Source organism: Pygocentrus nattereri, chromosome 21 (assembly GCF_015220715.1).
Source record: "Pygocentrus nattereri isolate fPygNat1 chromosome 21, fPygNat1.pri, whole genome shotgun sequence".
NCBI classification, from domain to species: domain Eukaryota; kingdom Metazoa; phylum Chordata; class Actinopteri; order Characiformes; family Serrasalmidae; genus Pygocentrus; species Pygocentrus nattereri.
Window position 1 is genome coordinate 4,673,707 of NC_051231.1, and position 61,737 is coordinate 4,735,443.

Here is a 61,737-nt window from a genome sequence, read left to right on the forward strand (position 1 = left end):
ATGGCTCATGATTTTTGAGGGAGAGATTCAAGGCATGTTAGACGTTAATGTCTTAACGCCATCCTGGTTCATCACAGCCGCTCATTACAGCAACTGGAATCAATTCTAAAAGGTTAAATGCCCCTTCAGAGGAACAAATAATTGGTGCCTGACACAGGTTCTCTCACAGGATACTACTGCCATTGTTACATGGTCTTGCCAGTAAAGAAGACAAAGACTCTGTGAACACAACAGGATGTATTAACAGCAATTCATACACACCACTGTTCCTGTGCGGGGAAGAAAAGCAGTGGTACGTGCAGTACTGTACTGTACGCATGCTGCGGCGTTGGAGTTTGCATTCGCTCTCTTCCAGAACAATAGCCAGCAACACAAATCCACCAGAAGACAATGTGGCCTGTGTCTTCTAGCTTTGGCATGACCCCTGCGACACAGCGACCAGAGACGCACAAAGACAGCACACAGAGGAGACACACGCCCGGCAAGGAGGCCGCTAAAATGGTCTCTGGCCGCTGACAGACATTAGCATTCTCTGTGGTTTTCAAAACGGGGACAAATCTAATTTCTCTGCTGTCTCTTCCCAAAAGTCTTTCACAACAAGCTGTCGACTTGATTGAGGGTGGTCTCTTATTTGGGGCAGAGCGTGTTTGGGCTCACCAACACCAACTATTACGATGATTTCATTGAGGGTCACTGTCCTCAAGTATGCTAATAAAGCTAGAAAAGCACTACACTGCATCCTGTGGTATTTGAAGGAATCCTGAGCAGTTCTGAATTTGCTTTTACGTCACGTAACCTTTGAATAAGGCAAATCGGGTTTGTACTAACGTGTCTAACTAAATTGCCACTGCACTGTAGAGAATGCAGGCGCATTTAACTGCGTACAACGGCTCGTCTTCAATCTGCCCAAGTTCAGCCACGTCACCCCACTGCTGCACTCCCTTCACTGGTTTCCTGTAGCTGCACGCATCAGATTTAAAACCCTAATGCTGCCTACAAAGCCAGAAATGGACCAGCCCCTCCCGACTTGATGGCAATGGTGAAATCTCAAACTGTACCAGGAGCCCTTCGAGCTTCGAGTACAGCTCGGCTTGACCCGCCATCCTTCAAGGTGCACGGAAGACAAGTGTGGAGAACGTTCTCCGTCCTGGCGCCAAGGTGGTGGAAGGAACTCCCACCGGCTGTCCGAACAGCAGAGTCTCTCACTGTCTTCAAACACAGACTGAAGACCGTCTCTTTACACAGCACTTAAATCAGCACTGAATTATAAGCTGCACTTATTTTTATTGTACTTTACTGTGTATTGTAGTTTATTGTATTGTCCATCCATCCATCCATCCATCCATTTTCTGAGCCGCATCTCCGTCAGGGTCGCGGGGGGGAGCTGGAGCCTATCCCAGCGGTCTTCGGGTGAAAGGCAGGATACACACTGGACAAGTCGCCAGTCCATCGCAGGGCAGACAGACAGACACAGACAGTGTCTGTGACACTTACACCTAGGGGTAATTTAGCATGTCCAATTGGCCTGACTGCATGTCTTTGGACTGTGGGAGGAAACCGGAGAACCCGGAGGAAACCCACACAGACACGGGGAGAACATGCAAACTCCACACAGAGAGGACCCCGGTCACCCGTCAGGGGAATCGAACCCAGACCCTCCTTGCTGTGAGGCGACAGCGCTACCCAACGCGCCACCATTGAATAGCACAGAGTTTTGCGTTCAACTGTTTCTTTTTCTCTCGGTGTCTGCAGTGACATCTTGTTTCTAGCAGTATCTGAGACCAGGACTGTCTTTTTCTTTAAGCTATTGGTAACTAGCAAAGATACTTTCTCTAGATTGACAAAGCACTTCTTGTAAGTCGCTCTGGATAAGAGCGTCTGCTAAAAGCTGTAAATGTAAATGTACAACAGACTGCTTTAAAAAGTGGTGCAGTTTGGGAGCGACAGGTCAAGCGTCCTGTCAAAGTGCTTAAAATGTTAAAACTGTCGAACACAAGTAAAAACTCTGCTGTGCTAGTGCTGTTTCAGCTATCAGCTCTAGGCCACACTAAACGTATGCCAGCTTTACGCTGCTAGCGATTCACACGAACAGCTTCATTGTACAGACATTGTAGAATTAACGTGGACATATGAAGTTTTATGGAAGTCCCAAGAGGTCAAGAGGTAGTTATAATTTTCTGGATTTTTATCTTGAGGTAATGAGTTAATTATCTTGTTATCTTGAGATAAAGAGTTCATTATCTTGTGATCTCAAGATAACAACGTTGCTATCTTGAGACAAGTTAATTATCTTGTGATCTCAAGATAACAAAGTTGTTATCATGAGACACCAAGGTAATTATCTTGTGTTCTCAAGAGAACAAAGTGAGCTGTCTTATGATCTCCATCCATCCATCCATCCATTTTCTAAGCCGTTTCTCCGTCAGGGCCGCGGGGGGATGCTGGAGCCTATCCCAGCAGTCTTCGGGCGGAAGGCAGGATACACCCTGGACAGGTCACCAGTCCATCGCAAGGCGTCTTATGATCTCAAGATTGTTATTTTGAGATAATGAGTTAATTATCTTGTGATTTCAAGATAGCATAGTTGGGATCTTGAGACAATGGGTGAATTACCTCATGATCTCAAGATAACAAAGTTGTTATCTTGAAACGAGTGAACTGTCTTATGATTATGAACTAATTATCTTGTGATTAGTGGACTTCTGTAGAAGCTTGCAAAGGACATCTCAACATGTAGTAGTTTTAGAGGGGGGCAATTATTTATCACCCCCCCCCCCCCCTAATTCTTCAGTGATGTGAAGCTGAAGTCAGATATTCTCCAGATTCTGGTTCAAATTTTCCAAGTTTATTGTCAGACACCTTAAGATCTGTATCTGCATCTAACCGAGATGCAGGTCTAGAAACAGTAGCTTGGAGAATTTTTGACTCAACTAAGACATTTGAGTTGTGTGACCTCTGGTGTCCTCAAGTTGAGCCACCTCAAGAAAAGCCATGTAATCAGTTACTAAATCATTTCAAGTTGAACTGACCTCTCATTTTTTTACAGTGTGCTGAACATCCAAACTGGACACCATTTTTCCAGATGTATGCATTGTTAGATAGTTATGGTGGTTATGACACTGTAATCAAAATCATTGAGTGAAATATATATTGTTTATTTGTGAAATAAACAAATCACCTTTTATTAGAAGATGCAATGATGCGAATGTGTAGAGTGATTATTGTATTTTATTGTATTTTTTTGTATATTATATATTTTAAAATCTCCTGTTAGATGTGACTTAGATCATACCGATACGCCAAAGAAGAAACTGAACATCAGAACTGTCTAAGAACTTTGCACGCACTCAGTTTATGGTCAGCTTTGACCGTACGAGACTGATGAATAAGGGTCAATGTCACAAAACCCAAATTCTGGTTCAGACTTTAGCAAATAAACTAGGTGTGAAAACAGCAGAGAAACGTGTAACGGCAGGGAGCGAGGAGGCGGACGCATAAGTGGAGATAAGCGACTTTTATTGTGGGCAAATCCAGGGTCATCATCTAAACGGTCCAGGGTCATACAGCCAACACGGATTGATCAGGGGGCAGACATGACAGAAACTAGAATCAACCAGAACAAAGATCAATACAAAGACCAATACAAAGACCCGCGACCTGACAGTGGAAAACATAGGCTTTAAATACATGAGGAACAGGCGGGAACTCAGGTGGAAACAATCAGGGGAGTCACGAAACAAGGGGTCTGGACTAAAAACCCAAAACAAAGAACGCGTGGGCTAAACCAAAACACAGCACGAACACATGGACGGGACTGGGAGGGGCCAATCATGACATATGGCAAAATAGTCCCCTAAGAAAAACGTCTTTTTTCATCAACATTACAAAGAAAAACTCAGAATATGTGTAGGACATGTGTGAGTAGACTGGCTGTGTTTGTGTTGTGAACGTTGCAATCCCTGGGTTCCATCACCACCACTGTAAGGACTGTAAGTCAGTACATTTTTCTGCAATAGACCTTTTCACATCAAAGCACTCTGAGTGATTTTTACATCTCGATGACTTAATTATGCAGCGATTATGAAAATTTAAACTGAGCGTCAAGCCAGTTCACCAGGAGGACACATGAAGGACAGTGGGCTTACGTTCAAGCTAACTGTGAAATTAGTAGTAAAAACACAAAGTCAAGACGCATTATTATGGAAGGCATGTAGTATTTTTGTTAGCATGTTTGTAGACTGGAATATCACTTTTAATCCATACTAGGCTCAAACTTCAGTGGTCAGCGGCGTAGTGTGTCTTACCCTGTGTCCTAAACTACCAGAATAAAAGTCATATCTTGGGGCTGTATGTAACGCTTTCATTCAGTAGGCCAGTATGGACATAAAGTGCATGTCATTTTGGCAAACTGCCTCCAGCTCACGCAAACTGAAAAAGTATTCGAGGCTAGAAGTTATGGAGGCCTTCATTGCCCCCATTCAGGCCAACAATGCGGCAAATGAGAAAGACACATGCGAAACCCTTTGGTTGCATATGTATAGAATTTGGCCAGTCGTCATCTATGGAATTGTGATGCAGTGCAGCCTCCTGCCTGACAATGTCCCTCTCTAAGCTGCAGAATAATTGTCCTGCTTTTCTCCACATCAGGTTGCTTCGAGATATGCCAGCCCTAAGAAGTGTCTCTCTGACATTCACTGCCTTGTGTGGGTCCATTCAATGCAAAACCCACAGAGGTCTTGAGTGCGATTCCAGCAGGCTTCACCCACAATGACACAGTGTGGAAACCCTGCAGTTCATTTCAGAATGTGTGACATTTTTAACGGTTTGTTTCTGATGGTATTAAGACAAAAAACTCAGTTTACACCGGAGCTTGGTTGTTCTATTTCATTCTATTTGCTACGGATTTGTTATACTTAGAAAAGTGCATTTAGGGAACAGACATGCTACTTTGGGAAAGGTGCATTTAGGGAATAAATAGAGCTGGTAGAGCTGATTACATTTGGCAAGCATTTGCTGAGAATGATTTTGGGTGGATGTGGTGTTTAGTACAGGCAGTAGTTTTCCACTACAGTGATATTTAGCAACAATTTAGTATTTAATAAGCATTTGTTAGTCTCACAACCTTCAAGCTTCAGCTTGCATTTCTCGAAGTAGTTCATGATGGATTTGTAGGAATGTTTTGGATCATTGTCTGGCTTTAGAAGTCAGCCTCTGTGTCACATTTGGTTCCAGACTTTTGCTGCTGTTTAATAGAATCTATCCTTCTGTCTTCCCATACAAAATGTTTTGTTGCCAAGCATAACAGATCCACCCCCAGGTTTGACAGTTGGCAAGGTGTTCATTTCATCAAATGCTGTTTCCAAAATGCTTCTCCATATCTGGATGTTGTTGATGGTATATTTCATACACTATGTTGCCAAAAGTATTCGCTTGTCTGCCTTCCCACACACATGAACTTGAGTGGCATCCAATTCTTAATCCATAGGGTTTAATATGATGACAGCCCACCCTTTGCAGCTATAACAGCTTCAGCTCTTCTGGGAAGGCTTTTCACAAGGGTTAGGAGTGTGTTTATGGGAATTTCTGACCATTCTTCCAGAAGCACATTTGTGAGGTCAGACATTGACGTTGGATGAGAAGGCCTGGCTCACAATCTCCACTCTAATTCATCCCAAACATGTTCTATCGGGTTGAGGTCAGGACTTGACCAGTCAAGTTCTTCCACACCAAACTCGCTCATTTGGGCCGTCCCCAAACTGTTCCCACAAAGTTGGGAGCATGAAATTGTCTAAAATCTCTTGGAGCTGAAGCTTTAAGAGTTCCGATCACTGGAACTAAGCGGCCGAGCCCAACTCCTGAAAAACAACCCCACACCATGATCCCCCCTCCACCAAACTTTACACTCGGCACAATGCAGTCAGACAAGTACCGTCTCCTGGCAACCGCCAAACTCAGACTGGTCCATCAGATTGCCAGACAGAGAAGTGTGATTGGTCACTCCAGAGAACACGTCTCCACTGCTCTAGAGTCCAGTGGCGGCGCTTTACACCACTGCATTCCACGCTTTGCATTGCGTTTGGTGATGTAAGGCTTGGATGTCATTTTACGTGGCCGACCACTTCGTGGCGGAGTTGCTGTCGTTCCCAATCGCTTCCACTTTGTTATAATCCCACTGACAGTTGACTGTGGAATATTTAGTAGTGAGGAAATTTCACGACTGGACTTGCTGCACAGGTGGCGTCCGATCACGGTACCACGCTGGAATTCACTGAGCTCCTGAGAGCGACCCATTCTTTCACTAATGTCTGTAGAAGCCGTCTGCAGGCCTAGGGGCTCGGCTTTATACACCTGTGGCCATGGAAGTGATTGGAACACCTGAATTCACTGATGTGAATGAGTGAGTGAATACTTCTGGAAAAATATAGTGTATATTAACATTTATGATCAGATTGGAGGTAAGGTTTCTTTTTGATGACTTTTCCGGGCAGATCATCATAGTGCACTACCAGTCTTGTGATCAGCCAAACCTTTCTCCTGGTCCATTGCTGTCATGTGAGGGTTTTGCTTTGCATTTATGGCCAGCATACGAGCAATTCTATCTGAATTCTGAGTGTCACAATAAGGTCGCGTGGCCACGAATCGGATACGTATCCGATCTAGAACCACATATGAAAGTTGCTCAGGTCGGATTTGAAAAGATCGGATTTTTGCCCACACAGCCCTAAAAACATCAGATCTGAGCCACATTAGGGCAACAAAAACCAGATTAGATTCTCAATGACAATGGAAATTTTGAGCTGACACCACTCTGACATCATTTTATAGCCTTCTCCTGTTTCCCCTGTAGGTTATCATTAACTTCATTTTCAGATCCTTAGCCAGCTGCTTAGAGGAGCCCATGGTGACTAAGTGTTAGCAAAAGGTGTAAATATTCAGAGAAAAGGTTGAAGAATTGCCATCAGCTGACAATTACTAATGACAGTTCTCGACCCGTCTTCCCAGTCCTAATGAGTCATTTAAGACGTGGAAGTGGAAGGGTTGCACATCCAAACTTTTCCATATGCTACAATAACTATTGTATTTTTTTTTCTATTTTTGGAAGTTTATTAAATATAAAAATCTGGAAATATTTTTTCATATTTCACTTAAAAAAAAAGAAAAAATGTAAATTGGCCAGGATGCCATTTGTTCATATGCACTGTTGCTGTCACTTGCAAATTATTACAAGGAAATGTTTTGTCTTTGCCAGATTTTGTTCCAACAGTTAGAATATATATAGAATACACAGACTCCAGCAGCACTGCTGTGTCTGATCCACTCAGACCAGCGCAACACACTAACACACCACCACGTGCTCTGTGGTGGTCCTGTAGGGGTCCTGACAATTAAACGACAAGGCAAAAGGGGACTAACAACAAATGCAAAGAATTATACATAATTAGTGATTAATTAATAATTACGTATAATGTTGAATTCTATATGAACACTAAACAAAACTTCAACAACTGCTACTGAAGTTGTCAACAGAAAACACTGTACTGCATACGGAGCACAATACCAATTCAACTCTGCCACCTAGTGCAACATGAAGTTAATGCAGGCTTATTCAATTCAGCAGTTTGAGAAGCTGCGTCAAGTTACAGCAAAACACACCATGTTCAGATGAGTATCTGCCACAATTATGCCAAATAAAACACATGAGCCACTGTTAAACTCCAATTATGTCAATTTTATTCTAACTGTGACGGGTCATGAGAACGATCCTGAGACTTCAAGTGATTTATGTTGTAAAAATGTACTTAAGTCACCAGTATTGCTTCAATTTGATCTTTCTGTGGTATGAAAAAAAAAGAAAACACAAAAAAAGTCCCATCACAAAGCAAAAATATAATAAAAAAAACTGAAATGTATAAAACGGGCCTTTTAAAAAACACTAAAAGCAAAGCTCACAATTCCTCTTTATTTTTCTGTGAGTCTGATTTTGAGTCTTTATTAGCTGAGCTTTTTGCTTTGGGTTTTTTGCTTTCTGAGCCATCCACAGTCTTTTTTGACACTACTTTTACTTTCTTATCAACTGACTTCTCCTTTTTGTCTGCCTTTTTGGTCTTTGTTTTGTCTGCTGTCTTGTCCTTTGCTTTGTCTGCTGTCTTGGCCTTTGCTTTGTCTGCTGTCTTGTCCTTTGCTTTGTCTGCTGTCTTGGCCTTTGCTTTGTCTGCTGTCTTGGCCTTTGCTTTGCCTGTCTCTTTTGTTTTCCCTGCTGGTTTTACTTTCGTTTGAGTTGCTGTTTTGCCGGGTTTATCTGCAGCCTTGGCCTTTGCCTGGGCTTCGTTTTTGACATCTTTGCTGTCAGTCTGTTCCTCAGCACTTGTCCTTGTCTCTTCTTTTGGTTTCTCGGCCTCGTCCTGCTTTGCTGTTCTGCTAGGCTCTGTGCCTTGTGGTTCTGAGTTTGTGTCAGCATGGCTGTCCTTCTCTGTTTGCTGGAAATCTTCATTCACTGGGCTGTAGAGCATTTTTAGGAGCTCCTCGGCCTGAATTCGCTCCTGAAGAGCAAAAAAGCACAAGAGACTTTAACAGATGCAGATAATATTAATACATATAAATTGAGCTGATTAAAAAATAATCCGAATTAATCTTCACATGACCACTTTTTGGCTACGCTCACATTGCAAGCCTTGTTGCTCAAATCCAATATTTTGCTTGGTTCACGCTCTTTTAGGTAACTGATTCAAATCCATCATTAATGTGATGAACCGGCTCCTGAACTGACCCTCCTACTCAGTGACATCACGTAACTGAATCACTGCATCATCAACACAAACTAACGAGCAGAACGAGCTTCGCTGAGAAGATCATTAACTCTGATCAGCTCTCAGCTTCATTATTAGAGCCAGACGGAGGAGAAAAAGGTGAGATGAGCTGCTTTTCCACCGTTTACAGGCTTTAACGGCTGTTCGGCGCTGCTGCCAGAGTAACGATCTGAGCGTCACATTAAGGTCACATGACCACGAATCGGATACGTATCCGATCTAGGACCACACATGAAAGTGACTCAGGTTGGATTTGAAAAGATCAGATTTGTGCCCACACAGCCCTGAAAACACCAGATCTGAGTCACATTAGGGCAAAAAAACGGATCTGTGCCACTTCAACCTTCAATGTAGCCTTTGACCTCACGTTATCCCTTGATTAAACAGGCTGTTTTTGTTACTATCCCTTTAAGACTGATATGTAAATGACCTCTGTTCTGAATCTGCTCTACACAAAAAGCAGCTCCGCTGAAACACTCCTTATAAGCTAATGTGAGTGGGCGGAGCTAAACTGCTATAGGCGGAGCAGATGTGTCATGACATCACAAAAACAATGCATTTAAAAAGGGCTGTTTTTGCAGATTAGTTTCCATACAGGGGCTGTACAGATTAAAGACTGATCTGTTTTGAAACCATGTTTACATACTACGTCAAACTGAGGAAACTTTGGGTTTATGTAGGTTGATATGGGCTCTTTACAAAAAAGGGCAAAAGTACAGTAAAAATTCAGACAAAGTTTTTAGCTATGCAACATGCGCGTCTTCCTGGGTGAAGAGGAAAATGAGTTCTTTTACCAAATCACCTTTTTAAGATTTGTGCTACTGAACTAATACAGAATTCTGATAAAAAGGGAGACTTGCCTTCTCGTTATGTTTAGGATCCAGAGTGAACCAGAGGGCTATGGCACATCGCTGCCCCTTGGTCACTGCCCTTACACCATGGGGATTTTCCTTACCAGCACCAAAGGCCACAACTCTACCACACTGAGGCTTCACCACAGCCTTTGAGAGGACAGAACACATACATTCAACATTTGGCACACAAAATTTACTTTATCTAATATATCTGCAGAAAAGGGGGCTTTGCGGAAGCCAGGTAAATAACATAGCAAGTCTAGATGCAAAAGTATTTCAGGTGGTGAATCACCATTGGCACTGCAATGTACTCCATTAGACCAAGGCTTAATCTGTGTCCAGGAATTAAAAAAATAATAATAATAATTTCAAACCAACAGTGCCCCACAGAGTTTTTTTCCAACTCTGAAAGTGGAAGAAAAAATCTTACTGTGACTGTTTTGGCATCCAGCTCTGTGAAGATGAAATCCCCTCCTTCAAAGTCATCATTGAGATAGAGAATGGCACTGAAAACAACAATAAAGTCGCATGTATCATTATCTATTATTACATGAGTGATGATGTGAAGTGGCTTCTCAAATCACTGCGCTGGCCCACCTGTAGTCCCGGTGTGTGTATGCTGGCGGCTCTTTGATGCACTCGTTATGTTCTGAGATAAGCAGGCAGTTGTCAGCATGTACAGGGTGACTCATGTCCTCTCGCTCGTCTTGCTTCTCTGGACACGAAGAGAGAAAAACTTTCATATAAAATGGACGAACGATATAAAACTGACTTTTCAGCTATTGCTGCTGCAGAAAGAGGACTGTTATATAAAATAATAAAGCAATTTTTCTTTTTGTTTTGTTTTTTTTTTTCAAATTAATAATAAAGAAGTAGTACGATTGAATAGCAGCACTGATAACAGCAGCAGTATTGGTAAAATGCTAACAATATCCATCCATATTAAGCAGCAGAGGTGTAAATAACTAGGCCAGGGGTCTTTAATTAAAATTCAATAAGGTCCAAAAGAAAATTTCCTGAAAAGAAGGTCCGGAACATCATAATGTCTGACTTATATTACGATTCAGTGCCATATACTGTTTACTGAAGTAGCCTAGTAGGAATATCAACATCTTATACAGTCAACAACTGAATATCAAATCAAATAAAGTACAATTCAGTGACATTTCAACAACATTTACTGTCAGTTTTCTCTTTTTAGACCCACTATGTGAAATAATCTGACTCACTTTCTTCTCTGACTGCTGTTTCTCGCCTCGTCCCTCCCCTGTGTGACGTCACTCACTCGAGTCTCAGGGCTCATCGTAATGCACAGATCTGATTGGCTGAGTAGCGTCATGTGTGATATTTACAGCGCATGTGATTGGTCTGCGTCTCCCAGGCTGCTAAAGTTACCGCCAAGGCTAGAAAAGTTACGCTGATTAAAATAAGACCACCCTGTCGAAATTAAATAATTCTCCATAGTTTACCAGTTATAGGTCCAGGTCCTCAGGCCCCAGGTCCGCGATCCGCCTATTAGCCTCAGCTGTAGGCACTTTGCAATTCAATTTCATTTCAACTTTTCCAAAACACGATTTGAAAGGGATTCTAAATGCATCTGGATTATTAATCTCTATAGACTAAATTATTTCCCTGCATTTGTCATTAAAAAACGTAGTGTTAGGTTAGTTGAATTTGACTGTAGCCTACAATCTGCAAGTCTGTAGGCCCAATCATCATCTTTATTTCACTAAAGCCTTGAGTTCACTACACTTAACAGATTACAACAGACTGGGCGTCTCACACTGTCTGACTGGATTTTTCAGATTATTTTGGGTGACTGAAATATTGGAGATCACACTGTAAACGATTAGAGATCACACGCTACTTAACTTTTCAGCTGCTGCTGAACCGAACGGAGCTCACTGTCCGCAAACGTGGAGCTGCTCCACGGTAAACATGACCAGTTGGTATTTTTTAGACTTTTAAATGTACATAAACTTGGCTGTGCTTTAAACTCGGCTCACTAAAAAGCTTTGCGCCACACAATTCAGGCCCAGCGCTTGATGAATTCATCTTACCCTCAATGGCTGAGCGGCAGACCAGATGGGAGTAGGAGAAGTAGAGAGGAGACTCCAGGCTGAAGTAGGACTCCACTACTTTCTGCACCTTCTCACTCAGGTCAAAAAACAGACGAGCACTCTTCAAGGGGAACACTCCCTCCTGACCAAGCTGGGAGAAACAATAGTGGACTTTTATTAAGTTTGGAAAATGACCACCTTTAACATATTCTGACACCAATGTCACCAAGACGAATGGTACTGAATATGATACCTAGTGGAACAGAACTGGCTCATTTTCCACTTAGCCCAAATGTTTGGTGTCCAGGGGCCGGATTCACGAAAGCTTTCCTAAGAAAGAACTTGAGAAGGTTCTTAAGAAATGTCCTCAGTGCAATTCTTGTCCAAGTTCTCAAAAATTCTCTTAAGATATTCTTATTGTCTTAAGAATTTCTTTTAAAAATCTTCATTGTTTACTTATGTAGGCTACGTTGCATTTTATCACATACCATAAATGATGTGAGAAATATTTTAAAACATTTAAAAAATGTAGCAACCAAGAGCTAGAGGTGATAATGGAAGAAACAGCCAACAGGAAAAAAATCCTTATAGAAAAAGATGATAATTGTGGAGTGAGAGACAATTTTATTAAAAAAATCATTTCTTAATATTCTTAATTCTTATCAAGTTATTTAAAGAATGACAATTTCCTAAGATATGAAGTTAAGATTTTCATTCTTAGGACTTGCATCCGGACCCTGACTGTGATTGTTCAGGTTAGTGGTGGAGGTTTGAGGTTAACTTTGCAACTAAAGTCTATACTGTCCTAAAACGTTTCTGTAAATACGTCCCTAAAACCTCTCTCAACCTGCTCAATCCACATCCAGCTCTTCACTGAGGTTGCACAAACTTGTGGTTTAGGATGCATATTCTGTAGCATCAATATAATATTCACACCCGTCTGAAATGGCTGCCCACAGATTTCAGCTACATGGTGAAGTTCATCTTTATAGTTCAAAGTAAGTTATGCAGTGTCCTAAATCGCAACGACAAGTCTATACAACCTTAGCAATAACCTGGATGTGGTTTGAGTTGATGAGTTGATGTTTATTAACAAGATCAGACTCATCACTCTGACACTAAACTAAAGGCTTTGTATATATACAGCAGGCAAAAGTGCCGCAAATCTGATCTTCTCACCAAATCCGATGTTTTTTGTTCGGCTGTTCACATTTAAAAAAAAACGTGACCTGTATGTGACATCTGAACAGATCAGCTCCTAAACTGACCCTCATGGGCAAAAGAACAGAGTGTCACGCTCATCCAGAGGTAAACAATCACAACTGCCAACAAACGCCGGTCACTCCCGGAGGTTCAGCTCCATCTTCACCAGCATCACAGGAACCATCACGAAGCCAAGAAACCTTTCTTTCAGACTTTAAACTGTTCTTTGACACTGCAGCCTCACTGTCCTGCAGCTTCGTTCGCCCATTTATTTCGGAATCTCTTCAAACATGGAGAGTTTGGATGAGTCTCTTCTCACTTTTGTACAGAAACATCAGCCTCAGAGGTCTCGGAAGCATGAAATTGTGCCGAATGTGGGGTTGGACTGATGTAAAAGCCGTGAATTCCAATCTGGCTGTTCAGACTGAGTCGCACTGCCGCAGGTTGGATACGGACCGGATTTCAGTAGCACATATGAAAGCGTCTCAAATCGGAATTGAAGATGTCAGATTCTGAGCGTTTATCTGTTCACACTGACAAACAGACACACATCTGTGTCACACATGGAGAAAAAGATCAGGTTTAGGCCACTTTTACCTGCTGTGTGAAGAAAGCCAAAGAGACAAAATCTGGACACCAAGCAAGTCTTGGCTGATTCATTCCACATCTGGTAAGTGGAGAACTGTGTCAATGTGGTTTTTTTGCTGCACCACTCCTTTAAACATAGTCATCAGATGCGTAAATGCGACGCTATTCGGTCCATCGAACAAGTATTCCGAGGTAGATAATCTGAGGTATCCCGAGGCACCTTACCTGCAGAGCCTTGAGAACAGTGACCCCCTGGAACATCTCGCTTGGTGAGTGAGGATTCTGCTGGCCTCTGTAGCCGTCTCCTTTCTGTGCAGCTGCCTATAGGAAAGTTTTCAAGCACATATGACTACTGTCCAAAAACATCTAGCACAGGTACATGTTTTGTAACAGCTTTATATATCATCTATACTGATATTCCAGCATTGGCACCTCATTGGTTTTTAACATATAACTTTTGAGTTCTACAAATAAACCGTGATTTATATGTACTACGACAGTTTATACTTGTTTTCAGTAGTCAGAAATAACAGAAATGCATGTCACATCTATATCCATATCCTAAATAATCATTTTTACCTTTATTTTTATATTTATTTTATTTAGAACATATAAAATAATCATTTTGGAAGCTTCACTTGTCACTGACCTATTAACACTATGTTTGTTGGGAGACTAAACACCTACACTGGAAAGTCGGAGTAGCTCTCGACATTCATCATCTGTGATGACTCCGTCCAGCAGCACTCTCTGCGAGCCGTTCAGAGCCGCAGATGTCATGGTAACTGTGACGTCATCAAACACCCCTTTGTCCGATGATGCTTTATTAGGTCCTAAACAAAATATAATGCATGTCAAGCATTTTCAAAAATGTACATTTGAGATCAGATACAGTTCATTAACGCTGTTTTCAGGCTGCTCACCATCTTTAATTATCATGCCAATGTCTGAAGATTCCTTGCTCTTCTCTTCGACTAGTGTCTCAATCTCCTTCATCAGATTCCCAATCTCCTCTGTAATCCGGGCGGCTCTCTCTCTATCTGCCCTGCACATAATACAAAGAGATACAGTCTGAGCTCCTGATGACTTCTGACATTTATAAATGTTTATGAAAATGGAGATCTGGCTTAAGTTTCTTGAAATTAACTGGCAGATTTACTAAAAGAGGTGCTAATCATCAAGGCACGTTGTGTTGGTGGGGTTGGCCGATTCAGGGAGCTCTAAAGATGCAAACGAACATGGTCATAACTTCATAATTGACATCGGGCCATAGCCATATAACCACTGCTTATGGACTTTTTGTTAAAAAAAATAATGACTTATTTTCCCAGGAATTTGACTTAGTAAGTCAAAATAACGACTAGGTCATAATGTACGCAATTATTTTATCACAACCAATTATTTTAAAGAGTAACTCCACCCTAAGAGCTTTTTTTTTTCCATCAACATCTGAAATGCACTGCTCTGTAATAATAATATACACCAGCCTTGCTTAAAGTGTGAACGCATCTTTTCAAACTGTAAAAATATCATTTTCGTCGTGGTCATTTCCTCGTCTGCAGCGCCGCTCTGGTTCAACTCTGCTGTAGGCGCGGATGGCAGTATGCAAATCAAATACATTACCAACCCCTGATGACGCCCTACTCGCACCGCACTCATAAATATGAAAGCTTAGGAGTCGAGAGTGAGGAGAGGACCACTCAGGTGCTGAGCTAAATACCCCCAGCACCACCTCACAAGGCTCAATATGCCAGCAGTCTGTAAATAACCCAGTTCAACTGGGCTGAGTTTGTAATGAAGATGTTGGACTGATTAAGTGAGGATTCTTGTGGTTCTCCATAAAGCTGCTGGTACTGCATCCGATTCATGTTTCCCTTCACAACTCAAACTCTCGGGCATGACTCACTGAACAGAAATCAACCGTAAGCAGAACTGGAACTACAGAAAGCGAAACGGTTCAGGAAAGGTTAACGTTAAATGGTCAGTGTTACTGACCGTGTCAACCTTTCGTCCGTACAGCCTTTCTTGAATGTTTTCCCGCTCTTCGTAGTTCCAGTGCTCCTTGACTTTGATTTCCCTTCAGTGAGTCAGGCCCCACGGTCAAATTTATGAGGATAATTTGAGGGGGAACTGACTTAGATGCAACACCGGTACGTGCCATGAACAGCTTGCAGAACGTAAGGATTTACAGCCATTGTCACGCAGTCGATGGAGGAGTCGGACTTCATCTCCCACAGTTTTTGGGGAGATCACGTGACGGACCACGCGCACCCGGACTACATCTTAGTAAAAGACTTCAATACCCAGGAGTCCGAGACAGATCACGCGGTTTCCCCCACACCTGTCAGCGATCACAGTCGCCTGAGTATTGATCACTTTCACCTGACAGACTTCAGTCCCAGCCTATATAAGCTGGGACTTCTGTTAGTATCTTTCAGAAGTATTGTTAGATGCAATTACTAAGCGCCAACCCCCCCCATCGTGTTTTCCGTGTCTAGACCTTTCGCCAAGTTTGACCCGTTCTCGATTCCTGTTTCGCCCTAGAGCACTTTTGCCTGCCTGGACTGTTTTGTGTTATGAGCTTGGACTGAACTTTGACTACGATCTGTGTTTTGTCCCTCTTTGGATTTTCCTGGTTGTTTTTGATATTAAACCACATGACGTCTCACCCGCGAGCGTCTGCTATTCTATCCGCACGTCACAGCCATTGCAAGAAACCCTGGATGACCGGTGATGCAGTCTGTGACCTCGATGTCAAACTGAATGAAACCTGCGTCTAAGATATCAGGACTCAGGTTATATCGAACATGAACCTGCTGCGCGCATAATTAGAAACGAGCTGTCACTGTTTTAGGGAATTCGGACGCCTCCACCACTCGCTGTTGATCATTTTCTGGGGCTCTTCGGCGGCTTGATGGGGATGGTAGTAGCGAAAACAGTCAACCTCGTAAAACCTTCCCATTTTAATTTCACCGTGTGCATCCTAGCTGTTTGGGGGTTTTATCATTTCGAACTCTTATCTACATGCAGTTTATAAAAGGCTGTAACAGAAAGCAGATGCCAGCATAAATAAAGCAACAATGTAATAGTATAACAGTTTAGTAAATCAGTGATGGTGCAGTCAGTAAAGTTTCACATCATTATTTAGGTAAAACCCGCTGTTACGACAGTTTAGTGTAAAATATACTCAAATCAGTTTACATTATTATTTTATTAAATGAATTAATCAAACCAAGAATAATGCCTGCAAGAACAATGCATAATATTTCTTACTTTTGCTTGTCCCTCAGCTTCTTAGGCATGACATCTTCAGGGGTCCATGTGTCCTGAAAAAGCGAATCAGGCAAGCCCGATTATTTCTGGCAGAGCAGACACAGAAACTGGAACATTATGTAAAACTTCGCTTATGGGACTTACTGGATCGACAAAAGTTACTCCAAAAATTTCATAGCCGAAGTACAGAAGCTCTTTCTCCAGCAGAGACTTCTTGATGTACTGCTGAACGACCTGCGGACAGAAAATAATCATAGTCATGAAACGGCGCCGACCCCGCTGCGCCTGTGGAACGTCGTACATTTTCTGGAGGCGTTTAATTTCTTATTCATTCATACTCACTTTTCTCATGAATGTTTGAATGTACTCACGCTCAGTTTTAGAAACGTCCCACATACACCTTGCACTGGCACTCGTCGAATGACTGAAATTTAGGCCACATCTTATTTTAATGGTCCTCTACAGCTCATCTACACATGCTCAGATTTTCAGAGGGGTTCTGATGAGAAATGCTCCGTTCTAGAGAAACGCACAGCTTCAGTATTGCTCACAGCGGTGGTGACAGGAACCAGAATTACTGAGTGTTTAATGTCTCTAAAAGCTTTCTCACAGAAACCTATTACATGTAATGGCTATAGATATGCTGCCTGATGTCTGAGACACTGTTTTATGATAGATCTGAGATACAGTTTTGGCATAAAATTTATTTTTCAACTTCATTTATAGCAGGCAGGTACATGTAGGGTGTTTTGTGGCAAGAGTCCCCAAATAAAAGCATTTCACACGTTGCAATAACTGAATTATGTTTGGAAAAACATTCAAACTCATTTAAGATGATTTCACTTGCCAAGATATGATTTGAGTGGTGAAAATCTTATTAACCCTTGTGTGGTGTTCAGGTCTGTGGGACCCATTTAGTGTTTACCAAAAGAAAAAATGATGTGATTTATTATTATTTTAACCTCAGATTCTTGGGTTTTGCTCATTTTCTGGAAAAAATCATATAAAATAACCCATTTTCAGTGTCTTCAATCTGTTCACCCCCCACACATTTATATTAGACATGTGGTGTTGGGCTGAACCCACGGGGAGTGAAAGTGTGGGGATGCTGTGTCCTTCACTCTGTTCTCCTCCTACATGGCCTGCTGTTAGTGTGTGTGTGTGTGTGTGAGGGTGGGTGGACAACATGGACAGGCTGCTGACTGGCTACAGCTGCTAAAGTAGAACCCAACACTGGACACTTCTGATATTTTAAACATGTGGTATGTTTACATAAATTGTTATGACTGTATTGATTTAAAAAACCACTTAGTGTGTTTACATGCACTCAATAATTCGATCATCATCAGATTTCTACAGTAATCCGGTTTTCAAATGGTCATGTAAACGTCATACTCCGATCTAGAAATCCGATTAAGAAATCCAGTAAAGCTGGATTTTAGCTCAGTAATCAGATTTCTCAGTGCATGTGAACTCTTACTCTGATTTCTTTCAGATTTCCCAGTCTGCGCTTGCGTGAGAACAGACATAGATGTCGTGAGATGCAGCGAAACACTTTCGGAGCGACACTGAAACCAAACACAAAATGAAATATTAAGTATTCTTCTTCTTCTTCTAGATGATGTAAGTTCATATTTTCAGGTAAAGCTGTGCAATGTTTAAAAAAAAAACACGGCATGAATTTTGAGTTTTACGTTATGTTTACGTCACGTCTTCTTCTGTGTGTTTATTGGCTGGTTGCAAAGCAGAAATCTGATTACTGCCTGACTCAATAGCATATAATAGTGTGGTGATCAAATTACTGACAAAATCTGATTTTCTGCAGTTATCGGTTTATGAAGTGCATGTATAGGTTATACAGTGCATATAACAACCACATAAGGGTTAAATAAAAGGTCTGGATTCTATTTTGGTGACGGTGTTGGGTTGAGGTTAAGGTTGGCATTACAGTGAGAGGCCAAACATCAGTAGAAATTAAATCTGGACTAAGCGGTCGAAGTCCTGCAGCTCCAGTTAACAAAAGGCTGACTGTGAGGCAGTTTGGTCAGCACCTCTCTGGCCGAGATGTCTGCAGCCTTGTCCTCGCCGAGCACAACTGAGTAGTAAGCCAAGTTCTGCTTCATGACCTCATCCTCAGGATGGAACAGAAGGTACGTTTTAGCACTCTCAATGGCCTTCTCATATTGCTCACCTGGGAGAGAGACACAGGGAGAGTGGCAGTGCGGAGAGAGTGAGCTTAGACTACATTGTTCAGTACACAGAAAACAGTGCGTTAGCTCCAGTGCACGCATCAGTTTTACTGCATTGATGCACATAAAGAAGAATCAAATTGGTTCAATATGAACAATGAAGGGAGTAACATACTGTTATAATAGGAAAACTGGAGGTAGTTGAAATGTGAAGGAAGAAAGTCTTCAATCGGCTTATCTCTTCCAACAACGGAGGCCAGTTCTACGGCGCAGTTTTGCTTGCAGTTCAGAATGTGTAAGTAGTGATCTGTAGTGAAACATTAAAGCACATCAACAAGCTGAATCAGACATATGAAAAAAAAAACCCACAAAAATATGAACCCCTAGAAGTTGCAGTAACGAAAGCATGCTATAACTGTATTTGAATTATCTCTCGTTATGGCTTAGCCAGAATTTCACTTATTTAGAAGGGGGCCTGGACAAGTTCAGAGGGGCAGCTTGGAAGTGATATACATACACTATATTGCCAAAAGTCTTCACTCGCCCATCCACATCATTGAGTTCAGGTGTTCTAATCACTTCCATGGCCACAGGTGTATAAAGCCGAGCCCCTAGGCCTGCAGACTGCTTCTACAGACATTAGTGAAAGAATGGGTCGCTCTCAGGAGCTCAGTGAATTCCAGCGTGGTACCGTGATCGGACGCCACCTGTGCAGCAAGCCAAGTCGTGAAATTTCCTCACTACTAGATATTCCACAGTACACTGTCAGTGGGATTATAACAAAGTGGAAGCGATTGGGAACGACAGCAACTCTGCCACGAAGTGGTTGGCCACGTAAAATGACAGAGTGGGGTCAGCGGATGCTGAGGGGCATAGTGCGCAGAGGTCACCAACTTTCTGCAGAGTCAATCACTACAGACCTCCAAACTTCATGTGGCCTTCAGACCAGCTCAAGAATGGCGTAGAGAGCTTCATGGAATGGGTTTCCATGGCCGAGCAGCTGCATCCAAGCCTTACATCACCAAGTGCAATGCAAAGCGTGGGATGCAGTGGTGTAAAGCGCCGCCACTGGACTCTAAAGCAGTGGAGACGTTTTCTCTGGAGTGACCAATCACGCTTCTCCATCTGGCAATCTGATGGAAGAGTCTGGGTTTGGCAGTTGCCAGGAGACGGTACTTGTCTGACTACACTGTGCCGAGTGTAAAGTTTGGTGGAGGGGGGATTATGGTGTGGGGTTGTTTTTCAGGAGTTGGGCTCGGCTCCTTAGTTCCAGTGAAAGGAACTCAAAGCTTCAGCACCGAGAGATTTTGGACAATTTCACGCTCCCAACTTTGTGGGAACAGTTTGGGGACGGCCCCTTCCTGTTCCAACATGACTGCGCACCAGTGCACAAAGCAGGTCCATAAAGACACGGATGAGCCAGTTTGGTGTGGAAGAACTTGACTGGCCTGCACAGAGTCCTGACCTCAACCCCATAGAACACCTTTGGGATGAATTAGAGCGGAGACTGTGAGCCAGGCCTTCTCGACCAACATCAGTGTCTGACCTCACAAATGTGCTTCTGGAAGAACGGTCAAAAATTCCCATAAACACACTCCTAACCCTTGTGGAAAGCCTTCCCAGAAGACTTGAAGCTGTTATAGCTGCAAAGGGTGGGCCGACATCATATTAAACCCTATGGATTAAGAATGGGATGTCCCTCAAGTTCATATGAGTGTGAAGGCAGACAAGCGAATACTTTTGGAAATATAATGTATCTAGATGCTGCATTGGGTATTTTCACAGTAGATTAATGTTAGATTAACCTTCTTGTACAAACCCGAGGTCAGCTTCTTATTTGCCACCTTCTTGTTTGAATTTTCCTGTTCCACCTTTTACCTTGGCAAACAGGAAGCCGACTTTTATTTTGTCCTTCTTTTTTTTATGTGTGTATTAAGATTAGAAGTGATTCACACATCGACGGATTTGCTGATGTGTGTTTCTATCGGACGTTTTTTAACGTCATAGTTATTAAAGAAATGAAAAAACAAAAAAAAAAGAAACACTTGCCTGAGATAGACTGGAAGAGGTCAGCTTTGTACTCCATGTAGTTGTAGCCATCATAGTCATAGGCTCCCTCACACAGCACCCTGCACTCCGCATCAGCAGTGAAATACTCCTCCACAGCTGCCTCAAAGTGATCGATGGCTGAGGCAAACTTATCTGCGCTGTACAGCTTCTTCCCTTCCAGAAACTCTGCCTGAAACGTCATGAGGAACACATTTCACCATAAACGGAGGCTTAACGTGCTGAGGACAGGAGGACGGGCACTGCCACTTTAACCTATAGAGACCAAAAACATTCCCTTTTGTCCAAATATGCACTGCACTTGACGGAAAACCGTTTTAGGACAATGGGCTCTTGATGCAGTTCCTGATGTGAAGCGATATTTCTAGAGATAAAATCTACAGGCTTGTTGTGTCTTAAATTCCTCTTTCCTCATTTAAATCAATGTTCATTTACCGTGAGGCTAAACAAGCTGCATGAGTTTAACACATGCTGGATGATTTTGCTTCAATCTACACAGATTTAGGGTAAATAAACTGGAATAGCAGTCAAATCTTTCAAACTATCAGGGTACGATGCCCCCCTTCATGGAGTAAGAAGCCCCTGCATCAGTATGGCATCTTAGGCCCAATCCCATTTCTTCTTTTTACCCCTACCCCTCGGAACTGAGCTACAGGGCAGTGGTTGAGATCTTCCCTCTGAAATGAGACCCTCTAATAAAAGAGCATCACTTCATTAAGAGCTACCAGCGCCGCTCTGTAGGCGACCCTGCCCGTCTGCAGGGACAGCAGAGGAGGGGAAAGTTCAGCTCCTCACTGCTGGGCTTTAGTTACATTTAGGGATCATACGCCTTCAAAGAGGGGGGCAATTATTTATTATCACCCCCCCTAATTCTTCAGTGATGTGACGCTGAAGTCAGATGTTCTCCAGATTCTTGTTTGAATTTTCCTGTTCCACCTTAAATGGCGTAGCCGTCACATTCTGGTGCTTCAGGCAACAAAACTGCTGGACTATTTAAGGTGGAACGGGAAAGCTGGTAGCTACTGAGCCTTTATCATGCTATTAGCCATTTTTTAATGCTTGTTATGAAGAAAATGACCAGAATACACTGAAACGATATTAAACTAAGATAAAACAGCAGTTATCGTAACTTTTTAACAGAGAAAATTCTCACATTTGTGGGTTTATTTGGTCTCTTCTTCATTGTATATGTCAAATAATTATAATAATGATAATAATTACCAATGTGATTTTTTTTAAATGGTTATTAATCAAAGTACAGCACTAAAGATATTTTCTTTTATAATGCTGAGTTTAATCAAGTGTGTTTGAGTAGGAAAACCACCAAACCGTGCAGGACTCTGTCCCTCCTGGACTGGAGCTCTCCACCTCTCAATTAGTCCACCTGAACGTCAAATGTTTCCGGGGCAATGAGTCTCAGGAATGCAGTAATCCAGATTAAAGCTCAGAATTAATTAGACCAAAGCCACGTAGTAAACAAGTCGTGTTTAGATTTGGCCCCAGCATTTGATCAGAAGTGAGGGGGGGTGGTCCTACACTGGGGGGTTTCTTTAACCAAGTTACCCCACTTCAGAACATAACCACACAGCTGCTGGTTCAAAGTGATTTTCCTGCAGGTTTGAATGTCTTTCCACTGTAATCTTTCAGTGGAAAGTGTAACTGTGCACTTACCCCCACTTTGTCACTTGGCTTAAAGACGTCATGCCATTTTTCCTTTTTGCAGAGAAACCTTTGGTGCCACAAAGATCCACTATTTGATTAATCTTTCATTAATTTCTTACATAACCTTCATGTCAGTAGCCTTCATCCTAACACACACATGCACCTTTTACACCTATATGAAAAACATTTCCTCACTTCTTTATGGAAAAAGGACGACTGACTGTCGAGCTCTCCTGCTACCCACTTCAGACCAGCTGCCCACGCCCCAGCTACCACCACCTGCCTTGGACTAGCTGCCCACCCTACACCGAAGTTTTTATGGACTCTTAACTATTACTACTAATAATACTACCGCTATTAATATTAGTAGTATAATAACTCTGTAGGTAGTCTGACCAGAGGAGGACGGGTCCCCCCCTTGTGAGCCTTGGTTCCTCCCAAGGTTTCCTCCTCAGCTCTGATGGAGGTTCTCCTTGCCACTGTCACCCCTGGCTTGCTCACCTGGGGGTTTTACATTCATGTTAAAACTTTATCTTTACTGGAAATCTGTGAAGCTGCTTTGTGACAACATCAGCTGTAAAACGCGCCACAAATAAATTTGACTTGATTTGAAAATGAATGTTTATTCCCCCCATAACATAACTGACACTGAAAGGGTCTTCCAATAGGTGGCAGTGAGGGGTGGGTGTAGGATAGCTTCATCATCTTACCATGTGGGCTCTGGCCTCTAGGTCCTTGAAGTCTTCCTCCTTCACACCAGCCATCAGACTGTAGTACTCCAGGTTCTGCCGCATCTCTAAATGATCTGGGTTCGCAACGTAGAATGTATTTGCCGCAGCCACAGCCTTGTCAAGCTTGTTTATCTGCATCCACAAGAAGACGAAACTAAGGCAAATGTAACCAGAATACAGACCATATATCCAAAAGCATCCAGACAACCCTTCTAATTAGTCAATTTAGCTATTTCAAGGTTCACTCGTTAATGTTCAGGCGTTCAAATGGGCACACACAGCTTGTATGATCTCCACAGAAAACCACCGGCAATAGAATAAGGTGCTTTGGAGCAGCTGTACATAAGCCTAAGGTCACTATACCCAATTACCCAATGCAGAATATCAGCTAAAGAGGTAAAAAGCTCCTCATGATTGGGCTGAGGAACTGAAAGAGGTTCTCTGGCGTGATGGATCACCATACAACACATTCGGGATGAGGTGGAGTGGTGTTTGTGACCAAGAGCTAAGTAATGCACTTGTGGGTGAACGCAATCAAACTCTCACAGCAATGTTCAACGTCTAGCGTAGTTTTCTCTGAAGAGTAGGTAACTGCTGCAGCAAAGAACGACAAACTGCCTGTTTATTCCATTGGTTTTGGAAGAAAAACTGGATATGAGAAGGTGTCCGTTAACTTTTGGACATCTTATGATGCTAAGTTTCAAAGCCATATCCGTTAAAACATTTGAGATCATTGGCTTTGAGATCTCCTCTTAATCTCTCGCACTTCTCCCAGACATGTTTAACCCCTTAAAACCCCAGGCTTACTACACACTAAGGTTTATTACTCAGTAACTACAGGGACTTCGGCGCAAACCGGCCGAGCTATTCTTAGGTTACGGAAACCCAGCTCCTGTAAAGTAACCCTGGGATCTTCTCATTTGATCAAAATATTCTCACACACAGAGACTAAGTTCATTCACATATGGACTCGTAGCCGAACCACATTTCCATGAGAAAAGTACAAGTGCTCATATTTTCCTTATAGCTCTGCTCTCATTCAGCTCTCCCAGCGGTCAATCAGGGCAGACGCAGAAGCCCAGCTTCTCTCATTCATCACCAGAGCTTCTCACAGCGAAATGCGGGCGTTAATCTCCTCTTTTCAGGAGAAAGAACTCAGAAAGCAGTGATGTTTCACTGACATCTCCTCTGTTTCTCTGAGAGAGTCTGAAGACAGTCATGATCTCTGTGCAGGCCTGCAGGCAGAGCTCAGCCTGTTCAATGCTGAAAGGCCTCAAAATGTAAACAGAGAAATAAAAACTAGTCTTAATATCGCGTCTAGACTTTAATACGCCAGTGGTTTGGATAAGATTGAACGAATGTGTGTTTCTAAAGCATTAAACGTTCAGAGATGTGTCTCGTGTGTCGACGTTAGGCTCCACCTAAGGACCTAAAGACGTGGCACCTAAACCTCAGTCTGGGGGGCTGGGGGGGGCTAAAGAAGCTCGGCGTTAGAGATTTAGCGAAAAGAGTCAGAAACGGGCAAATTAGTGGCTGTGAAATAGTGACAAAATCATAACATTGTCCCTCAGCAGCTGGCCAGAAGATAAACTAAGCCTCTATGGTAGCGAGGGGTCCAGCGATGACTCGCCTCCCTCTCGACTTCGAGCACTTTACCTTGAAATAAGCCACTTGCAGGTAATTGTAAGGAGTTCTCTTCTTAAACTCCAGCTCAACGTCGTCGCCAACTTTGTGCAGAGAAGGTGGTCCCAGTTTCTCGCTTTCGCAGGAGCTCACGCACTCCGCCCGCTTCAGAACTTTCTGGAAAAATCCTAAGTCTTCCACCGCGCCGGTGCCGGGGATCGGCGCCCCGACGCCGGGCATGGCTTCCTCGAAGGCGGTGTGGTTGGCGCAGGCAAGCCGGCACTCGGTCCGGACCTTACGGACCATGCTCTTGTGCTTCAGAGCCCGCTCCATGTGCAGGATGACCGACAGCCAGTCCTGCTTGTAATAGGCTTCCACTGCATTATCAAACAGCAAGTCGTACGGCTCCAAATCCCCACTGACCTGCACGGTACCTGAGGTGTAGTCCAGAACGGACAGAGTTAGGGTCGCTAGAAACACCGTGGCCCACATGTTGAAGACTGAGGGCTCTGCAGGAGCAGACTGGAGGCACCACATCCACAGCTCCTGCCTGGAGGGGCCAAACTTTCGGCGCTGGAGGTGGAGCTAGTTTCTAGGTCCTGTTGAGCTCCATCTACTGCAGGCCCAGGGACTTGACTGAATAAAAGCTCCAGAGATGAATGAACTTTCTTTTTAACAGATTAAGCAGTAAAGCATCACAGAAAGATTCACAACTTTGCAGTCAGGCCACAGTAGGTCAGATGTATTAAAACAGACATACACTAATCAGGCAGAACATTAAGACCACCGCTCACTGTCCATTTTATCAGCTCCACTTACTCTATAGGGGTCTTTGTAGTTCTACAGTTACAGACTGTAGTCCATCTGTTTCACTAATACTTTCTTACCCTGTTCTTCAGTGGTCAGGACCCCCATGGACCCTCACAGGTACTGTTTGGGTGGTGGATCATTCTCAGCACTGCAGTAACGCTGACGTGGTGGTGGTGGGTTAGTGTGTGTTGCGCTGGTAGAAGTAGATCAGACACAGCAGTGCTGCTGGAGTTTTTAAACACTGTGTCCACTCACTGGCCACTCTATTAGACACTCCTACCTTACCGGCCCACCTTGTAGATGTAAAGTCAGAGACGACAGCTCATCTGCTGCTGCACGGTTTGTGTTGGTCATCCTCTAGTCCTTCATCAGTGGTCACAGGACGCCGCCCACAGTTTTGGTTGATGGTCTATTCTGGTCTATTACTATTCTCAGTCCAGCAGTACAGACAGCACTGCTGATCCACTCAGACCAGCACAACACACACTAACACACCACCACCACATCAGTGTGAATGAATCTTGAGGGAATTTGCATCAGTAACCACCCAAAACCATTTCACGTAACGTTCATGTAACTTTCTGTGAGGGAGCTTTAGAGGCGTTAAACTCTTACGATGTCTGGCTCCTGTCACCCCCACTGCGAACAGTTCTGACCCCGACTTTCTTTAGAATGGAAAATATCACACCAAAACACTGAATGGCTGCTTTGTTTGCATCTTAATGATTTGATTATGCTGAAAGTTTGAAAAATTCCCCTTTTGCTAAACTGGGGGAAAGAACTGAGCAGCTATTTCAGTTTATAAGGCAAGAACTTTCTCCGTAAGTAACTTAAACTTTTACGTTGACCGAACTGAGACTGGACAATCACTTAAAAAAAAAAGGTGAGTTTTTAAATAGAATTTTTGACGAAGCTAAATTGAGGGGAACTTCAGGACAATGTATGGACTGGGCAACGCTAAATGCTAACATTGGCTGTTTTTCTGTGAGTCTAAAAGGAGCTTTTGTAGTCTGACTGTGAATGTAGTAATGGTAGTGTGATTAGCACCACGGCCCATTTGCAGCACCAGGGCCCATTTGTTGAGGGCTGTTGAGGCAGACTGGAGATCCCATGCCTAGGGTTCCTACATGAGGGGTAAGCTTGTTGCTGAAAGTGGAGCTAAAACAGTAACAAAAAGTCACATCAGCCTAAAATTATAAGTCAAACTTCTCCAAAGCTTTTTAAAGTAATTAGTCAGTTATAATTCAGGCGGGGCAGCACGAGGGCGCGGTGGGTAGCGCTGTCGCCTCACAGCGGGTGACCGGGGTCCTCTCTGTGTGGAGTTTGCATGTTCTCCCCGTGTCTGCATGGGTTTCCTCCGGGTTCTCCGATTTCCTCCTGCAGTCAAAAGACAGGCTGATTGGACAGGCTAAATTGCCCCTGGCTGTGAGTGACTGTATGTGTCTGTCTGTCTGCCCTGTGATGGACTGGCGACCTGGTGGGTGGCCTTGTCACCTCACAGCAAGAAGGGCCTGGGTTCGAGTCCCCAGCCGGGTCCTCTCTGTGTGGAGTTCGCATGTTCTCCCCATGTCTATGTGGGTTTCCTCTGGGGTCTTCAAATTAAAACCTGGCAGTAATAATGATTTCCCTAAGTGTATTTTTGTGCTGCTCAGGGACTGAAGGTTAAAATCCTCAAAAAAGCCTCATTGTTAGATTCAATGTTTAATTTCAGTAATTTAAAGCCTTGGCTGCCACTTTTTATTTAGCAGTTCCTTAGTACCGAGTCAAACTACGGTTTAGGACAGCCAAGGCTGGAGGCATTTACAGTCAGCAACAGGCTGTATAGGCTCTGATTTAACCTCTTATGCTCGTAGGCATGTTTCGTTCTTTCCTTCTGAATTTACATACCCAGATCGTAACTGCAAATTATTCAGTAACTCCCCTCAAATGAACAGAACGTGTGTTTATGATCTACACACATCACCATAAACTTACAATTTACTGCTGATAGCTGAAAATCTCCGACGCTCTTTGTGTCATTTTCTAAAAGTGATGTTTCCAGAGCAGATCACTGAAGAGACGCCGTCTGTTTATAGTTTAGAGCCCAGATTTGGGGAAAAACGGGTCGACTTTCAGTAGAAAACCAAAGTTCAGCTTCTTTTATTATAAGGGTTTAAAATGACATCACCGTCTATTAGACTGGAGAGAAGAGCTACAGCCTCACACGACGCCCAGCTTCTGAATGGAGCTTATGGAAAATGAACGTTATGAAGAACATAACGAAGTGCAGTTTGGAACCACTGGTGGTCCCGAAGAGTTAAAGAGGCTAAGAGTTCAATCTGGACCATAAATCCAGTTTTTGGTCCTGATGGACAATCAATTACATCAATACTTCAACTATGAGTGATTCCAAAATCCAGGATGTGCAATGGGACTAAAGCCCAGAGATAAAGTGTTCAGGAGTTGTTTTCCAGGGATCATGAGTGTGTGTTTGGTTTTAAATGAACACTGAACTATATTGTGATGTAAGACCTGGGATTTTACTGACTATACCGGAAAAGGCAGAAGTGTTTTTTTGCAGGTCTTGTTGTCATTAAAAAGAATATTTTAGGAAACTGAAATAATGCTGTGTCAGGTGTCGTTTAATATAGTATATGAAGCACATCAGGTTTAGATTTTTTCAACATTTTGCTCTCAAATTTACTGTTTTTTTTTTTATGGCGTCCTGCTGGCGACATTCTGCATAAATAAAAATAACACATGGCCACGACTTAGTAAAGCGTGGGAACGAGATCCTAATGCGTGGCCACGACTTAGTAAGGCGTGGGAACGAGATCATAATGTGTGGATACGACTTAGTAAAGCATGGGAAAGAGATCCTAATGCGTGGCCACGACTTAGTAAAGCGTGGGAATGAGATCCTTATGTGTGGCCACAACTTAGTAAAGCGTGGGAACGAGATCCTATTGCATGGCCACGACTTAGTCAGGCGTGGGAACGAGATCCTAATACGTGGCCACAATTTAGTAAGGCATGGGAACGAGATCCTAATGCATGGCCACGACTTAGTAAGGCGTGGGAGCGAGATCATAATGTGTGGATACGACTTAGTAAAGCATGGGAAAGAGATCCTAATGCGTGGCCACGACTTAGTAAAGCGTGGGAATGAGATCCTTATGTGTGGCCACAACTTAGTAAAGCGTGGGAACGAGATCCTATTGCATGGCCACGACTTAGTCAGGCGTGGGAACGAGATCCTAATACGTGGCTACAATTTAGTAAGGCATGGGAACGAGATCCTAATGCATGGCCACGACTTAGTAAGGCGTGGGAGCGAGATCCTAATGCGTGGATACGACTTAGTAAAGCGTGGGAATGAGATCCTAAAGCGTGGCCATGGCTTAGTAAAGCGTGGGAACAAGAGCCTAATGCGTGGATATGACTTAGTAAGGCGTTGGAACAAAATCCTAATACGTGGCCACGACTTAGTAAGGTGTGGGAACGAGATCTTAATGCGTGGCCATCACTTGGTGAGGCGTGGGAGCGAGATCCTAATGCGTGGCCACGACTTAGTAAAGCGTGGGAACGAGATCCTAATGCGTGGCCACAACTTAGTAAGCCTTACTAACGCATTATTTGTATTCATACAGGATGTCGCCAGCGGGGCTCCGTAGTTTTCCACTGGTGAAAAGTTGTGTTATACATGTGATCATTTGAAAACGGTTCTGGTTCTATAAATAGCACCAGAAAGTGTTCTCCTACTGTTATGTCAAGTTTGCCACAGTAGAAGAACCATTTTGGTGCTATAATCATCATTTTCAAAAAGGTATATTGGCATAAACCATTTCATGTAACATATCTGGTTAAAAAACGACGGAAAGGCGATAAAGTAACATTTATTTCTTTATTATCTACTTTAGTGTTTCATTTCATTGATTTTATTAATGTTACACGGTTGCCACAGGTCCGCTGCAACTCTGACTACATTTCCCAGCAACCCTCACCCTGTGTGTCCATCACGTGCCTGACCGAGTTTTGCAAAACAAGCACTGCGCTGTTATATATGTTATTTTAAAAAAATAAATAAATAAAGTAAACGTTCAAAACTACGTGTAACTGTGGTATATTTGAAATAAATAAATAAAAAATAATAATTATAACCTTCTGAAAAAGTTGATATATAGACAGGCGTTCTGGTAGAAAGAAGCAGCAGGCTCCTCCCGGCTCTGCCCGTGTGGACTGTGTAGTTATGAAACCGACCCGGTTATAAAATTACAAGTCGAGCTTTTCTCGTCGTTTAGTCTGATTTAAGCTCATTAGGTGAACAGTTCGCTGTGAAAATGGATAAAACTGTCAGTTTGCCTGACCAGCCGGACAGATCCACCGCGGGTAAGACCGAAACATCTGAACACTGTTGTTTATTTCCGTTCCACCTTAAGTGGTGAAGCAGTGACATGGAGCTGCTGCACCGTTTAAGGTGGAACGGAAGGTTCCCGTAGTATAACTTCAGCCTCGCCACAGAGCTGGAAAATTCAGGTCCAGAAAGGAAAACTCCTCCCCAGGATTTTGTTCCTACTGCCTGGACTATGGGAGGCGAATCCGGCCAAAAAGGAAAAGGAAATGAAAACAGTAAAATGTAAATACGAGCCTTTTCCATTTCTTTCCCCAAACCTTCTGCGCAAATATCCTGCCAAAACAGAAAATGCAGTGAAATGCCTTCATTTGCAGTTTCATTTTTCACATGAGCGCGAGCCGTTTGGGCCGAAAATAAAAATAAATTGAAAAGGCCAATTTGTCATTTCATCTTAGTCTTTATTCTGTTTTTTTTTTTTCACGGCCAAATCTAAAATGAAAAAGATAACAGACAAAAGAAAACGCAAACTTCACTATGGCTTTGGCTTTTCTTCGTGAAACGCAGAATACATGTCAAAACTAAAACCAAAATGCAAAGTTTACTTTCTTATTTCTTTTTCAAAGCGATCGGCTGCAAATCTGACTAAAGTAAAATGAAAATGCAAAATGAATAAATCAACAGCGAAGTGACCGTCTGTGATTCCGCTTTCGCCGCTTTAACGGTCAGAATGAAAAGGAAAAGGAAAACGAACATCAGCGCCACCTGCTGGAGATTCACTTTTTTCTAACTAACCAACATGCAAATATACGTTAATTAGCACTAGGTGGGGCTACGGGGCACATTTTAGGATATGCTCAGCCGTCCGAGAAAAAACACCGTGATGTCTCAAATCTGGTGACCAGACAGCCCCAGAGAAAAGGCATCGGACCAAACGGCCCCAGAGAAAAGGCATCGGACCAAACGGCCCCAGAGAAAAGGCATCGGACCAAACGGCCTCAGAGAAAAGGCATCGGACCAAACGGCCCCAGAGAAAAGGCATCGGACCAAACGGCCCCAGAGAAAAGGCATCGAACCAAACGGCCCCAGAGAAAAGGCATCGGACCAAACGGCCCCAGAGAAAAGGCATCGGACCAAACGGCCCCAGAGAAAAGGCATCGGACCAAACGGCCCCAGAGAAAAGGTATCTGACCAAACGGCCCCAGAGAAAAGGCATCGGACCAAACGGCCCCAGAGAAAAGGCATCGGACCAAACGGCCCCAGAGAATAGGCATCGGACCAAACGGCCCCAGAGAAAAGGTATCGGACCAAACGGCCCCAGAGAATAGGCATCGGACCAAACGGCCCCAGAGAAAAGGCATCGGACCAAACGGCCCCAGAGAAAAGGCATCGGACCAAACGGCCCCAGAGAAAAGGCATCGGACCAAACGGCCCCAGAGAATAGGCATCGGACCAAACGGCCCCAGAGAAAAGGCATCGGACCAAACGGCCCCAGAGAAAAGGCATCGGACCAAACGGCCCCAGAGAAAAGGCATCGAACCAAACGGCCCCAGAGAAAAGGCATCGGACCAAACGGCCCCAGAGAAAAGGCATCGGACCAAACGGCCCCAGAGAAAAGGCATCGGACCAAACGGCCCCAGAGAAAAGGTATCTGACCAAACGGCCCCAGAGAAAAGGCATCGGACCAAACGGCCCCAGAGAAAAGGCATCGGACCAAACGGCCCCAGAGAATAGGCATCGGACCAAACGGCCCCAGAGAAAAGGCATCGGACCAAACGGCCCCAGAGAATAGGTATCTGACCAAACGGCCCCAGAGAAAAGGTATCTGACCAAACGGCCCCAGAGAAAAGGTATCGGACCAAACGGCCCCAGAGAAAAGGTATCGGACCAAACGGCCCCAGAGAAAAGGTATCGGACCAAACGGCCCCAGAGAAAAGGTATCGGACCCATAGTCCAGGCAGTAGGAACAAAATCCTGGGAAGGATTTTTCCTTTCTGGACCTGAATTTTCCAGCTCAGCCTCGCCATGTATGCTAGTGGTGTCTAACCAGGTGGACTGGATAGGACAGGGAAAGCGGAGCTCTGCCGGGTATAATCCGGAGTCTAGACTGGAGTCTGTGTAGAATAGATCAGTGTCCATGCAGCGCAGTCTGCAGCGCAGAGTGGAGCAGCGCAGCTTCACTTTCTACTGATGTAAATTGAGGGTCCAAAGGTCTGACCCCACCGTAAACCCCTGCTTGAGTTTCGTCATTTCACAGCAAAATGACCTGGCAGATTATTGACTCTGCTGATACTCATTATTCAGTAACACGTTATTTAAGCAACTCCATTAAAAATGTTTTTGAGAAGTTGAAAAATCCTTGCGTTGAGAAACTGCATCCAAACTTCAGCTCTAACATCAAATAAGTGGAAAAAAGTCCAACTCTCTCAGTTAAGCAGTTGAGCTGCTTTTTAACTACATATAATACTGGGCTTCCTCGAGGAGAGGCTTGGAATGGGTAAACAAACACACTAACATCCAGAAAATCACTATATATATATATATATATATATATATATATATATATATATATATATATATATATATATATATATAAATTCATTAACATTCTATAAATTTAGTTTATTCAAATATTAACACTTTTCTCAGCAAATAGACACAAACTACACAAATAAATAGATTTTGAAAATGAGTCTTGGGTGCCTCAGACTTTCGCACAGTACTGTGTGTGTGGTTAATTACTTGGAGATGTTCTGTTTGTGCAGAACATCTTTTCCGTATAAATGTTTAAACCGAGTAGATTAGAATGACTGTTTGAAGCAAATGGTTGAATAAAGTGAACCATTATCAAACAAACAAACAAAAAAACATTGAATGTGAAAGAGTTAAAAAATAAAACTAATTTGCATAACATCCATTTTATCATATCTAGTGCTAGTAATGTACACGTGCTTTAACTGCTGTCTTACAGTGACTTTGTTTACATTGAAAGAGTTTTGCCAGTCCGATTGAATACATTCTGTTACAGATTAAGACTGAGGTGTTTTTATGTTCACTCTACTCAATAATTTGATGGAAAATCTTTGTTTACATGCTCATGACTAGTAATCAGATGTGTGGAGAACCGTTTAGAGTAAACGTTACCATGACTACGAGCATCACTTGAGTCCAGTCAGAGTGAGATGAGCAGCAGTGAGCGGTGATTGTGTGTTTAATTGCTTTAAAATGACGTCAGACTCAGGAAAATGTCCTTATTAAAGAAGGCCAAGAGGAAGACGTCGTGTTCTGAGACGCATAAGCTGGACGTCTGTCCCGCCGCCGTCTTTTAAAGATCAGAGCATGAACTTCGTCTCCTCTGCAGACCAGTTTCTGCTCCGCCACGTTGGATGTTATAAACCTTTGCCAGAGCCGTTTATGAGTTCTCTGCTTTTGCTATGACGCAACGCACATGCTCAGAACATCCTTGCACATTCCGATAGGGAATGTAATCGGATACAGGTGTTGACACGGATATTATTCTTCTATTTAATGGATTATTTACAGGATTACCCACCTCGTTCAGTCAGATAGAAACTGTATTCCAAATGGCCTCAGTTGGACTAGACTTTTCCGATTGAAGTGCATATATGGACGTATTCTATTCAGATTGAGCTATTAGTCGGATTATTAACTGATTATTAGGCTGCATGTAAATGTGACTAATGTAGGAATCAGGAATAAACGCTATGAAGTCGGTATATTAAAGTAGATAACAACAGAAATTTCTTGGCTTATCAGTGGGTGGCGATACATTTGGGACACAAAATATAATATAATATCTTTAAAGACATAAATTGTTAGCAAATCTTGTCTTTACAGCAAAAGTAGCTGCAGTTATTTTTAATACTGCTGCTGTTTCAATGTTGGACAACTTTTAATCTTTCAGTCACTTTGGTGGAAACCAGCAGTAATCCAAGTGGAGTGGTTTTGGTGAACACCTACCAGACCAATCGAGTTGGAGATCCAATGGACCTTGTTGCTTTAGCACAGCAAGTTCAGAAGGTAAGCTGAGGTTTAATATTAAGCCTCTATAGTTACATATTACTTTGTATCTGTTGTTCAATGTGGTTTCCCCCCCAGGGAGATGAATTTATCAGAGCAAATGCTTGCAACAGGTTGACCGTCATCGCTGACCAGATAAGATACCTGCAGGAGCAAGCTAGAAAGGTAATAAAATGACTTTATATAATATAATATATAATTATATAATTCCCTTCACTTATAGTTTATTAAAATTGTTCAGTGCAGATTTTTGAATGCCCTTTTTTTTGACATTCTTTTAAATTAGAAATCGAAAGTGAGCGTTAACCAAAAAATGCTGCAAGTGGTAACAATTCACTGTTGTCGGAAGAAAAGCTTGTATCTCCAAAATGACAAATTTTTTTAGAAAAAAAAACTTGCCTTACTGTAAATGCAAGTCAGTGGAACCAGAGGTTTTCCAAATACTTTTTGGCCGTTTTCTTTTGGTCCAATCTTCATTAAATTTACACACAATGTAAAGAGCAACAGGCATTTTCAAATTATGTAAAAAAAAACGGAAAAACAACAAAAATGGAGATACGAGGTTTTCTTCTGACAGCAGCGATTTACTTGCCGTGGTGGAGCTCATGACACTTAGACATTTTTATGATGTACATAAAGCTGGGCGATATGGCCAAAAATCTTATCACGATAAAAAAATCTATATCAGTCGATATTGATACATATCGGGATAAATGTCAAATTATTATTTCTTTCGAGTTTGAAGGCTGATTTATGGTCCTGGGTGGTTACTCACTGTTTTAAACTGCCCTTTATGGTTGGAACCTGACAAACACTCACCAAACAGTGGAACATCTCACAAATCTGCCGTGGGTCAGTGGGAGAAAGTTTCTGGTCAGCTGGAAAAGCATGGCGGCAGTTTTGTGATGGTCATAATTTAAGAATGAAAACAGATTATTTAGCTGTCTGGTTACAAATGCCAAACTGTGTAGTGTCTCAACAACGTCAGCTTAGAACATTAGCTGGCTCAGTAGGTCAGTGATGGATCACACCGCCTTACTGCGGTCAGTCCTACTACATCCATGTTAGAGCATATCACAGTATTCAGACACCAGCTAGCAGACGACTGGGTTTCTCTATTCTATGATAATAGTCTGAGGGGTGAACCGCAACGTATCTGATGCTCGCTGTGTATTATTATCATTATTATTATCATTATTATTGTTATTATTATTATTAAGTATTAACTGCGGTGTGATTTTCTCAAACCAGACAAACAGAGTCCTCCTTTTAGGTATGTTTAAATTGAAATTGGTGCTTTTTTGTCTGGTTTGATCTACAGTAACATCAATTCGCTGAGCTGTGTGAGTGACAGAGCGCTGCTTCTAGTTAGCCCGCTGCTAAAAACAGCTAGCCTGGGAAGATGGTGTCTCCACTGCCATGCATGCAGAATCCACAGTTTACTTTCATTTAAATCAGGGCTGTCATTAACATGAACCCACTTCTCTCTTTCACTTTCGTGGCACTAATACTCAAATATGACTAAGAGCTGTAACAGTGCTCTAGTTGTGGGGAGCAGACGTGACTTAACGCTGCTAAAGCTTGTTAGGATGTACAGAAAGAGGAGAGGTCACTGTAGGTCAGCACAGTTACACCACTGATCTCGTCACTCAGACAGGAGAACAGATCGCCGGTTGCTCCTCCCAAACAGGGAATGTATAAGTCACAGTTTCAGACGTTGCCGAAGTATATTTGGCGACTCATTACACTCCTTGACCCCCCCCTCTCACTCAGAAGTGCGCCCCCTCCTGGTGACAGCAGAGTAGCGTCACTTTCCTTGCAGTAGAAAACGGCACCAGTCCTATGGCTAGAGCGGGGAGGTTTGAGAGTGCACTACATCATTTATCAAACATTTCTTCAAGTTATATTGTGATAATCATCATTATCGTTTTATCACCCAGCTGTAGATACACAGTATGATGGCACATGATATTGACACCACACACAATGCACTAGTAGTGCCATGTTAAAAAACTCGGGGTATAATGATTTTAAGTGAACGTTTCACATTCTGTACTGAACTAATTCCAGTTAAACAGGGCTAATCGTGCTGTTTGTAATGAAGCATGCCGTTGGTCATTATTCACTACAATGATATGCATTATATGCTCAACATTGTTAATAACATGCTTCCAGAATGTAATTTAAACAGCCAATCAGCAGCCTAGATTTTGGCAATTGCATGCTTAGTGGCTGACGGGTACTGCTAAGACTCTGTATAGACATACTGTATTGAATGGCTCTTGAATTTTCTAACACTTTCACTCAGTTCCATAAAAGTACTGAATTTTGATAGTCGGCCCGAGTTGTGAACAATAAAAAAAAAAAAAAATCTACATTTCAGGTGTTGGAGGATGCTAAGAGAGACGCTGATCTGCACCATGCAGCCTGCAATGTTGTGAAGAAGCCAGGAAATATGTACTATATGTATATGCGTGAATCCGGACAGCGCTATTTTTCTATTCTTTCTCCTAAGGTAAAGCATTCACTGAGTTAGTGCTGACATGTTGGCATATAAAGTTATATTAAGCTGTTTCTAAATAGAGACGTTGTTACAGTTGTGGACAGCGACGTGTCCAGCACTGCATGAAACTAGACTCAAACTTAGCTTTGCAAACGTGTTTTTCAGCAGTTGAAATTAAAAACATGTAAAACTGTCTAGCCTTAATGAAAAACGATTAAAATCCAATTGAAATCATTCTGATTCTCCTTTTCTGACTTTTAGGAATGGGGTCCTAGTTGTCCACACAAGTTCCTCGGGGCCTACAAACTGCAGCACGATATGTCATGGACTCCAGTAGAAGAGGTTGAAAAGAGAGATGCTGAAATCAGTATAATGGACAAGCTACTGAACAGTCAAGCAGCTCTGCCTGCTTGCACAGGGCCCAACTTTGAGGGTCTCTCGAAGTGAGACGACACTGATCAGGGACCGTCTTATGATGTGGCCTTTCAAAGAGGCCATTGGTCTTATTGGACCTGAATGAAAGGTTTTGGAAGTAATTCACGTTGGACTGAGACCCAAGTGTTTACAATTGATTTTAACACTGAAAACCATGGTATAATGTTTATGGGACAAAATTGAATACTGTCTTATTTGGATCATGCCTTGAAGCCGTGTGGTTTCCAGACACTGGACCTAGCAAATGTTAGAAAACTAGATTTATGGGTATATGTTAAAATTTTGTTGACTTATTGATGATTGTGTGGCGTTAACACAGGTAACGGTGTTACTTTTTAATTGAAAAGTAGTTGCCTTACTGAGTCAGGAGAAAAAACACGCCTGCTGCTGCCAGTCACCCTGTAAAGCCTAAAATAATCATTTAAAAGTTTGAGGTGTGTTGTCAGATTTTTGCGGGAGTTTTTTGTGCAACTTCATACGTCTTTACACATAAAAGTCACGTTCATGTTCATAAAGAAGGCCTGGCTTAATGTTAGGTCTCAAATGGAACACATGAAGATATGACAGTAGTAGATACTTACATCTTCACAAGACACATCCTTCACCAAATTATGACCAAGTTCTCTTTGAATACTCTTTCAACACCCTCAAAATCAGATTCATCCACTCAGGGAAGCAAATTCAACGTTTCTAAATGTTCTGCACATTGTGTGCAATTACATGCTTACAAATCCCCAAAACTTGCATAGTATAGCTTTAAATGGAAAATTATTAAATAAAATATTAAATAATAGACACTAAGTTTGGCTGAGGTCTTGTTGCTTGAATTAGGGAATGTTATTAAGACGAAGAGAAATAAAGCAGCACACAATTAAATTTTATTACATCACTTATGACTTACTTTACCATACACGCCATCCCAGCGGTACAGAGGTTTGCACAAAGCTGAATGATGAGTAGCACAAGATTAATAAGACAATGCAAAAGTATCAAACTATAATTAGTAAGTGCAATTAAACTGTGATACAAAAATGATAAAACAGCTAATTTATTTTATTAAAATCAAAGGCTATAATGCTACGATATTTAAGCAATTTTGCTGTAGAGCAAACCTGACTCAACTCATGACCCAATAAACAAGCCCTTCTTGAGTTTAAAATTGGTGTATTTGGGTGTGCATTGCCAAGAAGGTCCAGGAGTGGTGAACACTGTGCAACAACTCCGCCTAGCCTTCAGGTAGTTGTCATGTTGCAGTAGGCAGTTATATTTTGGAGGTAAGCGTTCACATGAGGCAACAGCTCCCAATTGTCCATTGCAATGCTGACCTGAACTGCATCCTCAGCCTGTCTGAGCTTCAACAGGACATGAAATCGAGGTGGAAGGAAAAATAAGACTTTCCATGCATTTTGGTCCTGTGACTCTGCAATCTGGTAACCTTCAAAATGAATCTTTATCAGATCAGCTAGTTTGTCACTCTCAGTCTTAAAACAGAACAGGCTAGTTGCTGAACTGTCGGGGTCCCCTGAGGATGTAGCGTTCCACATAAGGTCAAACACCTCCTCCTTGAACTCATGTGATGCACCCAGTGGCGAGGGTATTGGGAGGAATATTTCTGGGAATGAGACCTTAACATCAGGTAGTTGAGTGTGCCAGGAGAGGCCATCTTCTGTTGTGAAAATGGCACTCAGTCGTAGACTTGTTGGGTACGGCTGATACGGCTTCAGCTTCAAGATAACTTGAGGGGCTTTTCTGTCTCTGAAGAGGCATGGAACGTAGATGTCACTCACTTCCGCATAGTGAGAGTCATTCAAGTCAAAGTGCAGGCAAATCGTAAACATTTTGTCAAACCTTGGATCTGTCACTTTTGTATGAGTCAGGTTGTACGTCAATGTGATCTCAGAAGCAAAGCCTGGGGTTTTGAACTGCTCTCGGTAAACCTCAAACAAATCCTGCTTATCCACGGTTTCCAGGGTATCCGCACCTGTAGTTGCACGCTGAGAGCCAGGCTCGTGAATCTTCATAAGCTGCAGGACACATCCGTCAGTCTGATGAACGGTCAAGCAACTGGTGACGCCATCATTTTCTGCAACAATGGCCGACAGCGACCGGATTTTGGCCTGCCCTCCTTCAGGTCCTTTGGCAAGGACACCTGCAAGCTTTTCCCAAGACAGGTTGGTGAGCAGGGTGTAATAGAACCGTGCATGATCTTGAATGTCCGTGTCCTCATAGTGTTTGGTCATGTGCTGCAGGAGGTCTGCCAGTTCAATAAACATCTGGCTCAGGGTGGGATGCTGAAGCAAGTTACGGCAAACCGCAAGAATGGCATTGCCAACCTGCCAGTTCTTCCTTTCACAAAGATTGGAATTGATGAGAACGTTGAGAAGGAGGCAGATTGTGTTCCTCTGGACAATCTGACTCTCTTGCGCCACTCGTCCCAAGATTTTAAGGTGCCACCTCAAATCCTGAAGGGTCAGTTGCAATGGGGGCATTTCCACAATGCACTTTTGAAGGGCTTTCAACAACTGCACTGACCAAAGCGAGTCTTCTAAGCATTCCTGGATTCGGTCTGCAAGATTGATCAGATGTGGAGCGAGGCGACAGTGTCTGGAATACAGGTCGCATAAGCTGCTGACCAGCTTCTCTGAGAATTTCTCCATGTAGTTGAAGTGTATGAGAAATATAAAGACTGCTCTGAAAGATGTCACCACCATCTCTCTGCTCCCCTGATTGTCTACTATTTTGAGCAGGGCCATCAGGTGATCAAATAAGTAGGCCAATCCTTTGCCCTCCTCTTCCTCATCAGCTTCCAGGTGTACTAAGCAGAGGAGGTTTAGTCTACAAAGCATAGTGGCACTGTCGTTAAACACAGTTGGGATGAGAGACAAAGTAAGTCGAGGAGTAACAAGCACAGGCAGGCATTCTTCTCCACTGCTAGAGATGGGCCTATTCTCAGGGAAGTGAAGAATGCAATCCATGTAAAAGAGTTTCTCAGGGACTCTCAGTAGTGGATGTTGTGCCATGCCCACAAGGCGCTTCAGCAAGAAATGCTCATCCTCAGCAGTGAAGAGGCTATCTGTGAATGTGCCTTTCATCAACAGCGTAGCATGCATCAGCTCAACCTCTGCGGTTCCAAAAAGTCGCAACAGTTGAGACTTGAATATTGACGGGGAGATGGCTGGTACCACGGCAACAATCTCTATGAGTCCTCGAAGCAAGAGAGCCTGTGAGATGGGAGTCATCAGGTAAGACTCCTCTAGTAGCAAGGACAATATGGACTTCAACTCCTTGCAATCCAGCATTGTTGACAGCTGTGGAACCTGCGTCATCATGTTGAATGGCAACATGGATAAGGGTAGCCCAGTAGTCTTCCATGCAAAGCCTTCATTTCCACCCAAGACACTTCTAAGCTTTGAAGTATCTACATCCTTTTCTTGAGTCAAGAGACGAATTGCATTCTTGAGGCTCTGTGTATACAATGTACAATAAGACTGATGAAGAATAGTAGTTTCTTGTTGCTTTAGGTAGTACAGAGTTTCCAGCTTTTGGGAGAGAAGGCCAGGGTTGCAAGACTCCATTTCTCTCAGACAGTCACAGGCAGTGGCCCTGAGAGGTTGGAGAGATAGCCCACCGGTGTTATCATTCGTGTCCTGGATCGTTTTAAACAGGAATTCCAAGTAATCCTCCGCTACTTTTGTTTGGCTGGCCAAGCAAGATGTGCATATTAATACATTGGTTACAGCCATCATAATGTGACACTTAAGACTGATGGACTTCTGTGGAGTAAAGGTGAGAATTGATATAAGCTCCTGTGCTGTCCCCTCTCCTGCTGAGGTGGTTGGGCAGAGGACTGTAGGATGTTCCAGTAATGCTGACAGTAAGAGTACCTATGAAAAAATAAGCCACAAAAATAAGCCATAATATTCATTCATAAAGCTGAAACATGAGTGAATGAGTATATCTACACTATACATCCAGAACATTGTAGACACCTGCTCAGGCAGCATTTATTCTGAAATCGAGGGCAGTAATAGTGAGATTGGACCCTCTTTGCTGCAGTAACCCACTCGTGAATTTTGCAACGTGGTCAACAAGTTTATCCAAAACCAGTTTATCTAAAACACTGATGCATTTCAAAAGCACTGCTTCATAAATAAAGTGTGATTAAGGTGAAGTTTAAGCTTAATTTTATGTATTACTTTATTATTTATTATATTTTATAATAATCAGATTATTTTATTTAATTTTTTATTTTATTTACTCAATGTTATTTTATTTTATTGTTCCAATGACAAATATTTTTGTCACTCTGATAAAATAACTGGTGCTATTATTCTGCACTTTGGGTGCTAATGGACTAGTTCGGGTCAGTTTTGGGTAGAATCTTGTTGGACTCTTATCAGTTTCAAAACTCAAAACTTGATAATATGGATCGGGTTGGGTTCGGACAAAATTTTGTTTGCTTGGTTTGAGTTAGGACTCAACCGGATATTGCAGGTCTGGCTCGGTGGGGCTTGGACAGAAAGGTCTTGTGCTTTGGGATTTGGATTAAGGTTAAAATTCCGTTTTGGATCACAAGCACCACTCCAGCTTATTCCAAGGATATTGGAAGGAGCTCCATCACTTCAGAGAGCACAGTTCCACTGTTTCACAGCCCAGTGCTGGAGGGCTTTATACCACTTTATACAACGGTTAGTTCCGGCCACACAAGCTGATTGCTAAGCAACGACTTTGCCATCTGTAGGAGACGCTCGAGCCATTTGAACGTTTTTACTTCTTACTTTGTCGCAAACAGAAAACGGACACTGATAAGATCACATTTGACCGACAGCCGATTTGGTCCAACTCTGAAGATGAGACGACAGATGAGCCAGAAATGAACCCAGCCAAACTAAACGGGCTGTAAGAAGCTTTACAGACCGGCTGGAACAAAACAACATTAATACTGATCTGGAAAAACTGACCAAACTGAGCTGAACCTGATATTGGGTCAGTTTTATGGCTCCGTCTGATTTGGTCAGACTCTGAAGATCAGACACGTTTGGCGAACAGTATTCGGTTCATTTCTGGCTGATTCCAGGTTGTTTAGGTTCTTCTGTCACAGCTGCCAACTGAAAAGCTGCTCAGTAGTGACGACATGTTGGGGATTTAGTGTAAGGAGCTGGAGAACGAACTGGCAGCTGTGCAGCGAGTGGGTGGAGCTCGTTACTCTGACGTAGCAACAAGCTGCTCATTAAGGAGCTATAATTAGGAGGAAGGAACTGAACATTAAAACACATTAAACACCGCGTTCACAGCCAGTTTATTCATTTCTTACTGTATTTATTTAACTGTTATAAAAGCAGTAGAACACTCGAGGAGGGAGTCATCACCAGCAACATCACGGGTGTGATGATCTACTGCAACCAAATCACAGCTGTGACGTTATTTCAGGAAAACACTCGACCTCTCGTGTTCTATTGCTTAACTAGCCAACACGTTGTTGGGCAGGGTGACCTCATTTGTTGAGTGTCCCATTCCATTGGCAGTGCTTTTCTATGGAGATTACACATCTGTGTGTGCATAGTTGAACAGCTGCATTGAGAAGGTGGTGCATCTTAACGTTTGGACACACAGCATATCGCTGTTGTCGGACCTCATCTCTCCGAAAGGATAACTTTACAGGAGAAGGAAAAATCATACTCTACTTTGCATGTAAGTCAATGGAACCGGACTTTTTCCCAAGCAAACCCAGATCATTTCTGTTGGTCCATCCATCATGAAACTTACAGACAATATATATTAATTTTCTTGGTTGTGCGTATATGGGTGTGTGTTAATTACTACTGTTACCTTTTTGTGGTCATTTGCCTTTTCATCCCTCAGCTCGTCCAGAAGCTCTGATAAAAAACTTTCAGAGGTGGTGCAGGACAAAAACTGTGAGGGGCTGAATAAAAAGGCTGAAATCCTCTCATCCCAGGAGTTTCCAGGCGTCATAGTGAAGACTGTACAGCTCAGCTAGTCACCAAGGCGTGAATCTGTAGTGAAATAAAGACATGTTGTTGTTGAAGTTCAGCAGCCAGTCCAGAGAGAGGGGGTCTTCCTGAACCTCAGAGCAGCCACAACAAACTCCTAACAGGACAAAATAAAAGCGGAGCAGTCACAACACCTTGTCCATCTTTATACTCACAAATGCACTTTAAAAACACGAAGGAAATGGGTGGTTTAACGCTGGAAATGAGCCTAAAGCGCATCCTCGTCTCTTAAACTCCCCATAATATTTTCATGTCATGTGTTCACGACATGTCACATGAGGCGACGAGCAAGACGAATTTTCACAAATTTTAACATAAAAGCTCCGTGTACAAATGAATGCATATACTGATGTACGTTCGCCTTTATTCGTTTCTTTCAGGAAACCAGCGTTATTACATATAAAACACACTTTTTCGGTGAAAAGTAAGACCGTCTACCTCATACCTGTCGCTAGACTTGAACATTGTGTTAGGTAGAAATAAGCCGCGAAGTAGTGACTTTTATTTTGGCAGGAGCAACTGACCCTAATTCTTACTGGAAAAGCGCTCTGTTGCCACCGCGTGTCGGTCCGTATGAGCGAGAATTAGGTCAAAAATCATTATGTGGTGAAAAATAAAACTTATTTCCAGTCATATTAATGAAAAACGCCAACATGTGAGTCATGAAATCACCTTTGCATATACGAATGACATATAGGCCTATCATTTACTGGTCATCTAGAACCTTTTCCGTTGTCAGTTATCATCAGATTCCAGTTATATGATGCTACTTTAAACTGTAAATCTTTGTGAGCACATAGTAGCTGATATATCTGTAAAAATTACATATTTAAAATTTCGAAGTTATTATTTAGCAGTTTGTGTTGGGGGGGGGTGTCAATGAATTTTTAACGTTACGCCCCTGCGCCTTTCCCTGGGAAACCCCGAGCACGGAGCTGCCAACGCCCGGCGCAGAGAAACAAACAGAGCGGATACGGTGAGTGGACCCGAAATATACATTGAAAACACGTCTTTATTACTATTTCGGGGAGCAAACCTACGTAAACGCGTAAACGAACTGTTTTCCGAAGGATATTTCTACTGAGAACGCGTATATTTAGTTTCGCTGTTCGTCAAACAAAGCGTCTCAAATGACATCCCTAAGACAGTTAGCAGATGACGACGCTGGAGTCAGCTTCTCGTTCGAATCTCCCCGTTCCACCTTAAATTGTGCGGGTATCCTGTTCTAACGTGCCCGTGGCGCCAGGGTGTAGCGTTAACTGCCGCACGATTTAAGGTGGAACGGGGAAATTCGAACAAGAAGCTGGCGAATAGGAAGCCAACTTCAGCCCCGTTAGCGAATGTGCTAGCGAGTATTTTTTTTACGATAACGTTAAACGAAGCCGGTGAGAAAATAAAGAAGCTCCGTTGGTGCTCGATATAAACTTTTTTTCTCTCTTTGTGGTTTCGTTCAGGGTGCTTATTTTGTCGGGGTAAGTCTAATTCAAGACATCTCGAGAAGTATCCGAGGTTAGTTCCTCTCCCTGTTGCCATTATTACGGATGAAGTAACGTTAGCTAATCAGCTGGATGAGCTGGCTAACGTTAGCTTAGCGTAGCCAGCTGACCAGAATTTCGCCGGTTGAATTAGACGAACGAAATGCGGCGATTAGTGTGTTTTTTGTTGCCACGTGAATATCAGGTCAGCTTTTTGAGTGATGGTTAACATTTGGGGGAACTCGTTTAGTTCACAGGAACGTCAATGGTTTGTTTTTTTAGCGAGCTCAACGTCCCGACCCCCGTTTCCGAGCGCTGGCTGACTCCACTGACGAGATTTGGTCGCTGAAGCTGCGTTAAAAATGTCGATACTTTGCTTTATTTTGTACAAACTCTGGGATTAGAGTCTAAAAGTGCCAAGGAGAAACGTTCCTATACTCGTATTGTCCGGTCTTGTCTTGTCTTGGTCAGTCAGTGACGCCCTTTCAGTGTATTTAATTTGCACATCTAGCTACAAACATGCAAGTTAACTAACTAACTACATTGCCCAGATGTGTAAATCGCTGTACCTCGCTTTTCTCCTCGGGTCAACATCGAAACCAAGCCCATGTTCTTCAGGCAAAGAAACCAAAGCAGCTCTTTTTGCTGGGGCCATCGTGACGAGCAGAGGGGCTCCACTAACACTACAGAGACTCTGTTCAAGTTAAAATCACAGAAAATATTGACAACATTTGCAGCTTGAGATTCAATTAGTAATAATAGTCATAGCTTCGTAATTACCATTCAACGATTAAATGAATGGAAAGGGCAAAATTTTGTTCCTTTATCGTTCTTGCTCTAGCAAATTATGTGTTTATGGCCCTTATGTCAGATTTAGTTGTGGCACCTCCTTCCAAACACAAACGAGGCACAGAAGCAGTTTACAGTCTGACTGATTTCCACAGTTGAGGTCGTAGAATCATCTATCAGTTGCTGTACCAAAACTTTTGGACAGAGTGAGAAGTGAGAACTGACCCAGTTCTCTGGGGCAGTCGCGGGCTGGAGGCTGGGGAACCAGCCTCGTGACCAGAAGGACGCCGGTTCGATCCCCAGCACATGACTGAGGTGTCCTTGAGCAAGACACCTAACCCCCAACTGCTCCCCGGGCGCTGCGGATTGGGCTGCCCACTGCTCCGGGCAAGTGTGCTCACTGCCCCTAGTGTGTATGTGGTGTTTTGCTTCACGGATGGGTTAAATGCGGACATGAAATTTCCCCGTTGCGGGACTATCAAGGGTCACTTAATCTTAATCTCACCAAGGAGATACTACAGCCATCCTAGTTCACTGATGCCCGAGACCTCGGACATGGTGATGCAGTAGATGATTGCTGGTCGGAACAGTTCCGGCATTGTTCTGTATGGACACGGAAACATTAATATTTCTTCTTGATCAGATTCTGTGTTTTTTAATTATTCATGAATTGACTCATAGTACTGGTACAGAGCAGCGCACAGCGGCACCTCGGTTAATCACAGCAAGTGAGATGTAAGAAAAAAAAATATGCGTGCATCTTTCTCCTATCGCACATGGATAGCCTTGTCAGCATTGCAGCTATTTGTGTTTGTGTTATATCATCATGCAGCTGTAAATGGTTTAATGCGGTGACTGAACACAGTTCTGTTGTTATTGATCTCTACCAGTGCTCAACATGATCCTGAGTTTCTGACACTGATGCTTGGGTTACTGTCTTGTTGTCCACAGGCCTAGACTGCAATGTTTGTCAGAAAAATCTATTTATTTATTTACTTTTTTATTTGTTGGCATGTGAGCTGAGCTGTGGCCGAAATCCAGTCGTTTTCAAACTTAAGTTTTTGCCTGTAACCTCTAAAACGGATGAGTGCTTCCCTTTTAATGCACTTGTGGGAATGTGCTTCCATTGTGGATTTAACTGCTCGGTGTACACGAGACCCTATTTAAGAACCCGAGATTAGTGTCTTTCATACGGCTTTAAGGCTGCCAGACATAGTTGATTTCCAGCCCATAGATTTTGAGGATTTGAGCTCTTTGCAACCCAGTGTAATGTCTTTGTTATTGAGTTCAGACAGCTTTTTTTTGTTTTAAATCCCATTATACTGACCACAGTGTAATATTGTGAACCAGCCAACCCAATAACAGTGCTAGGGCTCTAACTATCGATCACAAAAGTAATTGAATAATTCTTTTGGCAGTCAGAGTTTGAAGGTCAGACGGTAGAAATCGCTGTTTACAGAACAATAACAAACCATGCCGAGCCTTTCAGTGGTCCGAAAATACTTTGTAAGAAGTGAGATTAACTAGGAAGCTTCAGAAAGGTGTAAATAAGAGCAAAAATAAAACCACTGTGCCTTAAAAATGTTTGTGAATAGTAAGTAGTTGTGGCTGTCAGGCTCTGTTTGATATGGTAAAATAGGCTAATTAGGCGAATAAAAAAGTGCATTGTAATTAGATTGCCAATTAATCCGTGCCGCCTCATTGAAAATTTAAATAGTATGTAGTAATGTAAATGTATTTATTTATTTATTTTGGTAATAGAGTTTGAAGACGGCTCTAAAACGATCCCCTTCGGCGTGCCATGCGTGAAAAGTGTCGAGTGGGTGTACTCTCAGCTGAAACAGTGAGATGAGGTCAGCTCTGGTTTCCGCAGATTGCTGTGCGAGCGTGGAAGGAAACGGACGGGCCGGGCTCCATCCCCTCCCTGCCCCAGTCCATCTGTGAGCTTGTGCTCCCTCCACTCACTACTGCAGAGCTCTGCAGAGGCTTAGCCACCACTGAGGCTCAGCGGCAAACAGCCGGAAAACGGCTGACTGGCCCTCCTCAGCCCAGCCTCGTTACTGTACGGAGGGGGTCTTATGCGCCATTCCTGCCTCTCTGTGCCTGTTACAGGCTTGGATCCAGTGAATGGAGTTGTGTTCGTGGGCTCGGAGGCTGGCCATACTGTCCCTCCATGAGCGTGCATGTGTGGTTGCTGTTGAGCAGATGACGTTATGCTGGTGCTTAAAGCTGCAGTGACCCATAATCAGGGACTGGGGGGGGGGGGGTTGGGCCAGCTGGTCTGTGAGGAAGGAGGTGCAGTTAGTGGTCAGTTTTGCATGTACCGTGTTTTTGGAAATGGACTCTTTTGCCAGACGTGGAGGACGGAGAATGTTTGTGGACGTGAGGTTTTATTCTTTGACGGCTGAATCGTTTTGCTTATACGACTTGGTTTGAGTGACCCATTTGAGTAGTTTCCAGGATATGTTTTCTAGATTCATCAGAGATTGTCTGGATTACCATCTCTGTGACGTGGTGTTAGTAGCCTGTGATTTTTGAAAGCAATTTCATTGAATTAAACACTGAAAATGCTTACGAAATCTGTCTTGTGAATCCTGGCCTCTTTGCTGGCATGTTGAATTATTAATGATGCAAACTGTTCATGAAGAAGAGCAGGAGACTCTCAGCATTGTAGTAAGGAAGCACAGTGACCTTGGAATCAGCAGATATTTGCTGAATAAAAAAAAAAAAATCAAGATTTGACTAATATTAGCTTGCATATTTATTGTACTCTTAAAGAGTTTAGTCAACGCATTTTATTCATTTTACAGCATTTATGATTCTAGAAATAAATGTTATTTCTCTGCAGCACTAATCCAGGTAGATCTCATCTGAATTTCTACCATTTAATGAATGTTTTATAGCTTTTATATCTACATCGTTATATTAATTATTGACTATCTTATTGCTGTCGCTGTATAGTGTGGCTTCATTCTGATTTAAAATAGGTTGATGAAAGTACAATGATGTGGTAAAGGTTGGGCTGTGTTATTTTAAATGATCTACAGTAGATCAAGTTCACCAGATAGTCAGGATACTCGTGAACCATATAATTTTGCAAATATAAAAAAGCAAATATAACGAGTTTTGAGAGCGATAGGACATACATTTCAGTTAAAATTGCTATGATGGGTTGTTATGTCACAGACTTTCGGGGTGAAAAAATGTCAGTCAAGTTCAGGTTTGATTAACTTTGACGCACAAATCTTATCAGTCGGTTCAGCTACTTTCACTGCGGTGACGTCCGAAGAAGCAGCCCTTTGTATACTTGGCACTGAGTGCCCAGAGTAGAGGAAGTGTTCGTTTTAAGAGTGTCTAATTCCTAAAATTATACAGACATGTCCTCCAGAGGTATTGAGGTGCTAGAAAAGTAGGCAGAGATTACATACTGCCTGCTTGATCTCTTGCATGTAAGGAGAGCTCAGAATTCACAAAACATGCCAAAATATTTACACGGAGAGTGTATGATTTACTGTAAATCACCAAGGCTGTATTACTGATTTCATAAACTAACAAAAATATCGTGACTTGTTGGATACAGTCTTACCTTTAGTTTAATCACATCACTAAGTAACCTTCAAAGAGGACCCGGGTAGCTGATTTGGTAACGTAAAGACCACATCAGCATGTGGTGGGTTTCTCAGGCCTATTTGTCGTTTCTGTCTTCCATAGCTATTGCATGCACAAGGACATCTTACCCTTGTTAATTTGTGCAAAGTCTTTGCCACTGGCTATCAGAATGGCCTGGATATACTTGCCTCCACTTTAGATGAGGGGGGGCAGTAGATGCCAGAAAGAGTAGTTCAACGTCTAGAGGCTGATTTAGAACCTACTTATTGAGCATAGGTAGTTTATGCTGTTGGCTATTACAAATGCGTATCGGCAGCTGCGTCGGTGCCCGAAAAGCAGAGGGTCCAATGTGTGTTAACATGGAAAATTGAATAAATCAGACTTTAATAGTCAGACACGCTACACCCTTTTGTTTGGGTTGTTGATAAATGCATAGCAAACTGCGACACTGCTTTTCTTTAAGTGTCTTGGATGTCATCAGGTTTGGAGAACTCCACACAACTGCATGTTTCATTACAAAGAGGCCTGTTCAACTGGATTTAGTGCAGCACAGTGTCTCGCTGTTGTCGGAAGAAAACCTCGTATCTCCAAAATGGTAACTTTACCGGAATAAGGAATAAAAACTACTTTAGTTTTAATGCAAGTCTGTGGATCCAGACGTGGAAAGAAGCCGTTTCAGGCTGTTTCTTTTGGTGTATTCATCATGAAATTTTCACACAATGTAAAGGGGGGGGCGGGGGTGGGGGGGGGGGTGGGTAGCAAGTACTTATGTCAATAACTGAAAACGTACCAAACCAAAAATGTATGTACAAGGTTTTCTTCCAACAGTAGCGGTATGAAATGTTCAGTACAAATCATTGCGCTCACAGGTCTTTAGAGTAGTTTTAAACATGGCACGGCTGATGCTTTCTGTGCCGTGCTATGATGCGTATCCTGTAAGGTGAAAAATACCATGATAGTGTATTTTTGCCATGTTATGCATTCGCAGTGAACATTTATCATTTAACTGCATGACTGAAGAGAGTTTCCGCTGAAGCTATCAACAGATATCATTGTGCCTTTTGGTGCCAACTGACTTATTTTCGTGTTCACTAACTAAGCCTCATTTTTAAATTCGAAGCCCTGAGCCGTTTTTCTCTCCTTTGTTTTCCAGATCTTGAATGAGAAGAGTGGATTGGTAAAAGCACAGCTATGCAGACGATCAAGTGCGTTGTGGTTGGCGATGGTGCCGTTGGTAAAACCTGTCTATTAATCTCCTACACAACTAACAAATTCCCATCTGAATATGTACCAACGGTGAGTAACACTCCTCTCTTCTCTCTTCTTCTCATCGAAATATTCAGGATTTAAAAAGCTGTACTGCGTGCTGATTTTAAACTAACTACGTCGCAAGGTTGCAGCACTCGGGAACAAGCTTTTCGCATGGTTCAGACGTCCCTTTTAAATCAGTTGCAATATAAATATTAAATGTTCACCATCTAAAAAGGAGTCCTGCGTGGTATGTTTTGCTGCTGTAGGAACAAAAATGGAGATATAATTTGAAAATGCTTGTTGTTCTTTACATTGTGTGTAAGTTTCATGATGAATGGACCAAAACGGCTTGAAAAAAAACTTAAACAATTAAAAGTTGAGTATGTTCCTTTTCTTGTAAATTTCCTGTTTTGGAGATACAAGGTTTGTTCCAACAGCAGCAATTTCTAATTTTGGGTGGTGTGGTGTTAATGGAAAGTGGAGTGCATTTTAAAGAGGCCTGTTTCACTTTAACCTCTAGAATGATGTAGTTTTTGTTGTTGCTCACTGTTTTGACGTCTCTCTGTCTGTTTCAGGTCTTTGATAACTATGCAGTAACAGTTATGATCGGTGGTGAACCTTACACCCTTGGACTGTTTGATACTGCAGGTATAGTATGTTTCTCATTATATTTCCAAAGCGAAGCAATCAACAAAATGTTTAGTCTTTGTTTCTCATTGCTTGGCAAAGTTTTGACTCCAGAAAGTTGTTGCTTGAAGGTTTCAGTGCTGATTATTGTTGGGAGGAGGGGGTGGCGCCCGGTGTCGATGACGAGAGCACTTGTCATTGTTGTAGAAATAGACGCACAGCACTTTACTGCATTCCAGACATTCTTGTGGAGGGCGGATGAGCTTTGGGAGCTTTTTTTGGAGGAGAGTGGATTCAGAGTCTTTCCCTTCCAATGGACCAAAAGCTGTGTGGCTGTCTGGGCTCCGTCAGCCACTGGATGATGCTCATGATGTGTTTAGCGGCTTGTGTGTTTTTAAAGGATAGATTTAATTATTTCAGTTTGCTGAGTTTATACTAGCGGTGGACGATAAGACAGTGCGTTTCTCTTATCACGATGCATTTTGTCACAATATGCTTTTTAGAGCATATTGTGGGTATTTTATGTTTTTATTTCCACAACATGATGTTTCAACTTTATTTGTTATTTTTTTATGTAGCACCGTTTTGTCTACAGCGTCTGTTCAAATATATTAAAACTCAGAAAAACTAAATTATTTCTCATATTGTCAGTCTAATTTGTAACCATTCACTATCACCAGGCTTGTCAGTTCCTTTAAAGACTTCATTGGTTACCGAAAGGCACAGTAGTAGTAGTAGGTCCAGCTGACTTGGCTTCTGTCTGACCCTGACTTATTATGTTTACCTTAAATGGCAGCAAAACTGGACAGCAGCAGAGCTCCCTTGCCATGCCTGAGTAGAAAGTCACTGACATTGAAACATCCCCTCTTTAATAGACTATAAAGACATCAAAGTGTAGAAACTATGTTTTTAACAAAAGTAGTTCTGTTCAGGTCTTTGCATCAGACCCTTATTTGGTTTAATCTGTGCTGTTATTTTGTTAATCATTTAATTTACTCTGCACGTTTACGTTAATGGGTTATTACCATCTCCCAACAGGTCAGGAAGATTACGATAGATTACGACCTCTGAGCTACCCCCAAACAGATGTGTTCTTAGTCTGTTTTTCAGTTGTTTCCCCCTCTTCATTTGAAAACGTCAAAGAAAAGGTTGGTTTTGCTTTTTAATTCTATGACCAGTTGTCAGCCACTCTGTGACTTTGTTATTTATATTGGATAAATTAGAATCCTTATTGATATTCTCTAGTTAGTCTCTGTAATAGTTTTAATCTCTCTATTTTTCAGTGGGTACCTGAGATCACCCACCACTGTCCAAAGACTCCCTTTCTCCTGGTGGGGACGCAGATTGATCTGAGAGACGACCCCTCCACTATCGAGAAGCTTGCAAAGAATAAACAGAAGCCAATCACTCCGGAGACGGCCGAGAAGCTGGCCCGCGATCTGAAGGCTGTCAAATACGTGGAGTGCTCCGCTCTCACGCAGGTGGGTGAAGCCTTATTATCTCATCAGTACAAACGAGCACAACAGGCAGCATTCCTTCAGAAAGACTCAGCAGTTAAATAATAAATTAACAAGAAAGAACAGACAATAGATAGAAAACTGCGTCAGCCTGTTTAATTAGGTTTACATGAATCACTCTTGAGTAATCGCCTATTAGCTCTTTGTGGTGATGATTAGAAGTGTGACAGCAAAAGACTCGCGGTATTTTCACATTTTCTGATTATTTAAAACCAGAATACTCAGAGTGGTAAATGGGCATGACCGCTTCACTCGTGCCGCTTTTAATTGTATATTCATTTACTTGCTTAGCAGTCATTTAAAATATAAGTAGCTGAGGGAAACACCAATGCATCGAAGTGTCAAGCTTTACTGTAATGAGCATGTAAAGTAGTTCTTCTTTCTATAAAAAAAATAAAATAAAATGACAGTTTTCAGTAAGTCGGTGGGATTTGTCAGAATAAGTTTTATCATAGCTGGTAATGCATCCATGCCATTTTTTTCAAGCCAAGAACGAGTGCATGGTTTTTTTTTTTTTTTTTTTTTTTTAGTACTTTAAAGTACTTTAGTAGTATTCTGGTACCAAATTGAGTAACCTGCTTAAAATTAAGTTGTTCTCAGTGATGTGCATTAGCTTGCTGTGCTATGTGAGTTGCACTGGATCCAGTAGTGTTGTAGTAGAGAAGAGTGGGTCTTGTTAGACTTTGGTCAATGTATGTTTACTAACTCCTCGTCTGTCTCTTACGACAGTCTCCGTAGCACAGCGGCAGCAGGAATCACATCCAAGGCTAAAACATCCGAGCTTGCCGAGTTTTACTAGAGCCTGACCTGTCCGGGATTTTTAAGACCGATACCGATTTCAGTTAAATTTTTTTTTTCAGAAATGCATAACATAACAAATGTTAGGGTAAATATTTGTTTACGTGTAGTTATTTGAGTCTGCACTGAGATGACGTGGCATAATGCAGTTTAAAAATAATCTTATAAAACTGACATTTCACACTGTGGTTATGAACACAAACATCCGTCATATTATCGTTTTGAAGAAGTTTGTGATCATTCGTATTACATCATTTGGACCATCTGAACATGGCATATTACTCATTACACTGGAAGACCTTTTGAGAAGGTCTCGCAGCACATCAGAGCGCTCTGGGCTCAAATTAGTGTCCCACACACTACATGTTTGTGTCCCATCTGGTTTAATAATTTCTGATCACTACAGTAACTACAGACATGCGAGCCGTAGATATTTACCATTGCTTTATTTAGGCACGGAGCTGAAATTGGCTTCCCTTTTGCCAGCGTCTTGTTTAAATTTTCCTTAAAAATGCAGTGACCCAAATGCCTCGGGCGTCAGAATGCAATTGCACACCATTTAAGGTGGAACGGGAGTATTCAAGTAGGAAGCTGACTTTGTCATTTAGGCAGAATAAGTTTAATATTATAGTTTAACCACTTGATGTTTGATGTTTGCCCACTGACAAGCACAGCATTAGCCGGCTTTGTGGATGACCTAATTTAGTGGTAAGCTGCATTAAGCAATGTTGACAAATTTTTTGAGCTAAGGAGAGAAATGAGGACCGTTGCTTATCAAGCAACTTGGCTTACAACACTCAATCACCATAGATTAAGTAATGATTTTTGCCTGACGCTACTGGCTTTCACGCTGTTGAGGCAAAAGCAGGCACTCGTCTCTCATGAATGCTGCCAGGCTTGTTTAGGTTAAGAGGAGAACTGACGCGGATATTTTTGTTGTTTAATGTATTTATGTGACAGTTAACAACCTACCATGGAACGTTGATGATCTCCTCCATGGGGTAAAGTTACTCTGCTCGGCTCAGGGTCAGCTAGTCGTTATGATTTGTGGTATTACAAATGCGTATTGCCAGCAGGGAAGATGCAGAGCGCCCTCTGATGGACAAACTATGTAACAACACTCAACATGAGAGGGATATCAGTCTTCCACCTCTCCGTTTCTTCTTAAATGGTCATTTATTGGTCATTTTGAGCACTGATGCAGATATTTCTGCAGCTAGCTCATATCAGCTAATAATATCGGCTCGTTTGATTTATCGGCCCGGCTCTAGTTTTGCGTCTTCTTGGTTGGTCGAACTCTAGGTCAGTGTCTTCTAAAGCTAGACATACACTGTGCTATTTTAGAAATCTTGTTCTTTGGGGACACACACTGTTTAAATGGACTATTGTGTGTGGACAATATGTACGATTTACAAAAACACTTGGTCTGCGTGGCATTGTATGTAAAACAAATACCCTGCAGTCAGAACGCCCAAATAAAGCTGTTTGATTCAAAACATGCTCAAAAACGCTGAGTAACTGAGCTACAGCAGTTCTGCTAACTTGTGCCACAGCGTGCACTAAAACCAGAATCCGGCAAAAATATGTAAAATGGTCTCTCAGCTTATTTTACAAAGACAACTTTTGTGTTGCAGTTCAGTTCTCAAACAGAGTAAATACTAATACTAACTTTCCTAGTAAATGTCAGCTTTTTTGCCTCTATTTTGCTGTATGCAGGCTGCGTGTCTCCAACTGGGTTGGGGTTGTTTGTGTTTTTGTCTTTCTAAAAAAACAATTGGCTAAAGTTGCACAGGGTACGTCTGACGGGAATATGCCACGGCAGAATGTTTAAAGTGACCAGTGACTTTTTGTCCAGCTGCCTCAGCACTGAAAACATTTTACTGTTCGAGCAGACCCTCAATACCTGCCTGCACGAGTCATTTGCTCATCGCTAGGCTTACGCCGCATGGTATCAGGTGGTATCGGGGTTCGGTGTCGGTGCTTTTCTCTGAGTATGAATAGATGAGCACGGTATTGGGCTGATACCCGATACCAGTTTTGGTATTGATGCATCCCTAATCGTAGAATGACAAGTAGTAGGTGTTTTTATAGATGGCACAACGTGATATACGTTACCAGTTAATAATCACGCTCGCCGTATTGGGCCACTGTCGTTATTGTTCAGAAGTACAGCCCAATCCGTGAATGTGTCCTTGTTAGAATTGGACAAGTTGTGGAAATTAAGTGATGCACGTTATGACGGCTGGAAGGTAAGTTTGTTTTAATAAAGCTGTGAAGAAGTGTAAACGAAATGGAAGCATTTACAAAGGCTCAGAGACACAGTTGGCTCGTTTCGTTGTGCAGTGTTCGTCACGTAGTTCAGAACGCCTTCTTTCTAGAGTCCTAACGTTTTTCATCAAGCTTTGTTTCCGTTTGTGATTGCATGCTTGGCGTATGTGAATGAGGAGCTGGGCATTTACTACGCATGTATTCAGACGTCTTAGTCCGTTAAAAATGGGCTCATAAGAGTTTTTTCAGAACGCTTTAAATAAGTTACAGTAAACGCAGCCTCTAAATTTAAATACTGTCTACAACACTCCTGAATTCACTCCTCTTACAGTGGTGCAAGAGCTTTTTCAGTTTCCACATGTCGTTTATATTCTGGTCCTGTGGTTCATTGGGTTTCCTTCCTCTTTGCAGAGGAAGCGTGTAGTTCCAGCTCTGAAGATAGCTGCAGAACTCATTCCTGTAGTGCTTTAGCTCTTTTACATTTGCACTTTTCTGCACTCTGCTCTAATCTTTATTTCTCTTATCTTCTAAAATCTGTTTGCTGTAACTGCTAACCTTGCTGCTTATTCTCTTCCCTCCCCCTCTGTCTTTGTAGAGAGGTCTGAAGAATGTATTTGATGAGGCTATCCTAGCTGCCCTTGAACCCCCCGAAACACAGCGAAAACGGAAGTGCTGTATATTCTAAAGTCTCGTTCTCTCTTTCTAACGCCCAGCTTCTCCCCCAGATGTTTGCTGCTTCCTATAGTTTACCTCTTGATCCAAAAAAGAAAAGTTTCCTGACTGCTAACAAACAAAGCCAGTGTCTTATGTTTCTTGCTTCATAATACTGAAGTGTTTGTCTGTGCCATTCTTTTTTTTTTTTTTTTTCTTTCTTCTTCTTCAGTTTTCCGCCCTTTGCCATTTTGGACTGCTGTTACAGTCTAGCCTCTTGAATTGAGTGGAGGTTGTTTTGTGCTCTCCAGTTTTGGAGAATTATTATTATTATTATTATTATTATTATTATTATTATTGTCAAGTTTTTCTTGTTTTCGCACTCACTTGGTTCCAAACCAAGGGGTTGAAGAGTTTGTAATGCATATTTGGTTAGACATTTTTCATGTTGATTATTATTGCTAATGTTGCAGTAGACATTTGTATGATCCTTCAGTACTTATTCCTTCATTTCTACTGTTTGAAAGGGGGGGGGTGCAGTCAAAGAGGTACAAGCAGCTCAACTGCGTTACGATTAAGGACAAGGTCTTATCTTCTATCTTCATTCCTTATTTTGATGTATTATTTTGTACTACAGGCATTGTATCATAGAAATTAAATTCTGAGCATAATATAAGGCTACAATTTGCAATTGGGTGTCATTGATAACCCATCTTGGGAATTTAAAACCAACTTACTATAATCTTGTGAAATGATTTGTGTCATTAATAAAGGATAGCTAAAATTGCCATTTGCATATGTGTCTCATCAATTACGACCGAGAAACTAATTGATTGCGGTGCCACAGAAAACACATTCACACATTTTATGAGGTCACTGATTGTTTTGCCACCACAGCTCAGCCAGTTTTGCTCCTTCTGTCTAGAGCCTGTGTCATGTTAGTCAAAGACTTTCAGGTGTTGTAGACCTTCTGTTTGGGGAGGTTGTGGTCAGCAGTGTCAGGACCCTGCAAGACTGCTTTCCAACCCCCACCCCATAGTCTGGGCTTATAAAGAGGCTTTGTACAGGGAGATTCACTCGAAAGAGGCCCCAAATGTTGTGCCGTAAGTCTGGGTAGGATGAAGCAATCGTGTGTGTAATCGATTGCATTACATGTGATGCTGGAAGCGATCTCTGCTAGACACGTGAAGGGGTACGGGGGTCTGCACCCGGAAGTTGCAAATGGAGGTTGAACATCATGACTGCTGTCCGGCGCCTACCTCATCGCTCTGACGCAGGAGCACCCCGGGTTGTTTGAAGCTCCGTATACAGAGGAGGACATTGATTCGTTCAGATCGATTCGGCCTAGAGAGAGTTATTACAGAATATTCAGGACCTCTTTCGACTGAATCTCCCTGTACATGCCTAACGTCAGCTAAGACCCTTCTGCAAGCTGTTTTATCAGCCCAACAGTGAGTTAACGTATACTTGGAAAAGTGAATCTACAAGGGCTGACCGACTCCTGGAAGAATACCACGCTTTTTACCACACCTACTACTCGTCGCAGGTCATGCGTCTGTGTCCATTCGCTTTGTCCCAGTGGCTTGAGTTTGGTTTTGCGTCCCTCTCACCTCACCAGCCCTCGTGTCTCTGAGCCTGTGTTCACGGTCTCGTTTCACACCCTGCCAGCATGTTCAGGTTTTAGCGGCCAGGTCCAAAAATAAAAATCAGTAAATGTGGATGTTAAAAGATGATCTTGCGCTTTTGTTTTTGTACCTTGAAGAATTTCCCTGATCTTTCCCTGACCTGTCCCTGACCTTTTTGATTTTGCTTTGTTGCGTTCCCATTTTGCAAATGTAATCCCTCTGGCTTGTACGGCCCCTTTTTCTAGACCCCTTCATTTGTTCGTTTTTTTGTTTTCCCATGCATCAACTCCAGTGTTTCATTCACATGTCCAAATCCTCCCACTCTTGGTTGTAGTGCTGAGCGTTGATCCCCAGACCACTCATTGATTTTTATTTATTTATTTATTTTATCCTTTTTGTCTGTGTGTTGACCCACATTGAGTCTCCATTTCTTCCCTGCTTTGTGTCCACAGAAAGGCCTAAAGAATGTATTTGACGAGGCGATTTTGGCAGCCCTGGAACCCCCTGAGCCCAAGAAGAAGCGTAAATGCGTGCTGCTATGAGCACCCTTTCCTTCTCTCCCCTCCTTGCTCTGCTAAGGCTGGCCAACAGCTTTGTACTCTAAAAGCAATGTATGAAAGAAGTGAGTTTAAATTTTTGCTCTGCAATAAATATATAAAGACTACCCTGCACACTCAAACACACAAACAATGCACACACGTCAGTCACACAACAGGAGTCAGATATAAGATTGAGTTCCCTACCAACACAGCTATTAACCCACGAATCTAGAGGGCCTTTTCTAGTTTACATTTGAGATGTTCTAAATATCTACTTCACGGTGAGTTGTAGAGATGCTGCCTTGACTTGAGAATTTGCCATTTAACTGAGTCGTAACAGCTACTTGCTCTTCGAGAGGTTTGGTTACTAAACCCGAGTGAACTTGCTCACGCTTGTAGCCTTGTGAACCGCCCTCTCTAGCTGGAGTTGGCCCTAATCCCTGCTTCACCCTCGGTCGTCACCAGAAGTGCTCGGAAAAAATTAGCTCCTTTGCCAATATTCCCACGTGACAGACGGTTGAGTCAGTAACGATGTAAATAAGAGTGGTTTAAATGGGTGTTGAATGGGGCAGAGAATTGGTTTTGTCAAGCAGGGAACGTTCTAACAGTGTTAGCAGAACAAGTGGCATCCTAATGCGTTACCAGGGACCACAGAAGCTTTTCTCAGAAACTTGTTGTAATGCATGTAGGTAAGCCTCTGGTTTCCTTTGGATAGGTTAACTTTAATTAATAATAATGTAAGCTGACAAAAGTTGTTGTAGACTCCACTTGTTTTTACCAAAACTCTTTTTCTTTCTTTTTTTTTTTTCCATTGTGAATTTTTTTTTTTTTTTTTTCCTTCTTCTGTTTTGCTTTTTGTTTTTTTATTTGTTTTTTTTTTTTTTTTTTTTGTTTTGTTTTTTTTTTAATAGTTCTGGTCACTTTTGTCATTATTTAGGGGCCGGATCCCAGCAACACACTGATCCACCTGTGATTATAAAGACTTTCCCTTCTCTAAAACAATCGATTAAAACCGTTCCCTCAACTATTCATTGACCGAACCAAGTTTACTTATCGGTGTTGCACAGGTGGATCAAGGTTGGCCTGATTTCCAGTCATTATCACCCTTATTTGTTCGTTTTGTTTTTGTTTTGGTGTTCAACCAAATGCTATGTATGAAGTCTGTCCTTTGTACTGTATATGCATTCTTTTAAAAATTATTAAACTTATACCTTAATTGCCTTTATATTGTTTACTCCTGTCTATCCAAAGGATCTTGAAGCTGAATCGCCCCATTTTCTTCCCCCTCCGCTATCTCTGTTGATATTTGAGGCTTGTTGCCAGTTAACAGCTAATGAAGAGCAATAAGCACTTTCATTTGGCAGAGAGTGAAATATTGAGTACGAGTCTAGATTTTTTTTTTTTTTTTTTCCTTTTATAAACCTAACAGACCCTCAAAATACATTTTTCTGACAGCAGAGGGAGCTGTTTGATCACACATGACTGCAGTATTTGCACACTCATTAAAGTCAACTTGATGTTCGAAGAGAAGACATCTTGTCATTGTGGGTATAACACTATACATGTGAATTAGTTACTTGTATGCCTTTATTATTATTATTATTATTATTATTATTAAGAATGCCACCACATTAAATAGAAATGACAATTTTGTCACCAGTGTAGTGCTGCAGCAAAGATATCAATGCACTACTTTTTCCATGGCTCTAACGTTTCAAGAAGGTCACATTTGTTGAATGAGTTGTCACCGAGACCCTAATTTATGAGGCTTCTCCAAGTCGCCCAGGATCTGTTCATTCATAAACTCAGCAAATAAGGGAGGAATCTCGTCTCCTGCTTTGAGAAGCTTTGTGAATGTGCACCCATGTCTGCAGGCTTGGTCAGGTAGGCAGTCAAGTAGTTTGTGTAACTGGTCATAGTTTTATATTTCGAGCAAGCAGAGTTCAGTCACATACAGATACATGTTGACCTTGTTTTAAACAAAGGTGTTGAGAGAGCTGAGAGAGACGGTATCCTTTCTCTTGGCTGTGATTGATGACAAGGAACGCCTTTGTGAGATGTCCTGGTTCTGGATCAGCATTCCTGCCCAGAGATGTTGATCGATTGCCTGTCTTTGAAGAAGAGATTGTCATCTTTTCAACTCATTGGGGAACTGGATTAGAACAAAGGATGTCTGCATTGTGAAGTAGACGAAACTTCTAGATGCAGAAATACAGTCAACTGGATTCTACACTCAAGTCTTTTCACCTGTATCTGAGCCTTTCGTGAGAGTAGCCTTTATGTTCAAGTTCAGATTTTGGAGTTTTTTGCCAAGTTTTGCTCAGATTAGTGCAGCTTTTTACATGATGGACATATCGCTGTTGTCACATAGAGGAGAAGGAAAAAACCTACTTTACTTTTAATGCAAGTCAGTGGATCCGGATGTTTTTCCAAGTCGTTTTGGGTCGTTTCTTTTGGTCCATTCGTCATGAAATTGACACACAGTGTAAAGAACAGGCATTTTCAAATGATATCAAAAACTGAAAAACTACAAAAATGGAGATACGAGGTTTTGTTCCAACAGCAGTGATGGGTGTTAGATGGGGTGGAATTCCCCACAATATTGATTGGAAGAAAAGCCCCTCAAGACACACCGCTTCAGCAGTGGAAGGTGGGGGGGACTTCGCCTGTACTGGGTCATTGACACATTCCTTGAGTGTCTTGTATGATGTCTGTCAGCAAGCACTTGCGCTAAATAGCTGCAGAAAGCGATTAATTATGACACGTGTGGAATGGCTGGTATTCCTGCGTTTTGGTAGGTGGGGGTGACCACCTGCAGGAGGAGAATGCTGGTTATCAGTATCGCTATCGCAATACAGACAGGTCTCACTGACAGCTTTGCCAGAAAGGCCACGCATGAAGTCAAGTTCCTCACATCCACTCATGTGTTGTACAAACACCGCCAGCTGGGCTATCATCACATGGACTGTCTGCACGCTGATTTATGTGATGCTTCACTATGTGAAGTTAATACACATTATATTGTTCAGGTTTTTCCCCTCTTCCTCAAGCAAGAAGGTTTGGCTTTCAAAGGCTATGAACGTATCCCTGGGACTTCTTCCACTAATTACAGTCTCCTCAGGCTGTTCAATCGAGCAGTATTAAAGGCAGATCCGTGATGCCTTTAGTAACAATTGCATGGTTTTGCCTTATTCCTTCAAACTCCGTTAGCGCAACCATTTGTACTGCATGCGTATCCTCTAGGGCGCGATTGAAAGGGAACTGATACTGTACAGGTCCATCTCAGCAAGTGGTTCCATGCGTTCTTCCCATGCATCTGTTCACTCGACTCCCGAAGGACCCCTTTAAATATTAAATTTATCTGAGAAAATGGGCTATTTGTCATCTTGGAGCGGCTGTTA

The 61,737-nt window shown here is 42.4% G+C and overlaps 4 protein-coding genes across 5 annotated transcripts; 2 read left to right on the forward strand and 2 right to left on the reverse strand.

The window, feature by feature from the left end:
* Positions 1-7,708: 7,708 nt before the first annotated feature.
* Positions 7,709-25,635, reverse strand: p3h1 (prolyl 3-hydroxylase 1). The gene is made up of 15 exons (XM_017714816.2): positions 25,091-25,635; positions 23,414-23,566; positions 21,024-21,213; positions 19,150-19,281; positions 18,837-18,976; positions 16,930-17,019; positions 16,786-16,838; positions 14,436-14,557; positions 14,200-14,345; positions 13,738-13,833; positions 11,722-11,872; positions 10,259-10,376; positions 10,092-10,167; positions 9,668-9,808; positions 7,709-8,540 (listed from the first exon to the last, which is right to left on the reverse strand). The coding sequence occupies exons 1-15, from the start codon at positions 25,592-25,594 to the stop codon at positions 7,947-7,949; spliced, it is 2,706 nt and encodes a 901-aa protein (XP_017570305.2). The 5' UTR covers positions 25,595-25,635; the 3' UTR covers positions 7,709-7,946.
* Positions 25,636-30,050: 4,415 nt separating this feature from the next.
* Positions 30,051-37,606, forward strand: c21h1orf50 (chromosome 21 C1orf50 homolog). The gene is made up of 5 exons (XM_017714819.2): positions 30,051-30,235; positions 34,123-34,238; positions 34,317-34,403; positions 36,622-36,753; positions 37,003-37,606. Exons 1-5 carry the CDS (start codon positions 30,187-30,189, stop codon positions 37,186-37,188), a joined length of 570 nt encoding a protein of 189 aa, XP_017570308.1. The 5' UTR covers positions 30,051-30,186; the 3' UTR covers positions 37,189-37,606.
* Positions 37,607-38,032: 426 nt separating this feature from the next.
* ap5b1 (adaptor related protein complex 5 subunit beta 1) lies at positions 38,033-43,462 on the reverse strand. The gene is made up of 3 exons (XM_017714818.2): positions 43,343-43,462; positions 43,006-43,190; positions 38,033-41,060 (listed from the first exon to the last, which is right to left on the reverse strand). The coding sequence occupies exons 2-3, from the start codon at positions 43,147-43,149 to the stop codon at positions 38,409-38,411; spliced, it is 2,796 nt and encodes a 931-aa protein (XP_017570307.1). The 5' UTR covers positions 43,150-43,190; positions 43,343-43,462; the 3' UTR covers positions 38,033-38,408.
* A 599-nt stretch (positions 43,463-44,061) lies between these two features.
* Positions 44,062-59,561, forward strand: cdc42 (cell division cycle 42). 2 transcript variants are annotated; one of them, XM_017714820.2, is made up of 6 exons: positions 44,062-44,163; positions 50,214-50,356; positions 50,887-50,959; positions 51,977-52,086; positions 52,222-52,419; positions 58,250-59,561. In XM_017714820.2, exons 2-6 carry the CDS (start codon positions 50,252-50,254, stop codon positions 58,337-58,339), a joined length of 576 nt encoding a protein of 191 aa, XP_017570309.1. In that variant the 5' UTR covers positions 44,062-44,163; positions 50,214-50,251; the 3' UTR covers positions 58,340-59,561. The 2 variants fall into 2 exon arrangements, with proteins under 2 accessions (XP_017570309.1, XP_017570310.1); XM_017714821.2 differs by lacking the exon at positions 58,250-59,561 and adding an exon at positions 56,117-56,960 and having other exon boundaries at positions 44,063-44,163.
* The last annotated feature ends 2,176 nt before the right edge of the window (positions 59,562-61,737 follow it).

What these genes read in the sequence shown, in the direction of transcription:
- p3h1 (XM_017714816.2), bottom strand. Translation starts at nt 25,594, where the DNA reads ATGTGGTGCCTCCAGTCTGCTCCTGCAGAGCCCTCAGTCTTCAACATG. An exon ending in GAGTAACTTTTGTCGATCCA is followed by an intron (nt 16,839 to 16,929) that starts GTAAGTCCCATA and finishes TCGCTTTTTCAG; the next exon opens with GACACATGGACCCCTGAAGA. An exon ending in TGGCATGATAATTAAAGATG is followed by an intron (nt 14,346 to 14,435) that starts GTGAGCAGCCTG and finishes TATTTTGTTTAG; the next exon opens with GACCTAATAAAGCATCATCG.
- cdc42 (XM_017714820.2), top strand. Translation starts at nt 50,252, where the DNA reads ATGCAGACGATCAAGTGCGTTGTGGTTGGCGATGGTGCCGTTGGTAAA. An exon ending in CATCTGAATATGTACCAACG is followed by an intron (nt 50,357 to 50,886) that starts GTGAGTAACACT and finishes TGTCTGTTTCAG; the next exon opens with GTCTTTGATAACTATGCAGT. An exon ending in TGGACTGTTTGATACTGCAG is followed by an intron (nt 50,960 to 51,976) that starts GTATAGTATGTT and finishes ATCTCCCAACAG; the next exon opens with GTCAGGAAGATTACGATAGA.
- c21h1orf50 (XM_017714819.2), top strand. Translation starts at nt 30,187, where the DNA reads ATGGATAAAACTGTCAGTTTGCCTGACCAGCCGGACAGATCCACCGCG. An exon ending in GCCGGACAGATCCACCGCGG is followed by an intron (nt 30,236 to 34,122) that starts GTAAGACCGAAA and finishes TTAATCTTTCAG; the next exon opens with TCACTTTGGTGGAAACCAGC. An exon ending in TTTCTATTCTTTCTCCTAAG is followed by an intron (nt 36,754 to 37,002) that starts GTAAAGCATTCA and finishes TCTGACTTTTAG; the next exon opens with GAATGGGGTCCTAGTTGTCC.
- ap5b1 (XM_017714818.2), bottom strand. Translation starts at nt 43,149, where the DNA reads ATGACGCCTGGAAACTCCTGGGATGAGAGGATTTCAGCCTTTTTATTC. An exon ending in AGGCAAATGACCACAAAAAG is followed by an intron (nt 41,061 to 43,005) that starts GTAACAGTAGTA and finishes ATTTTTTCATAG; the next exon opens with GTACTCTTACTGTCAGCATT.